At 38.1% G+C, this 54,375-nt stretch overlaps 3 protein-coding genes across 3 annotated transcripts in view; 1 reads left to right on the top strand and 2 right to left on the bottom strand.

Moving 5' to 3' along the window:
* Positions 1-11,630: 11,630 nt before the first annotated feature.
* LOC131989014 (coronin-2B-like) lies at positions 11,631-22,129 on the top strand. Its single transcript, XM_059354172.1, has 13 exons — positions 11,631-11,840; positions 13,768-13,884; positions 13,966-14,115; positions 14,587-14,787; positions 14,863-14,979; positions 15,664-15,768; positions 15,941-16,037; positions 18,547-18,662; positions 18,752-18,842; positions 18,925-19,085; positions 20,173-20,340; positions 20,430-20,498; positions 21,966-22,129. The coding sequence occupies exons 1-13, from the start codon at positions 11,640-11,642 to the stop codon at positions 22,029-22,031; spliced, it is 1,659 nt and encodes a 552-aa protein (XP_059210155.1). The 5' UTR covers positions 11,631-11,639; the 3' UTR covers positions 22,032-22,129.
* A 1,683-nt stretch (positions 22,130-23,812) lies between these two features.
* LOC131989696 (acidic leucine-rich nuclear phosphoprotein 32 family member B-like) lies at positions 23,813-40,144 on the bottom strand. Its single transcript, XM_059355002.1, has 7 exons — positions 39,975-40,144; positions 31,881-32,030; positions 29,885-30,007; positions 28,722-28,908; positions 27,746-27,843; positions 26,852-26,921; positions 23,813-25,938 (listed from the first exon to the last, which is right to left on the bottom strand). The coding sequence occupies exons 1-7, from the start codon at positions 40,026-40,028 to the stop codon at positions 25,862-25,864; spliced, it is 759 nt and encodes a 252-aa protein (XP_059210985.1). The 5' UTR covers positions 40,029-40,144; the 3' UTR covers positions 23,813-25,861.
* A 2,224-nt stretch (positions 40,145-42,368) lies between these two features.
* LOC131989695 (endophilin-A1-like) overlaps positions 42,369-54,375 on the bottom strand; it is a 46,722-nt gene continuing 34,715 nt past the window's right edge. The window contains exons 6-10 of the mRNA XM_059355001.1: positions 54,337-54,375; positions 53,291-53,449; positions 50,765-50,868; positions 50,542-50,672; positions 42,369-49,826 (exon numbers count right to left, since the gene is read on the bottom strand). The exon at positions 54,337-54,375 is cut by the window's right edge and continues 95 nt beyond it. Of these exons, the coding sequence (XP_059210984.1) occupies positions 49,630-49,826; positions 50,542-50,672; positions 50,765-50,868; positions 53,291-53,449; positions 54,337-54,375 (630 nt within the window). The 3' untranslated portion in view covers positions 42,369-49,629. The remainder of the gene's footprint in view (positions 49,827-50,541; positions 50,673-50,764; positions 50,869-53,290; positions 53,450-54,336) is intronic.

Genomic DNA, 54,375 nt, shown 5'->3' with positions numbered 1-54,375 from the left:
ATAATCCACTTTGCGTGCCAGCCATGGCAGGTGCACCATCTGTAATAAACGGACTTTAATCCTCCATGTCATCAATGGCGGAACAAACAGAAACAAATATCTGTTCCTCTTTTTTGGCCCTTAAGGCTCTGGAGGTCAAGTAGCTCTTTGCTTTCATTCATTTAGTTGTCCACTATACTCTAAAAAAAAATCAGTAACTGAGCGTTGTCATATGCGTCCGTGTTTTCATTGCAGGCTAACGAAAAAAAGTCTAACTCAGCTCCCTTTGCCTCAAACTGTCTCTTAATATCAGATGAAAAGTCTTCAGTTCTCCTTACGGCTGTGTTACGAGCCAGGCAAACATTGGTAAACTCTTGCTGCTTTTCAGGACAAATTTTCTCCACCATTTTCATCACACAGTCTTTTATAATTTCACCATCAGTAAAAGGTTTGCAGTGACATTCGACTCACAGGCTCTTGTGAAAAAGCGCTGCTGTGCTGTTAAAACAGCTTCCACTTGCTTCTTTTTGGACACATGTTTTTTTTGTTTTGTTTTTTGTAAGTGCTGGCAGGCCACATATTATTGATTTTATGACAGAGGCTGTGGGCCAGTGGGAATTTGAACAGGGGCCGCATTTGGCCCGCAGGTTGGGGTTTGGACATGCCTGCCTTAAATGGTAACTGTCATGATTTCCTACATGTAGTGTGTAATTACTGGGTCAGCAAGTGTTTTCAAATCGGACTCATAATGTCTGGCTGCTAAAGGTCTTCATCACCTAAACGTTAATCTCAATAAACAGATTTTACATCTGAATGCATAATATGGAAGTAAGGGACCATATTTTGGTATTGGAAGCATTCTGTCAATCACATTTGAGCTGGCTTTGGTTGACAATTCTTTTGTTCCTTTCCCTCCAAAGAATAATCTGTATGTGACGATGACTTCACCAGAGAGATGGAGTTTCCTGCGCCTCGCTGCCCTCCTCCTCCTGTCCATCGATCCCACAGTACCTGAGGTGGTGAACTCGATGTCAGACTGTAACCAGTTTCTCCTTGAGGGGCATTCACCACAGGTTCCAGGAATCTTGGAAAATGGGAGAATCCTACACCAGAACAGATACAAAACTATTTGCCAGACATTTGGGAACAAGAAGTGGTTTGTAACGCTTTACGACACAAAGAACAAGATTCCAGTGTTTTCTGCTTACAAGTTCAGAGGGAAGACGAAAAGCACGAAAAGACCCCCCAACGTCTGGAAGATAGAGCCACAGGTACGTTTTTGGAATCAGGCTAAATCACATTAGCTGAGTTTACTATATAATCACCAAAACCAGCAAACAAACAACTTTGTTCTACTTTATTTTACCATACCCTTACAATATGAGTAGTTCTAACCATTCCAATTTTTGCAGCTTGAAGAAATAAACACCAACAACATGAGGGATGAAAGACTCCACCACCAGGCCAGTGACAGAGATTATAAAACCGAAGACAAGCTTTATAATAGGGGTCATTTATTTCCAAGTATGCATGCATTTGATGAAAGTGACAAAAAGTCAACATTCACCCTGACAAACATTGTTCCACAAGCAACAACTTTCAATGGTGGCAGCTGGCAAAGAATGGAGAAATGCATGAAATGTGTCCTGACAAAGTACTGTATCAACAATAATGCTGCCATTGAAGGCTTTGTAGTGACCGGGGCCCAACCCAGCAACAACGACAAACTTAATAAAAAGATTAATATACCCTCCATGCTCTGGTCAGCATTCTGCTGTTACAGTCAAAACATGAACAGGTGGCTAGCGAGTGCACACTGGGGCGACAATGTTGCAGATGAATCTAAATCTAAATATTTACAGACTAAAAGTTTAGCAGAACTTTATCAAAAACTGAGCAGTATGAGCTCAGGACGTTTTGAGGTGTTTCCCAAAACACAGTGTCCTTTAAGCACAACTGTTGCTGAGTTGTACTCAGAAATGAATGATTTGTGTGACTGCCCACCTCCAACTTCATCTACATCTGCTCCACCCACCACCACAACTACCACAACCACTACTACAACCACCACTACAAAGAAAAAAGAGAAAGATCCAGAAAATAACAATAACAGTGGGCAAGGAGAAGGTGGTGGTGGACTGGGCGGTGGTGGACTGGGAGGTGGTGGACTGGGCGATGGTGGGCTGGGAGGTGGTGGACTGGGCGGTGGTGGGCTGGGCGGTGGCGGTGGTGGGCTGGGAGGTGGTGGGCTGGGCGGTGGTGGACTGGGCGGTGGTGGACTGGGAGGTGGTGGACTGGGCGGTGGTGGGCTGGGCGGTGGTGGACTGGGAGGTGGTGGGCTGGGCGGTGGTGGGCTGGGCGGTGGTGGACTGGGAGGTGGTGGACTGGGCGGTGGTGGGCTGGGCGGTGGTGGACTGGGAGGTGGTGGGCTGGGCGGTGGTGGGCTGGGCGGTGGTGGACTGGGCGGTGGCGGTGGTGGGCTGGGCGGTGGTGGACTGGGAGGTGGTGGACTGGGCGGTGGTGGGCTGGGCGGTGGTGGACTGGGCGGTGGTGGACTGGGCGGTGGCGGTGGTGGACTGGGCGGTGGTGGGCTGGGCGGTGGTGGACTGGGAGGTGGTGGACTGGGCGGTGGTGGGCTGGGAGGTGGTGGGCTGGGCGGTGGTGGGCAGGGCGGTGGTGGACTGGGCGGTGGTGGACTGGGAGGTCCAACAGTTCCGGCTACTTCGCAGACTTCTACTAGCACATCTGCTCCTCCTGCTTCTACATCTAGCCATGCTGCTACCACAACTAGCATTCCCTCTACTACTGCTTCACCAAGTAGTACAACTACACCTCCAACTACAGAAACACCAACAACTACCATTACATTAACAACCACTGCCCCACCAATCACAACATCTCTTCAATCAACTATAACTGCCACTCAAACAAATACTAAACCCCAAACTGACACAACCAGCTGGACATCCACAACTATCATTCCTACAAATTCTGAACTCCACACCACCCATACATCATTGACAGCCAGTCCTTCAACTTCTGTATGCAAAAGTAACAACCACAAATGTATGTCAACCATTCCTGCAAGTTCTGAACCCCAAACCAACACAACAAACCAGACATCTATGTCAACCATAACTATGACTTCTGAACCCCAAACCAACACAACCAACCAGACATCTATGTCAACCATAACTATGACTTCTGAACCCCAAACCAACACAACCAACCATACTTCAATGTCAACCATTCCTATGACTTCTGAACCCCAAACCAACACAACCAACCAGACATCTATGTCAACCATTCCTACAACTTCCGAACCACAAACCAACACAACCAACCAGACATCTATGTCAACCATAACTATGACTTCCGAACCCCAAACCAACACAACCAACCAGACATCAAGCACAACCATTCCTGTGACTTCTGAACCCCAAACCAACACAACCAACCATACTTCAATGTCAACCATTCCTATGACTTCTGAACCCCAAACCAACACAACAGCTCAGTGCCTCAACATCTCCACTTCTAGCCCTCTGTCTTCTTCAGCTCCTTCTTCAACCCTTTACGCATCATGTTCATGCATATTTTGTATATTTTTTTTGCTGATGCCTAATTAACAAATATGCAAGTAGAATCATAATGGATGATGTACATGCCCCCCTGCAATACCTTATAATCAATAATCATAAAATATACAACGTTCATGAAGAATACAACTAAAACAGCAAAAGGTTTAAGGTTGATAAGGCGTTGTAAATATTTAAAGTCCTGATGGGTTTGTGATGTGTCAGTCCAAGTACAATTCATTTCATTTTTAAACTGGTGAACATTTGGTTTTATTTTTTAGACCAATACGCTTGTGAATACAAAGTTAAACAAATCAATGATATTACACAAGATTGAAAGAGATCAATTGTACATTTTTTGGAGAGAATGTTTTGTTTGAAGAACACTTTAATTATTTTGATAGCATGAATGATGAAAATGTCCAGTCATGAAAAATGTTAACTTTAAAGAAGTATTTTGACTCCATGTTGATGTTGTAAGATTTTGAAGAATTGTAATCCTGACTTGATTTGTTTATTCTAGACTTGCTTTGCAGCTGAAACATAATAAAATTAATTAAATAATGTTTGCTGACTGTGGCACATCATCCTTCCAGACAGAAAACTCAGCAATGCATGAGCAGAAGACTTTATTGAGACATTAGTAGTTTTCTCTACTTTAAGTTCAGATCTGTGAGAAGCTCACTGACGTCGGCGTAGCCAACTCTGTTGGACAAGATCTTGGCACGAACTTTTGGCTTGATGAGGTGAGGAGGCACACCCATCTGCAGAGCCTTCTTCACCACTGGGCTGTTCATCATCAGCACCTCCTCCAGCTGGTTGGTTTCCATGGGAACCTCCTGGTTCTTCCCGGAGCAGGACCCGTTTTTGGCTGCAAACATGTCTGCCACCAGCTCCTTTATATCGGTATAGTTAGCGCTGTTGGTTTGAACCCTGCGCTGAACGTTCTGGAGGACGAGGTGGTAAGGAAGGTTCATCCGCAGTGCCTCGCGGAAAATAACTGAGTTTTCTGGGCAGGTTCCAGGCACGATGTTAGACCTGGAGGGAATGGTGATGATAACAATAATAATGGTACTGCTAGAGTTTGAAACAACCCTCAAAAAGTGTATTTACTTAAAAAGATCACCAAAATACACCATTTATCATAGAAATTGAAAAACAGGCATTATCGTCAGAATTGAACTTTCCAACTGTCTTTGAATGGATCATTGGTTACGATCATTTCACATAGAAAAATTGACCATAACGAAGCTTAAAATAGTGATAGTGATATTTTTGTAATCATCATTTTATTCTACATGTGTCATTTAAAACATGTCCAAAAAAAAGTGTTTGCACTAACCAGATCCTGTTAAAAACATTCAATTCTGATCCTCAAAGACACTGTGAAGACATGATTGAGATGAACGGTCATGTGACAAATATTCACTGAAAATCTGTTTACTCAGAGCAGAGGGGAGAGGACAGGAGATGCTGTTTACACAGAGCAGAGAGGAGAGGACAGGAGAGGCTGTTTACACAGAGCAGAGAGGAGAGGACAGGAGAGGCTGTTTACACAGAGCAGAGAGGAGAGGACAGGAGAGGCTGTTTACACAGAGCAGAGAGGAGAGGACAGGAGAGGCTGTTTACACAGAGCAGAGAGGAGAGGACAGGAGAGGCTGTTTACACAGAGCAGAGAGGAGAGGACAGGAGAGGCTGTTTACACAGAGCAGAGGGGAGAGGACAGGAGAGGCTGTTTACACAGAGCAGAGAGGAGAGGACAGGAGAGGCTGTTTACACAGAGAGAGGAGAATTATAGATGTATATAGATTTTATATAGTGCAGTGAAATACAAGGACGCAGAGTGGAAAATGTAGAAGGAGCAAAAAAAACAAAACTTGTTGGGGTTCAACGGGTTAACTGACAGGAGACTCAAATAAAGTATTAATCCTCAGTTTTATATTCTATATTCTATAACTACTTTTGGCAGTTTTTTTTAAACTTCGGCTCACAGGTTCTTGTTATTGATGCAGATTTTCAACATTGTTTAGAGGAGTTTTCTTACCCATGTGTGCTGCCCGTAGGAGGAGAGTGATGGTTGGTATCCTGCAGGGAAAACACTGTGGTCAATAAAAAGTTGTGTTTCCGTTTATTTGTTCAGTAAATCTTTGGCAACCTTGTGAAATTACGCAAAAAAGCGACCCTCAGAGGGCGATTATTTGAAGCACTATTAGTCAGAGGTTTTTGTTGATTTTGAGTCTTTTGAGTGAATGTCACTTTGCTGTTTCTGTTAAGCCTGATTTCCACCAGGCGCGTAACGGGCGCGTAATGGGCGCGGTACGGCTGTGCCACGGTCACCGTTGCTGATCCCTGCCACTCCCTTCCATCCCCTTTCAATATAAAACACAATATGCAGTTCATGCAGCCTAAAACTACTTCACATCAACATTATGTTATGACCGGGGCACCAGATCAGCAATCAATCAATCAATCAATCAATCAATCAATCAATCAAAGGGTCTCAGAGGATCGGAGACATGGACGACAAGAGACTGATTGTTGAAGTGGAACATCATACAATCATTTATGACATAACATATTGTTTTTATAAGGATAGATGGTCAGATCAACAGATCTTCCATGTAGGAGAAGCAAAGTAAGCTGTTTGTTGTTATTGTTTACTTTATACAGACAGTTTATCACGGGATCTCGAGGTCTCCCGTACGTTCAGGATTATCACGTGTTCTCGTTATCTCGTGTGTATACGGCTGGCTCGCTACGCTGCCGTTTTGTGCCCGGTGAGAATTGACGCCGGGCAGAGGACGGAAGAAAACCGAAAAAGGGCTCTTAAAGGTGTGTAGTTCTCAGAGTTCCTCAAAAAGAGTCCTCAGAACTATTTAGTCTTAAAACGGCCAAAGAATCTCCACCATGTTTTCTCCTGGTGGTGATTCCCCAATCGTCTCACTGAATTTAGACTTTCTGCCTTCAGTAAAGACGGCAACAAACATTGAGTGGATGAATGTGATCTGTGAGTCTCCTCACAATTAGAGCGATCCACCTCAGAGGGTCCTTCAGCCGGCCAGCACACTTCATGGGAGCCTCTTTGGCGCTACCGCAGTCAGTCATCGAGCTGGTCTAACACATTTGTTAAGCACTGTAGAACACTGAAAAACTCATCAGAGGCCTAAACAGGATAACTTTGGGTTTAATTTTGCACAGCAGGAGGAATAGTCTAGACGGAATTGTCCAAAAAGTGAAAGTGAGGAGCATTTATGGGTACAAGTCAGGAACCGGCCTACTTTACTTATTCCAAGGGTGCTGAATCCAAAAAAAATGGTTCCCAAGCGAAATTTTTAGTTTTTGACCTTCTAATTTGCATATCAATATGTCGGCCAAATTGCCCATCTTGCTCAGTTGTTGGACCATTTTCCCCAAGTTTTTTGTGAGTAGGCAATCAAAAATGAGGAAATTAAGTTTCTGGATCTATAGTCTAGAGTCAGAGCAAGGATATAGTGGAGGCTCAGTGTCTTTTTTATGTATATTTATATATATGCAAAATACCAACTTTTAAGGTGAAATTAAGCATTATTTGTGTGGTTTTTTTTAAGGCCAACATAAATATTCAATCAATATCACTTTTAAATGTTCCAGTTGGTATTTTTCATACATATATATACATAAAAAAAGCCACTGAGCCTCCACTATATTCTTGCTCTGACCCTAGACTATAGATCCAGAAATTTAATTTCCTCATCTTTGATTGCCTACTTACAAAAAAACTAAGGGGAAATGGTCCAATGACTGTGCAAGATGGGCAATCGGCCATTTGATAAACAAATTAGAAGGTCAAAAACTCAAAATTTCGCTTGGGAACCATTTTTTTTGGACTCAGCACCCTTGAGATATGTAAGGTAGGCCGGTTCCTGACTTGTACCCATAAATGCTCCTCACTTCTTATAGGAGGCCTTTATTCTGAAATCCGTCTAGACTAGAAGTGGAGATGAGTTCTTTACACAGTCCAAAAGTCAGCAGTCTTACCTGTGTCCAGTCGGTCTGATGGTGAATGAATGAATGAATGAATGAATGAAGGACATGAACAGACTGAGACAGATTCTGTTCTGCTATCACATCATCAGTCTGAACGTTCCGAGATGGAACCCGAGTGTTCCGGAACATCCGAGTGTTCCGGAACATCTGAGTGTTCCGGAAGAGAAGAAGCAGCAGGCTTCACTTATTCACTAATGAAAAATCCCCAAAAAAAGTTATAACCTTGGCCTTGAGGGGCGAAATGTTCGACTGTCGTGGCACCAAAGAGACCAAATTTAATTCATAGGACTAATAGCTGAAATTACAGATTTATACATATAGACATGCATTGTGTCATCTCAGTTGGGCACTGGTTCTGTGTGATATTATGAGTGTGTGTGTGTGTGTGTGTGTGTGTGTGTGTGTGTGTGTGTGTGTGTGTGTGTGTGTGTGTGTGTCAAGGTTATAATAGTTTTGGATTTTTCATTAGTTTTAGTTTTAATTTTGTTGTGAATTTTTGTTTTCAAATTCAGTTAGTTTTAGTTAGTTTTTAGAGTGAGTTTTCTAGTTTTAGTTTAGTTTTTATTTTTTGAAAATGCTTAGTTTTAGTTTAGTTTTTATTAGTTTTAGTTTTTTGTAATGGGCTATGTGTTGGGTGCCAGATTCAAAGTGGTCATAATAAATTTTGCGTTTATTTCCTTTGGTTTATCATCTCAGCCCCAATAAGGTTATTAACTCTTACAGTTCTGGGTGTTTTGAATTTTGGTTCTAGTGTAAACATCCCAGTCTCAGTAAACATATTCACCATGTGTTGCATGTTCAAATAGAAACACTGAATTATGAATGAAAAAAGTTGACAAAAACGAAAACTAAGGACATTTTCACTATAATTTTAGTTAGTTTTGTAACCACAAAATACAGTTTCAGTTAGTTATCGTTTTCATTTTTATTTCAGTTAACAAAAATGTTTTTTTAATTCTAGTTTTTGTTATTTCGTTAACTATAATAACCTTGGTGTGTGTGTGTGTAGTATCAGATGTAGAGGGGTGCTTGTGTGTGTGCAGCCGTGCATAAACAGCTCAGCTAATGTGGAAGGGGAGGCGAGACGTCATGGATCAGGAGTGAAAAACACACACACACAAACACACACTGCAGTCAAAAGTCAGCAGGAGGGTGGAGTACTTTACTGCTGGAGAGATGATGCAGGACCGGTTGTAGTAGCTGAAAAAAGGTGTAGGCTCGTAGTAAGTCACAATAGTAAAAGTAAACAGTTATAACAGTAGTAGTTATTTTTGGGTGGTAGATATTATACTAATAGTCCTAATAAAAAGACTATTATTAACAGAAGGAGTTGGTTTTGTAGAGGAGAACTCAGTGATTCCTGCATGACTGTCTGAGGTAAGGAAATATCTTTTTTATTCAAACTACACTACCGGTCAAAAGTTTTAGAACACACCAATTTTTCCAGAATTTAATTGAAAATGATGCAGTTTAATGTCTCAATGTACTCTGAAATTAATGCACATTTGCAACATTTAAAATCCTTTATTGAGCATGATAGTGTTTTGAAAGTAAAAAAAAGATTCAAAATCACATTTTATGTTGGACTAAAGGACTAAAAAAAGACACAAAATGACCAAAAAAAGACACAAAATGACAAAAAAAGACACCAAAAGACACAAAATGACCAAAAAAGACACAAAATGACCAAAAAAAGACACAAAATGACCAAAAAAAGACACAAAATGACTTACAAAGACATGAAAAGAATTCAGAAATGGATAAAATAGCCCAAGACTCCATAGAGTTAAGTTGTTAACCCATTTCTTGTTCCCTGAAAAAGGCTATTTCTGCGATAACGGTATTAGGAAATACTTAAAAAGATGTAGAAAATATAATAAATAAAATAAAATAAAATATGATTTTTTTTTTAGACTGTACAAATAAATAAAAATCTAAAATGTAGTGTGAAGTGCAAATCTCAACAGTTGCCAAATACAAAAAATGTACTCTTGACTCTTGAGTATGAGCAAATAATAAAAATAACCATTTAGGGGTTCCGGAGGCATATTTTAATGACATTTTGTAAAGGAGAATAAAGGTTATTTTATGTTTTATTTAAGGCATCTTATTTTGACATTGTTCTTGTAAATTCTGTGGTGGATTCTGCTAACACATCCATGTGCTCTTATTTTGAAAGCTGCATGTGTTTAGCTACAGGGAGTAAGTAGCTTTTTGTGATTAAAACAACTTTAACCAAGACATCAAGAAGAAGGAATGTTGCCAATATCATGATATGCATTTTTTTTAACCATAAAAAAAATATACCGATATTATCGTGAACGATACGATAATTCAGAGGATGGATGGCTTTTATTAAAGTGATCAAACTAGCAGTAGAACTCATCTCTGACTTTATTTCCTGCAGTTAGTGTGGTCACTGTTTGGGGTAATTGTACAGTTTATCAGTTTTTCAGCTTTGAATATGTGAATGAATGCTTTATTTCGGTTACAAAAAACAACAAAAAACAACAACAACAAAAAACAAAAACAAGACAAAACAAAGACAAAATAAAATCATGTTTTTTACAAAAGAATCCATCAGACAGCAACCGAAAAAGGAACAGGCTGAAGCCACTAAAGGCTTATTTTTGCCTCTCCTGTACCATCTACATGTATATACATTACATTATATACATTACATTATATACATTACATTAACTGAGTAATTCACATTGTTACAAAACACATGATACCTTAAACTGAAAAATCAAATTCAATCAAATTTCATTGTAACCCTTGATTTTAGATTTTAAAGTCTTCTTGAAAACTAACATAGAACTACACATCTTTATTTCATCATTTAGTCCATAATTCCATCATTTTACACCTTAATTTATACATTTTTTGAATACAAACAGGAATTGACATGTTTACCACTCGAAACATAATTTCTAATGTTTTTGAATATACAATGTCCTGAAATTTCAACGTGTGTGATCTTATAAAAAGCTGATTTGTAGAATCACGGTATCCAACTTCATTTATTATCCTGATAGCTCTTTTCTGCAGTTTAATTATTGGATCTAGGTTTGTTTTATATGCATTTCCCCAAATTCAATATAATATGAAATATAAAAAAAATATGCCAGTTTGTCTTTTAACCTCTGTAGCTTGATGCAAAAAAACTTGCCCGTCTTGTGTTAAGGCTGCTTCTCTCCACGGTCACCTGATCCCCTTCTCGGCACAGTAAAGGTCAAAGGTCAGGAGGAATTTGTAACAACAGGAAAGTGTGTTTGTAACTGATTAATATTTAATAACACGGACAAACTGTTCTGGAAGAAGGATTTATCTGTGTGTATGTGTGTGTGTGGGGGAGATTAAGAAGTTCAGTTATTGAAGAAATTGATTTATTATTGATAAGATTATGAAAGCCAATAAAGGCTGATTGCATTATTGATTAGGCCGGATAATGCAGCTGCTGAAGTTCCAAAACACTATTATGAGATTACTGAGGGCTGACACACACACGCATTCTTGTACTTCTATCTTTGTGAGGACCCTCATTGTAATAGTGAATTTCCTATCAAGGTTATAATAGTTTGGGATTTTTCATTAGTTTTAGTTTCAATTTTGTTGTGAATTTTTGTTTTGAGTTTTTGGGTCATTTTGTCTTTTTTTGGTCATTTTGTGCCTTTTTTTTGGTCATTTTGCAATTTTTTTTGTCATTTTGTCTTTTTTTTGTCATTTTGTGTATTTTTTTTAGGTCATTTTGTGTATTTTTTTCTGATCATTTTGTGAATTTTTTGGTCATTTTGTGTCTTTTTGGTTTATTTTGGGTCTTTTTTTGGGTCATTTTGTGTGAGAAGTGAGGACCGGCCGAAATGTCCTCACTTTGCAAAAAAGTCCTCACTCTGTTAGTTAAAAACGTGTTCTGGTCCTCACTATGTAGGAAGTACAAGAACACACACACACACACACACACACACACACACAGTCTTAATGTGCAGGTGCATGTGTTTTGTTGATGTTAACTGCTGATAAAGTTGTAAGAACCTGAACCTTCCCGTCCTCCAGATGTCGTGGCGTTCGTCTTTCCGCTGCTCAAAGTTTCGTCACGTTTTCGGGAAGCCGTCCACCAGGGGGCACTGCTACGACGGGGTGCCAATCACATGCAGCGTCCACGACAACCACTACTGCTCAGCCAATCCCTGCTTCATCGCCGTGGTGACCGAGTGCGCCGGGGGCGGGTCCTTCTTGGTCCTGCCCATCCATCATGTGCGTAGTATGTCAAACACAATGAAAGTTAAAACATTGACAGTAAAACATTCATCATAAATATGGTAAATAAACCAAATTTTTGCAAAGTTGCATAAATCGGGTATGACTGGAAAGACTCTATGAGCCCTATTTTAATCATGCGTTCTGTAAATAATAATGTATTGGACTCAGTTTTAAAGCTACAAAACACAGAAAGTCTTTGGTCAATTTTCAGAGGGATCCTGAACCTCTGATCTCAAGATAACTGAATGTAAATGGGTCTCCTCTTTACAGGCATGCCCACTTTATGCTGATAACATGCAGTGTATTTCTGCATCCTGGGATCCCTAAACAGTCTGTGAGCTGCATAAATCGGGTTTGTCTGGAAAGCTGAGACTCTTGTGTTTTAATGAGCCCAATATTCTTCAATCTCTTGTCGGGAAGGAGGTGAAATAACACTCCAAAGTTGGACTAGATTTTCACAAAAGAAAAATAACAGACAGGCCCGCTTTATGCCAGTTCTCTGAATTACATATAAATATGTTATTTCGGCCTTTTTATGTGAATATCTCTGCGTACTGGGGTTTCTGTGAGTTGCATAAATTAGGAGACAAGACAGAAATATCTATCTGTATGTGAACCCTGGCAGCTTTTCTCAGTTTTATATGATGCTTTATTAAATCTATTTTGGGCTGTTGACGCGACTATGATTGTATGTGAATATTTTTATGAATATTTGCACACTGGGTTCCCTAAACAGTCTGTGAGCTGCATAAATCGGGTTTGTCTCCACACTATACTGACAATAATTGGGTTTTGAAGCAGTATACAGAAGTCCTTGACAAAAAATGCATTTCTTGCAGAAATCACAACCAAATCAAAGCATGGATGTTGTCTATGGTGGGATTCTGGAGGAATTTTTGACCATTTTAAGCAATTTTTTTTTTTTGTTTAAATTTGTTTAAATTTTTGTTTTAAAAAAAAAAATAATACCAAAAGGGAGCCTCAAATCCTAATTAACACACTTTTTCAAGTTAACCCTCTGGGCCCACTAAGGACATTTTCAGCCATTTCAGAAATTTTTCACTTTATTTTTGGCAATAATTTTGGCTGTGATACTGCAAATGACATGATTTTTGGAAGAAGGATTTCTTTCTTGATATATTTTGAAATTCTAATTTAATTTTAGTAATGGACCTATAATACACTGTGTACAAGCTTACTACCCTTTCGAGCCCTTTCGGGCTGAAAATGTCCACCTCCGAAAAAATGCTATAAAAACTTTACAGATTAATATTTTTTTTATTTTTTCTGCATAAACCTCTAAAACAACTTCTGCCCTGCTCAAAGCTACCAAACATTCAAAGATTTTGATAATTTTAACCTTTTAAATGCCAGTTTGATTGCACAATGTCACTGTTTTTCAAAGAAAAAACACAACACAAAAAAAAAAATAGATAATTTTTGGCTGGGGCATTGGTTTTTATCACAGCCTTGGATATGTCAAAGATTAAGAACAAAATTGATTTTGATGCATTTTTAGTTTCCAAAAAAAATGTATTATATGAAAAATAACTAAATTTTTGTGTTTTTTTCATATAAAACATCAGTGACATCATGCAATCAAATTGGCATTTAAAGGGTTAAAATCCTCAAAATCTTTGAATGTTTAATAGTTTTGAGCAGGGCAGAAGTTGTTTAAGAGATTTTTGCAGAAAAAAGTAGAAAAAAATATTAATCTGTAAAGTTTTTATAGCATTTTTCTGGAAGTGGACATTTTCAGCCCAAAAGGGCTTGAAAGGGTAGTAAATTAAAGTGGGCCCAGAGGGCTGATAAATGTATTGCTTATTGCAGATTTATGACTATAACAACTTCATACCGTGGGTGCATACTGCCCTCCGGTGGTGGACATTCTCTGTATAAGTTTTCAATGTTGCTTCCTCAGACAGGCCGGGTGGACCCTCAGCACCCGAGGGTGTGCGGTCACAGTGCCAGGGTCCTGGACGTCAAGTGGAACCCCTTTAATGATCACTGCATCGCCTCGTGCTCAGAGGATTGCACTGTAAGCTCAGTCTCCGTCTCTATGTTCACATGTTTCAGCTAAACAACAACAACCTTACAAGTAAAATGTGTGCACACCCAGGTCAAGATCTGGGACATCCCAGTGTGTGGCGTCCAACAGAACCTCACCAAGGCCAGGAAGACTCTGATGGGTCACTCCAGGAGGGTGGCGCTTATTGAGTGGCATCCAACAGCCGAGAACCTGCTGCTTAGCTCCGCCTACGACTACAAGGTCAGGATCCTCATTGGTTAGTGGCAGCGTCCTTATACCATGCCACTGAAAGGGACAAATCAGCACCTGCAATGTTTATTATTATGAGAATTTTTCAGTTTCAACATACACTACCGGTCAAAAAACGTTTTTTTTTTTGGTTATTTTGTGTCTTTTTTTGTCATTTTGTGTCTTATTTGGTCAATTTGTGTCTTTTTTTTGGTCATTTTGTGTCTTTTTTGGTCATTTTGGTTCCGTTTTTTGGTCATTTTGTTTCTTTTTTGGGTGATCTGAACTGTGTGTGATTCTGTTCAGTGAGCGGGGGTCGCGGACAACATGCATGTTAAATTGGGGGTCGCGACTCAAAAACTGGTTGAGAACTACTGCCATAAACATAAGGCCAACAGTTTTTCAGATTGACCATCTGATCTGTGGTTTTTGGTCTCGGTAAACTGGCCCAGGAAGCCCTGATGTGGTCTCTTTTGGCCCCAGGTGTTCCTCTGGGATGTGTCCCAGGCAGGTGCGGTGCTCAGGTACCCGGTCCGAGTGGTTCTGATGCCCATCTACCACCGATACCCCTCCGACACCCTACTGCTGTCTGTCAGCTTCAACAACGACGGCAGCAGGCTGGCGGTCACGTCCAAAGACAGACGGGTTCGAGTCCTGGACCCTCGGACAGGCAGGATCCTACAGGTGAGGTTTTTTGAAAGTGTTGTTTGTGCCCGATTGTTCAGATTGAACTGAAAACTTGTAATAATGTTCCTGCAGGTGTCCAGCAGTAAGACTCACAGGGCCAGCAAGGTTTTATACATCGGAGGGTTGAAGATGCTTCTATCCACTGGCAGCACCCCGTGGAACCACAGACAGATTGTCCTTTGGGACCCTGTAAGACACAAACACATACACTACCGGTCAAAAGTTTTAGAACACACCAACTTTTCCAGTTTTTTATTGAAATTCAAGCAGTTCAAGTCAAATGAACAGCTTGAAAGGGTACAAAGGTAAGTGGTGAACTGCCAGAGGTAAATAAAAAAAGGTAAGCTGAACCAAAACTGGAAAATAATGTACATTTCAGAATTATACAAGTAGGCCTTTTTCAGGGAACAAGAAATGGGTTAACAACTTAACTCTATGGAGTCTTGGGCTATTTTGTCCATTTTTGAATTCTTTTCATGTCTTTGTTAGTCATTTTGTGTCTTTTTTTAGTCCTTTAGTCCAACATAAAATGTGATTTTGAATCTTTTTTTTACTTTCAAAACACTATCATGCTCAATAAAGAATTTTAAATGTTGCAAATGTGCATTAATTTCAGAGTACACTGAGACATTAAACTGCATCATTTTCAATTAAATTCTGGAAAAGTTGGTGTGTTCTAAAACTTTTGACCAGTAGTATACATTACTCAAAAATAAGAGTTACATTTCCTTTTTGGGGACACTTCAGTGCTCTGGAAATAAACGACACATTGGGGATTTTAAGCAGCACAGCATCTGAGTTTGACAAACTATCTTCACCCTTCATACTGACATAGTGTCTCTTTCTCACTCTGTTTGTTTGGGTTGTTTGCAGGATGACTTATCTGAACCGCTGTATGAAGAAGATTTGGACGGATCTGCAGGAGTTCTCTTTCCGTTCTACGACCCGGACACACACATGCTCTACTTGGCTGGAAAGGTCAGACCCCACATGCCACATCTATCCATAAATCATTGCATTTCAGATTTTATTTTCCTGCAGCTTGTTGGGATTGCATCAAATATCTCCTGTTTGTGTTTCTACGATAATAATTTTATTTTCTGGATAATTTAAGTAATCTAAAGTTGCAGAAGTAAACTTCTCCCTTTAGGGTGACGGGAACATCCGGTACTACGAGCTGAGCACTGAGAAACCTTACATCAGCTTCCTGACGGAGTACAGGTCTCTGCTGCCACAGAAAGGACTTGGTGAGACCAACAGAAACCAACATCTAGTGCAGGGGTGGGCAATTATTTTTCCCAAGGGGCCACATGACCAACACCACGAAGGTTGCAGGGGCCGGACCAAAACTCTGAACTAAATTCTGCTCAATATTAATGTAATCGCTTTATAAAATACAGTAAATTATCTGGTTTTGAGCTGCTACTGATAGGAACACATGTTATGATAAGACTGTTAATGTGGAGTAAATCAAATATAGCAGTAAAAAGTAGTAAATACTCCAATCACTATATCACTTTAACATTTATTTTAAACACAACTGTAAATGTCCTTTAGTAAGCTTCCTCTTTGTGTTTTTGTATTATATAGCTTGTTTGTATATTTTATAGGTATTTTACAATGTTGTGATGCTTTTATTTTGACTAGGTGCCGTCCAGTGTGAAACAGGTGCTTTAATTTTGAAAGGTAGTGACAGGAAATAATGAAAAACGAACGGTAAATAATAATGAGTGCGTCGTAATTCATATAAAGTTTCAAAATTTAAAGTATCAAAAAGGCTTCTATAGTGGCTGACAGGAACAAGGTTTGTCAAAGTTTATTTTCTTCTGTCATATATATTAGTGGCTATATTTGTTGTCTTAACTATAGTAAAAGTGCTTGTTAGCTCAATTGCTAATGCTAATGTTTGTTATTGCTTTTACGGTGGATTCTCAAGGTGACCAAGGAATGTCTTATTTTTATATATTTTTATATTTACTTTATGCAAAAAGCAATACGTGTTTTTGACAAGGTACCGAGGTAACTCGGGTAACTCAGATATACGTAAATCGCCTTCAAAATAAAAGCGCTGCGGTTGTATTGATTTCTAATTTCTGGGTAACCTCACGCGGGCCGGACAAGGACAGCCAATGGGCTGGATGTGGCCCGCGGGCCGCCCATTGCCCTGGTCTGAGATAGAGTATGACGTCATCGTTTAGTACAGGGAAGGAAGTTGTGGCAGTTAGATCATCTTTTGCTAGTTGTGCAGAAACAGCAGAGAGTAAACAACTAAATTAGCAACACCAATAATAAATGTTAAAGACAAACTTCCTTGATCTGTAGATAGACTAACACTAAGTCAGAAACAGACCTTGGCAATATGAGCTATAAACAGTGGTGGAAAGTACATTTACTCAAGTACTGTACTTAAGTATAATTTTGAGGTACTTGGAGTATTTCCATTTTATGTAACTTTATACTTCTACTTCACTACATTTAGAGGCAAATATTGTACTTTTTACTCCACTTAATTTAGCTTTAGACAGCTTTAGTTACTTCTCAGGTCGAGATTTAACATAAACAAACACGATTAATTAAAAGTGTTTTTTAAAATTAAATCTTATAACAGTATATTAAGTAGTTAAAATGAGCCATGTCTTTACAAAATCAAAGCACTTACATAAATGCATCAATACAAATAGCCTAATGTAATAATATATTTGGAATTAAAATTACAATCTGAGTGGGTCCATTCTGCATAACGAGTACTTTTACTTTTGACACTTTAAGTACATTTTGATGCTGATACTTTTGTACTTTTACTTCAGTAAGTTCTGAATGCAGGACTTTTACTTGTAGTGGAGTAATTTCACAGTGTGGTATTAGTACTTTTACTTAAGTAAGAGATCTGAATACTTTGCCCACCACTGGCTATAAATCATTCAGCTAGCTTTAGCCATACTGAAAGAAAAAAGACAAACTTTGGCTGGTTTCACAATTATTTGGGACAAAGAGCAACTAAGGTAGAAAAACACTGACTTATCAATGTATCGAGACATTTACAAAGAAAGCTAGCTAGCTAGCTAGCAAGCTAAACCAAATATGTTTTGGAAATACAGGAGCAAGCTGAACTACTTATTTAAACTTAACTAACTTATTTAGTTATGCATGTTTTGAAGCCAAAAATGTCCAAAATTGCCTTATCTCTCCGAGATAGACCCAGCTGTCAGGAAATGGAAAACTACTGATAGAAGACCAAGATCTTACTTTGGGGATTCAATAAGAGTCATGTTTACATGTTTCCTGCATAGAAATTTGTTTCCCACTCTATCTGGCTAATAAGACTAAATAGGCTAGCTGTACATATTTTGTAAATTAAAAGAAAAAAGGACCATCATAGCTAGCGAAACTACATTTATTTTGTAAAAACATCCAATTTAGCTAGCTTTACAATACTTATTTCAGACGTTAGCCAGCTGTTGCAATACTTAAGAAAGAAAGAAAAACACTTACTTTGAGAGCACACAAACTTAGCTAGCCTGGAAAAGATGAACTGAGCTAATAACCATTTTAGAAAAAGTAGAAAAAAGCAAAAAAGATCTTTTCCATCTGTACCGGGGGAAAATACCAGCTGTACCCAATCTAGTTTGGAACAACTCCAGTGTAGCCAGCTGTACAAGACGTGTTAAGTAAAAAACAAAAGCAGTTTTAAATGTATAAGTACTTTAATAAAAGCATTTTTTTCGCGGTGACCTTTGACCTCTTGCGTCTCTCCAGGGGTGATGCCAAAACGCGGCCTGGACGTGAGCGCCTGTGAGGTTTTCAGATTTTACCGTCTGATCGCCATCAAAGACCTGGTGGAGCCGCTGTCCATGATCGTACCACGCAAAGAAGTTCGGATGATACGATTCCTTCGATTTTCTTATGTTGCTTTTACTGACGACAGACACTGAAGTTACTGTGTTTTCCTCCGTCCTTCCAGTCGGGTATTTTCCAAGAGGATCTGTACCCAATGACAGCTGGAAACCAGGCGGCCATGACGGCTCAGGAGTGGCTGTTGGGGATCAACAGAAGTCAGTAATGCATCAGTGCCTCTGAACCAAAATGGTTCAGTGATTTCTGCCTCTCGCCTCTGATCTTACATATCTCCGTCAGGTCCAGTGCTGATGTCCCTGAAGCCTGAGACCCGAGTAGCCAACCCTTACCCAGAAACCCCTGCTGAGAAGGGGCTTGTGAGGCAGCTGAGCTCCCTGAGGTTCCAGATGGATCCAGTTGTTGGTGCAGTGACCAGGATAGACCTGGACTTCATGGAGGAGGTATAACTATGTCAAAACCAAGCAATAAACCCAAAATAGCAGAGATTCAGTCAGATACTTGATAGGATTACAGAAAGTTTGGCTGAATTCTTACTTGTCAAACTCCAACACTGGAATTCAGCAAGTTTGCATCCACAACACCGGCAAGAATTTAATACAACTTAGGCTACGTTTACACGAGGGCGGTCTGAAGAGAAGACGCAAAAGTGGCGTTGCGTCTTCACTTTTTATTCCTCGTTTAGACGAGCGTTTTCAGGAGGAAATCTGCTGCATACGGTGACGCAAAAGTGTGTGAAATGTGATTGTATGCAGCCAGGCGGCATCACTTAAAGCCATAAGAGCATCTTTGGGCATGCAGAAGTTTTCACGCCACACATTTCCATCAGCTACTCCTTCCACAAAGTTCTCCTCCATCACTAGATCTCCCAGGTCTCGTTCACAGCCGTCTGGCTCCTCCCACCAATCGCTGCATCCAGAATGTGATGGAGGTAATTCCAGATCCTTCTCTGTTCACTAATACTATCTGTACATATCCTGGACATTTGGTGGAAAGACTCCTGTAAGTTTATTAGAGCTGCCAGAGCAGCTTGAAGGTCCCACCATGGAAATAATCCCACGTTTCTTTATTTCCTGTCCTGGAGCATGTATGTGACGTAAACACATACGTGACGTGAGCAGATCAGATCAGAGTTTTGTGTCTTGTCAGTGTAGACGACACGCTACGGAGGAGAGGATTACACTTTTACACTTTGGAGGGTGGTTTCAGATTTTTGCGTCTTTAAGCCCCCAAAACGCCGTCACTGTCCAAACGAAAGGCACTTCCGATAAAATATTTTGTCGTTTTTTACCCGCGAGCGTCCTCGTGTAAACGGGGCCTTAATGTCAAAAACCAGACCTTTTTGTGTTAAATACAATGGAAGTGCAAAGCTCAAAGTAAAACAACTGCAGGGTTCTGCACCATTGCCCTCTCCTTATTTAACAATCACTCATGTTGGTGCAAAGTACTTCTGTCAGCAACTCATTTATAGTTGAGTTCTGTCCAGCTCCGGTTTCTCGCTGTATAAACCAGCTGATCGTCTCTCTCAAGGCCTTCCTTGAGGAGCAGCTGGCCTACCAGGACGCCAAATACCCCAGACAGATGAGCGATCTGTCGGGGTGGCAGCCAGACGAGACCCAGGTCCCGCTGTGGACGTACTGCTGCACGCCACACTGCTGCGAACCTGCAGAGAGGCCGCCGCCCACAACCGAGAGCGAGGTGAGCCGCAGGTTAATCAGCCACACAAGAAAACCGTTTGCAGATGTTTTGTCTTTGCTTCTTCCCAAGAAACTGTTTTTAAATTTCAGCTCCTGCAAGCATTTTACAGACAACAAGATGAGATCAGAGGCCTGAGAGAACAGCTTAATGCCAAAGATGTGAGTATTTAAACTCAATCACACACGGCAGCCAGCCAACATGTACATTGGTTTTGACGGGCGAGTTGGTAGAGTTGGTTGGCCCCCAACCAAAGGGTTGGTGGTTCGTAGGGGTGTGCATTGGCACTGCCCTCACAATTCGATTCGATTACGATTCACCAGGTAACAATTCGATTCTACGATGCATCACAATTATACTGCACACAAGGGACATTTTTCCTAATAACAATAGATTTTATTGGCTATATTTTGAAAAGATGGCAAAATGAATCTCCTGCCTGAGTTCATCTCAGAGTAAGGAAAGAGAAATGCCTCCTCCTGCCATAAAAAAGGAACCTGCTGAGGTGAAGTTTACATCAGCATAATGTCGAGCCCTTGTCCCTGAGCTAGGGAAGACGTTAGCGCTATCCCACCTAGCTAGCTATCGCTAGTTTTCATGATGCAAAAATGTAACGTTAACGAGTCGACTTTAAATAGGCAAATACAATGGTAATTACCTATCAATAGTACTTTCTATAAAAACGTAAATGTTAAGTTCTGTCAAATACTACCACATACTTGAGCTACAACATATCAAACAGCTTGTCCCGCTAGCTTACCTGTGCTGCGCATCAACACATGGCTCATTTGAATGTTCAATGAGCCATGTGTTGATGCGCACCGAGAGTGGGTCGGGTTAGCGTTGTGTTTACTGGAACTTTGACAGGGGCGCAAAGGCCACCTTGGCCGTAAATTGAACATTTTTTCACAGAGCATCAAGGCCAGAGTGTGGGGATGTCGTGAAATTCCCACCTTGGCCCCCACAACTTTCCACTGGAGGACAGGAAATAAACATAATCGATTATGGCACTTTGCCGCATCGATGCTGAATCGTGCATGCCCCGCATTGCGATGCATCGCCGAATCGATTATTGTTGACACCACTAGTGGTTCGATCCTTGACCGTCGCAGCCTACATGTCGGAGCAAGATACTGAACCCCAAATTGCTCCCGATGCTGTGAATGAATGCCCAATGATGGCAGGTGGCACCGTTTAGGGTAGCCTCTGCCACCAGTATGAATGTGTGTGTGAAAGGGTGAATGAGCGCAGTCTGTAGTGTAAAGAGCTTTGAGTGGTCGCAAAGCGACTAGAAAAGCGCTATATAAGTGCAGGTCCATTTACCATTTACAACATCATCCAAAAACCAAAAGGCCAAACACTCACAAAGATTAAAACTGCCGTACATCAGAACCGGACATTTGTCTCAACTAAATGCCTTTGAACGAACAAAATCATTTACCAAACCATTGGCATCACAGCGCTATTTAATATGCCCAAACGCTTTCCTTGTATTGTAAAGCGTCCTTGGGGTTCTTGAAAGGCGCTATATAAATTTAAGTTATTTCCAATGGTTTATTCTTGAGTGTAATTACTTCTTCAGACTTTGTGTTTAGGGGTTACAGTCATTGTTTCTTTCTGTTGTGCAGGTGAGGATCACTCAGCTGGAGCTGGACATCAAGAACACCAGAAACAACATGAGGGCAACCTTCTGATTCAACCCGTCAGCTCTCACCCTGCCGTGTTAACAATGCACCAAAAAACTAGTAAAACTCAACATCTCCCACCAATAAAGGAAACACAGCAGAAACAAGTCGTAATTACGTTTTGTTTGCACTTTTAACTTGCTGAGCGCTTAATTTTCTTAAAATTTTGTTTGTATGAACCTTTTTGACTTGACTCATTGACATTAACATGTCATCACCATTAACTTTGACATTTAAAACACATGAAAATGAGACATGTCACAACACAAAAAGGCTGTTAAAACTATCAATGGACGTCAACAGGACATAATACATTTACCCTAGAAGAGCTTAGTCATTGAAGTCATAATGAGAAACTTTGAGTCAGTAACTTTTGAGAAAGCTTGAGAAAGAAAGTGGTATTTTGACGATTCCAATGGCGAAAAATGATTTGTGTATCAACCAAGGTTATTATAGTTAACGAAAAAACAAAAACTAGAATTGAAAAAACATTTTCGTTAACTGAAATAGAAATAAAAACGAGTTTTTAAAAAAAACCATAACTAACTGAAACTGTATTTTGTGGTTACAAAACTAACTGAAATTATAGTGAAAATGTCCTTAGTTTTCGTCTTTGTCAACTTTTTTCAAACGTAATTCTTTTGGCTGATATTAAATCTATTTAATCCATCTGGTTTTATGACTTAAACTTATTGGGGCTGAGATGGATCAGATAAAGGAAACATTTATTGTGACCTTATTGAATCTGCCACCCAACAAATACCCCATTACAAAACAACTACAACTAACACTAAAACTAATAAAAACTAAACTAAAACTAAGCATTTTCCAAAAAATAAAACTAATCAAAACTAGCAAACTCACTCTAAAAACTAACTGAATTTGAAAACAAAAATTGACAACAAAATTAAAACTAAAACTAATGAAAAATCCAAAACTATTATAACCTTGGCGCGGATGCAACACCGAACTCAATGCTTACAATGGGCCACAAACCATCAGCGTCATTATTTAAATAATCTATGATTGAAGGTAATAAACTAAACTCAAATGATATGTCGGCCTCGTCATTTTATAGATTTTCTCACTTTTTATGATGCGCCATCCAAGGTTATTATAGTTAACGAAAACTAACAAAATAATGAAAACTAAAATTGAAAAAACATTTTCGTTAACTAAATAAAAATGAAAACAAGAGTTTTTAGAAAAACGATAACTGACACTGTTTTTTGTGGTTATAAAACGAACTAAAACGAACTAAAATTATAGTGAAAATGTCCTTAGTTTTCGTCTTTGTCAACTTTTTTCATTCATAATCCAGTGTTTCTATTTCAACATGCAGGAACACATGGTGAATATGTTTACTGAGACTGGGATGTTTACACTAGAACCAAAATACAAAACATCCAGAACTGTAAGAGTTAATAACCTTATTGGGGCTGAGATGATAAACCAAAGGAAATGAAGGCACATACCCATAACAAAAAAACTAAAACTAACACTAAAACTAATAAAAACTAAACTAAAACTAGCAAACTCACTCTAAAAACTAACTAAAACTAACTGAATTTGAAAACAAAAATTCACAACGAAATTAAAACTAAAACTAATGAAAAATCCAAAACTATTATAACCTAGGCGCCATCTCCTAGTCTCAATTTAAATTTATTTTATAAACATGTAAAATGAAAGAACAATGACATTAGTTGACCATCAGCTGAATCTGAACATAGGGAGAGAAAAGTTTAAAGTGTTGAAGAGACAAAAGGCCAGAGAGGAGACGCCAGGAGCAAAATGTTAAGATTTTATTTACAAAGTCCTTTTTGTGTTTTTTTTTGTTGGTTTTTCCTTTAACTTACAGAAAGTAAAAAAAAAGAAAGAAAAGAAAACAACATCAACTAGTCAGTGTAAGTGTGAAGGATCAACTGGATCTCTCTAACGGAGCGGGAAGAGGAAAGAAAGGAGCGGCAGAGGGAGGGAAAGAGAGAGAGAGAGAGAGGTAAAGAGAGAGAGAGTGTCCCCAGACAACCATACAAAATTAAACAAAAACAATTTCTCTGAAAAAATATTTCTTTTAAAAAGCTCTGTTGGCAAAAAAGAGAGAACACAGTTTGCCCTGAGCGCGCTCGGCCTCGGGGGGAGGAGGGGGGGTCACTACGTTTGACTGTCCATTGATGACATCACAGAGCAGTGATGACATCATAGCTGCTGGTTCAGTCCCAGAGTGATGATGTCAGAGGAAGGACGGGAGCGGAGGAGGAGGAGGTTTTTGTTTTTGGCTTTTTTGCGTCCCAACAGCCGCAACCTCCCAGAAACATGTCGTCTCCTTCTACAGACACTTCAACTGCTTTTAAAGCTTCAGTTTTAACTGTTTACTAAATCATCCCACGGTCAACAAAACAGTTATGACACTGAGAATTAATTGAGAAAATATTTAACGTTTTAAAAGTTTATGTGCCTGTTTTTTCTCTCATCATCGAGACGGTTTGAGGTCTTAAAAATGTTACGATAACTCAAGCAGGTTTTGACCACAAACTAATGAAATCTGGAGTAAGAGAGCAACTCAAACTCAATCTCGACTAATCTTGAGAAAAAGGGACTTAATTTTGAGAAAAAGGGACTTAATCTCGAGAAAAAGTAACTTAATTTTGAGAAAAAGGGACTTGATCTCGAGAAAAAGTAACTTAATTTTGAGAGAAAGGGACTTGATCTCGAGAAAAAGTAACTTAATTTTGAGAGAAAGGGACTTGATCTCGAGAAAAAGTCACTTAATTTTGAGAGAAAGGGACTTGATCTCGAGAAAAAGTCACTTAATTTTTAGAAAAAGGGACTTAATTTTGAGAAAAAGTAACTTAATTTTGAGAAAAAGGAACTTAATCTCGAGAAAAAGTAACTTAATTTTGAGAGAAAGGGACTTGATCTCGAGAAAAAGTAACTTAATTTTGAGAAAAAGGGACTTAATCTCGAGAAAAAGTAACTTAATCTCGAGAAAAAGTGACCTAATCTTGATATGTCCTCATTCACAAAAATTCAGTTGATATAATACATTTTATGTTAACATAAATGTACAGATGCAAACTTTTTTTATTATCCATGTTTGTTTCTGGTTTGCTGATTTTGGAGTTTTTAATGGCAATAATTCTGTTTTTAATGAAAAGTGGGGTATAACAAAGAGGCCAAAACTGAAGTCAAATAACCAGAAATGATATTTTGTGTTTTTTGAGAAATTATATTTTGACCAATCATATTTCTGCTGCTCATTGTGCCTCTGTATTTCCTGTTTATTGAGCTACGTGGCGCTCTGTGACCTCAGGTTTTAATCTCTCATTATTTAAGTCTTTTTTACAAACAAATGGCAGAAACTCTCTGGTTCCAGCTTCTTAAAAAGTGAGAATTTCTGCTGTAATTTGTCGTATAAAACAGTTAACGGATTATTAGTTTTGGGATGAAAAACGAAACTTGAATTCTGCTTATAACTTTACTTTTATAGACAAACAATGAATGGAGACAATCTGCAGGTTACTTGACGATGAAAATGTTACTTAAAGGGTTTTTAATTCTAAGAAATCAGAATTTGTGTTTGTTCTTCTGCTGCTGAGGAATATTTTTGGTGAGAAGATGAATTTAAAGACTGAACTTTGAAGGTAGGTTGGATAAATTAACGGAGGTTTGGCAGCAGGAGGAGACGAGGGCGCAGCGGGAGGAGCCCAGTGTCAGAAATGGGACGCGGCCCAGGAGGCGACTGAGTGGCGGGAAGGAGGGCGAGCGTGGAGGGGGGAGGGGGTCAGAGGTCACCGGGCGAGAGGTCAAAGGGGGGTTTGCAGGTCTTTGTTGGGTCCCTAATCATCGTCTTCATCGTCCTCGTCCTCAGGGTCCCTCTTCCTCTTCTCTCCTTTAGCCGGAGACGAGTCCTCGTCTGTAACAACAACAACAACATAAACAACAACAAAACAATGAGCAGGCTTGATTGTTTTTACACCTTTTTAAACTGCAACAAAATAAACCAATCAAATCTTTAAGTCAACGTATAACAAATATATAAATCTCGGAAATTATATAAAAATATAATATAAAAAAAACGAAATTAAAAGTAATCCGTAAGGAAATATACAGTCAAAACTAAAATCACCTCACCAAGTAACAAATAATTTATAGTAGACCTTAAAAAAAGTTTGAGAAATTATTTTTTTCAATAAATATATTTAATATATATATGAATATATATATATATATATATATATATAATATAAATATATATATATATAATATACATATATAGATATAAATATATTTATATATATATATAATATATAAATATATATATATAATATATATATATATATATATATATATATATATATATAATATATATATATATATATATATATATATATATAATATATATATATATTATAGTATGATTCAATTGCTTAATAGTCTTCAATGTTAAATTACAGTTAATTATATGTAAAATTAATCATCAATATTAATATTGCTTTTCATACAGTTTTTTGGATAAATAAAAAAGTATCCTGAGAGGTACAGAGACAAATTTCAACCCATTCCAGTGACAAATAATGTGCCGAGAATACAGACAATCTCATTAAATGATTAACAGTCAGCTCAGAGTCAAACTTTAAAAACGCATAACTAAAACAAGTATTTGGAGAAGAACTTTAGGTCCCATTAACTTAAAGTAATTCTTAAAAATGAACAATGTTTTAGGTAGAAAAAAAAACCTATTAAAAAGCATAACTTTGCTGCTTTTAGGCAACAAATAAAAGAAAAGGCAAACAATAAAAATGTTAAAGTCGACAGCTGTTACTGACCGTCATCTTCATCGTCGTCCTCATCCTCGTCATCGTCCTCGCTGTCCACGTCTCCGTTCACCTCGCCGTCCTACAGACACAAACAGGTGGTCAAAACTGAAAATTTGTGGGATTGAGAGCAAGTTTAAAAACTAAACACCCCCATAAGACTTTACAGATTTTACAGCTCCTCCACGCTCTAGCTCTGATGTCATCCACTCGCTCATTATAAAACTGCTTCAAACTAAAACTGTGATTGCTGTCAGAAAGCCCATTTAATCCAGACAAGTTTCAAGTCTTGCAAACAATTTAAACTTTTAATAACATGTTGAAGAACGGTCCCAAAGAGATGTTTTGGGCTCTATTAGAGTTTCAGAGACGGCACAATTTAGTGTCGTTTTTTCATGTGTTGCAAGTAAGGCAGGTAAAAGACCAACAATACGCTCGACTAATTTGTTTTTTTACATCAGGTTCTCTAAACCAGTGGTTCCCAACCTTTTTCTTGAGGGACTAACATTTTTACCATTGTAAACTTGAGATATTCAGCATTTTCGTCTCCCTGACGCTTCGCCATTTTTCCATTAGCTCTGTGTTTCTGTTGCTAGGTGAGGTTACCGCTAAGTGAGGTTACCGTTTTTAAATCCTCCCTAAAAACACATTTTTCTCCCTGGCTTTTAATCAAGTTTAAGTGGACATCTGGTAAAAACAAAATTTCATTCAATTTGTAAAATTTTAATTCATTTATTTTATTGTACTGTGTTTATGTATTTTAGTTTTACCGTATTTCCTGCAGCTGTGATATCTGTACAGCACTTTGGTCAACCAAACGTTGTTTTAAACGTGATTTATAAATAAAGTTTGACTTGACTTGATCTCTGCATGTGAATTATATTTGTGCAGCAGCAGCAGACTGACCTCGTCTTCACAGCTGTCGTCGTCATCGTCATCTTCCTCAGCCACGACGTCCTCCTCGTCCTCCTCCTCCTCTTCGTCAAAGTCCTCCGACTCGCCCTCTGGAACAACAGCAGAAATGAGAAAGAAAATTATGGGGGGAAAAAGAGAAATCAATATATATCTATAAGTCTTGCAGCTAAATGGAATCAGGGCAATCATAACTCAGACGTGTCTTTGTGCAGGAAAGAAGAAAAAAATGAAAGATGAATTATTTTATGTATTTGCTTCTGCCCGTGTGTCACGAATGACACAAAATCCCAAAAATACAACAAAAAAAAGACACAAAATTACCAAACAATGACGAAAAATTACCAAAAGATTTACACTACTGGTCAAAAGTTTTAGAACACACCAACTTTTCCAGAATAGTGGTGTGGTCAGTGTACTCTGAAATTAATGCACATTTGCAACATTTAAAATTCTTTATTGAGCACGATAGTTTTGAAAATAAAAAAAAGATTCAAAATCACATTTTATGTTGGACTAAAGGACTAAAAAAAGACACAAAATGACTAAAAAAAGACACAAAATGACCCAAAAAAGACACAAAATGACCCAAAAAAGACACAAAATGACTTACAAAGACATGAAAAGAATTCAAAAATGGACAAAATAGCCCAAGACTCCATAGAGTTAAGTTGTTAACCCATTTCTTGTTCCCTGAAAAAGGCCTACTTGTATAATTCTGAAATGTACATTATTTTCCAGTTTTGGTTAAGCTTACCTTTTTTTATTTACCTCTGGCAGTTCACCACTTACCTTTGGACCCTTTCAAGCTGTTCATTTGACTTGAACTGCTTGAATTTCAATAAAAAACTGGAAAAATTGGGGTGTTCTAAAACTTTTGACCGGTAGTGTAGATGACGAAAAAAGCGACAAAATGTCACAAATTTACCAAAAAAAAGATACAAAAATGTCTCCAACCCTTCCCCCTCACCTTCTTCGTCCTCGTCGTCCACGCCGTCTCCCTCGCCGTCGGAGTCGGACGCCTCGCAGTCGTCGATGTCGTATCCGTCCAGGTAGGTGAGCTGGGGGAGGAGCTTGAAGATGGACTCTCTGTAGTCGGCCAGGTTGGTCACCTCGCAGTTGAACAGGTCCAGACTCTTCAGCTGGGGAAGCTTTTTCTGCAATTCACAATTATACCGGTATATTTTTTTTATGGGTAACAAAATGCATATCATGTTATTGTCATCATCCCTACTTGTTGCCGTAACATAAGGGTTCCCATTAACCTACTGAAAGTATATTTACACTGTAAAAAATGTTTGTCGAAATTACAGCAAAACACTGTCAAATACCATCAGAAATAGGGTGTAACATTTATATTTGTATATCACCGTAGTAGACAATTACCGTGAATCAAAGAATAGCACAACACTTTAACTTTTACTGTAATAAACTGTAGGAAACACACAGTTTTGCTGTAAAAAATAAACATTTTCATGTAAAGTTAATGGAGAAATACCATGATGTGTGAATGAATGACACAATTATCCTAAAAATAACGGGAATATTCAGTCTAATTTACAGTTTTTGCTAATACTCCAGAGAAAAGAGTAATTTATTTATTTTTTTTTTTGGTTGAGATTTGCACTTTACACTACATTTTAGATTAATGATTGATTTTTATTTTGTTCTAGGTTTTTTATTTATTTATACAGACAAAAAAAAAAAGACACAAAATGACCAAAAAAAAAGACACAAAATGACCAAAAAAAGACACAAAATGACCAAAAAAGACACCTAAAGACACAAAATGGCCAAAAAAAAGACACAGAATGACCAAAAAGACACAAAATGACCAAAAAAAAGACACCTAAAGACACAAAATGACAAAAAAAAGACAAAATGACCAAAAAAAGACACAAAATGACTTACAAAGACAAAATTCAAAAATGGACAAAATAGCCCAAGACTCCATAGAGTTAAGTTGTTAAAAATAATTTTCTGTATATTTTTCAGAATTTTTTAATATCGTCAAGAATATCGTTATTGCAAAAAATGCCCTGAAATATGGTGATGATCTTATAGGGCCATATGGCCCAGCCCTAAGACTATTATTTATTATTTCCTATAGAACAGAGAGTTAGCTCCACCCACCAGCGGCTCCAGGGTGCTGATGTCTTTGAACTTGTTCCCGCTGAGGTTTAGGTGCGTTAGGTTGACCAGCCGCTCCGCCAGCACCTCCAGACCGCCAGATATCCTGTTGTCACTCAACTCCAACTGCACACACACACAGTAAAAGAGACATTTAAGCAAGCAAAAAGGCCGTTATTACCAGGAGATGGCTCAAACCTGAGCAACCACAAAATGAGGACTGGATCAACATCATACAAGACATCTACACAATGGAGAAAGTGACTTTTCATCTATAGCAGGGCTGTCAAACTCAAATACACAATGGGCCAAAATGTAAAACTTGAATAAAATCGCCGGCCAACATTGAACAAATAAACCTTTTAATATATACCAAACATGTTTTGCTTTAACATTAAATATGGAACCAGCAACGCTTATAAACATACAATATATAACTAAATAGTGCAGACATGCAAAATCACATTTCAAATAAAAAACACATCAGTGTCATTAATTTATTCAATAGAAATTAAATAAAAATCATATGCCTCTGTGGAGAATTCTCCTCTGGGAGTTTTGCAGAAAATAATAATAGTCAGTGGCAAACACACGTTTCTGATGCTGACACGTTCTGTTCAGCAGGAGAATCTTCACAGATGAACAACACTTTATGATGTTTTGAACGTTAATGCAAGTAAAAAGCTAATGGCGGTTCCCGTCCGTGTCTGACCTTTAACCCATTGACGCCTAAAAACGCCTGTAAAACCTCTGATTGGTGATTTTAAAATCAGCCCCTAAAACCTGAAGTTTTTCTGGAAATTCAACAGAAGTGTCAACTCTTCTACTAAATAATAGATTTTTCAGCCTCTGTAGCAGATAGAAATGAAATTCAAAAAGTATTTGAGAGCTTATACAAATACTACAAAACGACGTATCCGCTTTCCAGGCTTCAACGGGTTAATGTCCCCGACAACCACTGGAGTCTCATGAAGCCACTTGTTAGCAGCTGACACGTTAAAGTCTCATTTCATTTCTTTTTTAAACATAAATTAACCTAAAAAAAATTAAATTCTGCTCCTCAGAGACACTCAGTGTCTTTAATTCACTCAGTGAATTTAATGTTTATTTATGTTTAGACATGACTGATTCTGCTGAGACCAACGGTCACGTGACAAATATTCACTGAGAATCTGTTTACACAGAGCTGAGAGGAGAGGACAGGAGAGGCTGTTTACACAGAGCTGAGAGGAGAGGACAGGAGAGGCTGTTTACACAGAGCAGAGAGGAGAGGACAGGAGAGGCTGTTTACACAGAGCAGAGAGGAGAGGACAGGAGAGGCTGTTTACACAGAGCTGAGAGGAGAGGACAGGAGAGGCTGTTTACACAGAGCTGAGAGGAGAGGACAGGAGAGGCTGCTTACACAGAGCTGAGGGGAGAGGACAGGAGAGGCTGTTTACACAGAGCTGAGAGGAGAGGACAGGAGAGGCTGCTTACACAGAGCTGAGGGGAGAGGACAGGAGAGGCTGTTTACACAGAGCAGAGAGGAGAGGACAGGAGAGGCTGTTTACACAGAGCTGAGAGGAGAGGACAGGAGAGGCTGTTTACACAGAGCTGAGAGGAGAGGACAGGAGAGGCTGTTTACACAGAGCAGAGAGGAGAGGACAGGAGAGGCTGTTTACACAGAGCTGAGAGGAGAGAACAGGAGAGGCTGTTTACACAGAGCAGAGAGGAGAGGACAGGAGAGGCTGTTTACACAGAGCAGAGAGGAGAGGACAGGAGAGGCTGTTTACACAGAGCAGAGAGGAGAGGACAGGAGAGGCTGGAAACATGACAATACTTCAATATGTACAATATGTGGAGAAAACTATTTTTTTACAACATTTCTGACACTTGGGCAAGTGTTGTATATATAAATTCATTTTTATTCTATTTTTTTTAACATTGCAGTGAAAAACAAGGACCCAGAGAGTCCTGTTAGCTGTTAGCTGGTTGGGTTTAATGTCTGATGTTTTGGTACCTTTTTGAGTTTGTCCAGCTTGGGGAAGTCCGATACGCTGGTCAGGCCGACGTTGATGAGGCTGAGCAGCTCCAGGTTGGAGAACTCTTCTGTGATTCCTTCGATCTTCCCGTCAGCTGTGCGGCAGTTATCCAGAACCAGCTCCTGGACCTGAAGAGACCAGACCGGGTGGGGTTAGTCCATGTGGGTCAAACTTTACATTCTAACTGTTGGCACATACTGCTGCCGTGTCAAATAGAAACACTGAATTATGAATGAAAAAAGTTGACAAAAACGAAAACTAAGGACATTTTCACTATAATTTCAGTTAGTTTTAGTTAGTTTTGTAACCACAAAATACAGTTTCAGTTAGTTATCGTTTTTTTAAAAACTCTAGTTTTTATTTTTATTTCAGTTAACGAAAATGTTTTTTCAATTGTAGTTTTTGTTTCGTTAGTTTTCGTTAACTATAATAACCTTGGTTCCAACAAGTCTAATTTAAGAATTTTTAAGACTTTTTCAAGACCATAATAAATATAATTTAAGAACCATTTGACATCCGTACTAGCAAAAAAGTACAAAGACATGAAGGAAAACCAGAGGCTGCACAGGGACTTAGTTCTGTTATGTCATCATGTTATAGCATCCTCAAAAAACTAAAGTTTATGCATTTGTTTTAAATAAAAGTAACATTACATTTTTTAAGACCTTTCAAAGTCGTATTTGAGACATTTTATGAGATTTTAAGAGAATTTTAGACAATTTCAGGCCTTAAATTAAAATGGTTGGATTTTAGATGTTTTAAGAGCCAGCGGACAGCCTGAACTTTATATTTATAACATTTAAAGGTGTTAGACTGGACTTTTTGTCCAGTTTGTCCTTTTTGTGCTGCACTAATGTCTCATTTCAACCTACTGAAAGTATATTTACACTGTAAAAAATGTTTGTCGAAATTACAGTAAAACACTGTCAAATTACATCAGAAATAGGGTGTAAAATTTAAATTTGTATATCACCGTAGTAGACACTTTTAATTACCGTGAATCAAAGAATAGCACAAAACTTTAACTTTTACTGTCATAAACTGTAGGAAACACACAGTTTTGCTGTAAAAAATATAACATTTTCATGTAAAGTTAATGGAGAAATACCATGATGTGTGAATGACACAATTATCCTAAAAATAACGGGAATGTTCAGTCTAATTTACAGTTTTTGCTAATACTCAAGAGACAAGAGTAATTTTTTTTTTGTATTTGGTTGAGATTTGCACTTTACACTACATTTTAGATTTATGATTGATTTTTATTTTGTTCTAGGTTTTTTATTTATTTATACAGACAAAAAAAAACATATTTTCTGTATATTTCAGTATTTTTTAATATCGTCAAGAATATCATTATTGCTAAAAATGCCCTGAAATATGGTGATAATCTTATAGGGCCATATCGCCCAGCCCTAGGGACATAACCGGATGGAGTTAGTCCAGTCTGGGTCAAACTTTAGATTCTAGCTGTTGGCAGAATGACTCATTGTTCATGAGTCATCTGAACCCCAAACAGCTCTGCCACTCAGTGTTCACAAGCTAATGTGAGTCTTCAGAAGAAAACAAGTCAGGTGAAAACCACAGACCGCCGCGGTGGTTTCCACCCAGCTTTCAAACTTCTACTAGAATTTAGCGGTAAGTCTTTGCCTGAAAGTACCAAAAAGCCTGAAGACACTTTAAATCTCAGCTACTTTGACTTAAAGGGTTTCTGTAGACAAATATTTCTCACAGTGCAAAAACTGCTGTGTCCAGCACCAATAAGAACCTGGAGATAACTACAGCTGCAACTACTGATCACTTCTTGTCTTCTTGTCAACGTAACGTCGGAAAATAGTGAAAAATGTCCATCCGAGGTTCAAAAAGTCAAAGTTTACGTCTTTGAAAGTTTTTTGTCAGGCCAAAACCCAAATATATTCACTTTAATACATCAATGTAGGAAAGCTGGAAATCTACATATGAGACTGAAAACAGAATTTTTAGCATTTAAAATATAGTTACAATTAATCAATTATCAAAATAGTTGGCGATTATTGTTCTTCATTGACTAATTGATCGACTAATCATTTCAGCTCTAGAGATAATCGCTTTTATAAGGGCTGCACCAATTGCAGTTTTCTGTCCGATCACCGATCTTTAAAAAGCCTGACCTGCCGATTCCGATTTTGGCCGATACCGATTTTTTTATAACTCATAGCATACACCTTCAATGTTTGAATCTTATTATATTGAAAAATAATAACACAGCAGTATTTTTCTTTAACAAATAAAGGAAATCACAATGTCTGAGGTAGTTAATAAAATATTGAACTTAAAATAAATAGCAACAATTTACAGGACAAACTAACAAAAGAACTGCAACCATAAATAAAGTGGTTTTTGTTCTGTACAACATACAGACGACTAGGGAGGGCATCGATTTTAGAATATTACAATAGTCATTAAATCATAAAAAATCTAATAGTTCATCATATCTGGAAGCAAAAAAAGTTGTATTACTGGAGCCTTCCACGCGGAGGCAGCGCAGCATTTGATGATACAGTGTGGCGGCTAGATGCCAAACTGTAGAAGAAGAAACAAACAGGGGAGAGGGTTTTCCATAGCAGTCTATGGGCCAGCATTGCTAACTGTACACAGAGTGTCTGGTGCTTGTTGTAAACGAACAGAGATCGCTAAGTGAACACCTCCTGCAGCAGCAGCACATACACACTGTACTGCTACAGAGCTAACTGTTAGCCTGTTAGCACATACACACTGTACTGCTACAGAGCTAACTGTTAGCCTGTTAGCACATACACACTGTACTGCTACAGAGCTAACTGTTAGCCTGTTAGCACATACACACTGTACTGCTACAGAGCTAACTGTTAGCCTGTTAGCACATACACACTGTACTGCTACAGAGCTAACTGTTAGCCTGTTAGCACATACACACTGTACTGCTACAGAGCTAACTTTTAGCCTGTTAGCACATACACACTGTACTGCTACAGAGCTAACTGTTAGCCTGTTAGCACATACACACTGTACTGCTACAGAGCTAACTGTTAGCCTGTTAGCACATACACACTGTACTGCTACAGAGATAACTGTTAGCCTGTTAGCACATACACACTGTACTGCTACAGAGCTAACTGTTAGCCTGTTAGCACATACACACTGTACTGCTACAGAGCTAACTGTTAGCCTGTTAGCACATACACACTGTACTGCTACAGAGCTAACTGTTAGCCTGTTAGCACATACACACTGTACTGCTACAGAGCTAACTGTTAGCACATACACACTGTACTGCTACAGAGCTAACTGTTAGCCTGTTAGCACATACACACTGTACTGCTACAGAGCTAACTGTTAGCCTGTTAGCACATACACACTGTACTGCTACAGAGCTGACTGTTAGCCTGTTAGCACATACACACTGTACTGCTACTGAGCTAACTGTAGCTAACTGCTCTTCTTAACGAGCCGGCCTACGGATCGTTAGCGGCTCGTTAAGAAGAGTAAGAAGGAGTCTGGATTTGTCTCCAGCCCCCCTAAGGGGGGTCTGAAAAGTTGCTGAATTTAGCAACAAAGTTGGGAGCACTGCTTCGCCGATGGGGGGTTATTATCTAGGTAGATAAGATCGCCATAAGATCGGTTTGACGTAAAGGAAGGGGTAGTAGGTTTTTTATTTATTTATACAGACAAAAAAAATCATATTTTCTTTATATTTTTCAGTATTTTTTAATATCGTCAAGAATATCGTTATAGGGCCATATCGCCCAGCCCTAGTGACATCTGTTGACCTACTTTCTCCCCCTAAAAGTCCAATGCACACAACCCCCAACTCTATAAAAAGGGGCCGAATGATTATGGAGTTAAAAACATTAAATTCAGCGCTCCTCAGTGACAATAGTGGAATAGTGTAGCATAAAGATATTCCACTTTTTTAAGTGTCATTCTAACTGCGTTATTCTGCAAAAAGTCATGTTTGAGAGACTTACTCCGTTTACCTCCGACCACATTAGGCCTTCTGTATTTTTTCCTATATTATATATGACATATACCACTTATACTAAACCGTATATATCTCTGCATATATTTATTCATTTATGTTCGTACTACTACATGCAACAACCTATTTAACATGTTAACATTTATTTAGTCCAATGTGCAATATCTGGAAAATGCAAAGTACTTTCAGGAAAACAAACAAAACACAAACAATATATATTAATAATAAATATCAAATAGCAGAAATGTATGTATATAATGTATTTAAAGTGTATACGTCTTATCTTTAATACTCTTTATTCTGTTTTCTATATCTATGTCTGTATCTTGAGCTGCTGTAGACCTAATTTCCTCACTGTGGGATAAATAAAGTCTAATTTTATCTATAGATTTCTATAGATTGCAAAGAAAAACTTGGACACAGTGAGAAAAAAAATAAAAATTAAAACACCCGGAAACTGCTTGAGGTAATAAGAGATTAGTAATACATGCAATTATACCAATATGGTAATAAATGAAAAAATAAAATAATTTTAGCTCGAGAAATATCTTAAAATATACAGCTGCATCTCAATAAATTAGAATATGATGGAAAAGTCGATTTCCAGCTCCAACCAAGTATTGAGTCATATAGATGGACATACTTTCAGAGGCAACATTTACATATTAAACACTTTTTAAAATTGGTCTTTTGCAATATTCACATTTTTTGCGACACTGAATTTAAGGTCTTCATTAAGTATAAGCCAAAATCATCATAATTAGAAGAAGCTAAGACATGAAATGTTTCATTCTGTGTGTGTAATGGATCTATATAATGTGTTATTTCCACTTTTTTTAAATTGAATTACAAACTTTTCTATGATATTCTAATTTATTGAGAAGCACCTGTATAGTTTATTTTATTTGTGTTATGTATTTTCTTCAGAAGCTAGAACCAGGTCATTTTAGATATTTGTTCCCTTTGTTACAAATATATCATAAAAACATTGATATCCCTAACCAGTGGTGGGAAGTAACTAAGTACTTTTACTCAAGTACTGTACTTAAGTACAATTTTGAGTTACTTGTACTTTACTTGAGTATTTCCATTTTATGTCACTGTATACTTCTACTCCACTACATTTAGAGGTAAATATTGTACTTTTTACTCCACTACATTTAGCTGACAGCTTTAGTTACTTTACAGATTCAACATGAAAAAAATATTTAATATGATTACACATTTATAAAACATAACAGTGTGTTCAGTAGTTAACATTAGTTCTATCTGGACAACATTAAAATGCTACTTATATAAATGCATCAATATAAATAATCTAATAATATATTTAGAACATATAAAACAATCTGAGTGGGTCCACTCTGCATAACGAGTACTTTTACTTTGGATACTTTAAGTACATTTTGGTGCTGATACTTTTGTACTTTTACTTCAGTAAGTTTTGAATGCAGGACTTTTACTGTAGTGGAGTAAATTCACAGTGTTTTATTAGTACTTTTACTTATAGTGGAGTAAATTCACAGTGTTTTATTAGTACTTTTACTTGTAGTGGAGTAAATTCACAGTGTTTTATTAGTACTTTTACTTATAGTGGAGTAAATTCACAGTGTTTTATTAGTACTTTTACTTGTAGTGGAGTAAATTCACAGTGTTTTATTAGTACTTTTACTTGTAGTGGAGTAAATTCACAGTGTTTTATTAGTACTTTTACTTATAGTGGAGTAAATTCACAGTGTTTTATTAGTACTTTTACTTATAGTGGAGTAAATTCACAGTGTTTTATTAGTACTTTTACTTATAGTGGAGTAAATTCACAGTGTTTCATTAGTACTTTTACTTATAGTGGAGTAAATTCACAGTGTTTTATTAGTACTTTTACTTATAGTGGAGTAAATTCACAGTGTTTTATTAGTACTTTTACTTCAGTATGTTTTGAATGCAGGACTTTTACTTATAGTGGAGCAAATTCACAGTGTTTTATTAGTACTTTTACTTGTAGTGGAGTAAATTCACAGTGTTTTATTAGTACTTTTACTTCAGTATGTTTTGAATGCAGGACTTTTACTTGTAGTGGAGTAAATTCACAGTGTTTTATTAGTACTTTTACTTATAGTGGAGTAAATTCACAGTGTTTTATTAGTACTTTTACTTATAGTGGAGTAAATTCACAGTGTTTTATTAGTACTTTTACTTATAGTGGAGTAAATTCACAGTGTTTTATTAGTACTTTTACTTGTAGTGGAGTAAATTCACAGTGTTTTATTAGTACTTTTACTTCAGTATGTTTTGAATGCAGGACTTTTACTTATAGTGGAGCAAATTCACAGTGTTTTATTAGTACTTTTACTTAAGTAAGAGATCCTAATACTTCTTCCACCACTGTCCCTAGCAGAGGACGCTGGTAGAGGAGTCCTGAGCGGCTTCATATTGGGTCAATTTGTGTCTATTTTGATAATTTTGTGTCATCTTTGGTCATTTTTGCATCTATTTTTGCTTGTTTTTGATCTTATAATGGAGCGTAGAAGAAGTTATCTTCTTGTTCTTGGATCATTTTTCCAGCCTGTGTTATGATGACGGGGTTGTTTAGCTCCACCCTCATTTAAACTTGCTGCAATTTTTGTTCAACGCATCTCAAAATATTATAACATTTTCCCATTTTCTGCCTCTGATCATCATCCTCCACCTTTAATATGGCTATAAAAACTCTTATTGCATTTTGGTTTTTTTTGAAGGTGTGGGGGATTGGGGGTGCGTCCACCCAGTTGGGACATAGAAGGGGGGCACGGCTGAAAAAGTTTGGGAACCGCTGCTCTAATTTATTGAGAAGCACCTGTATAGTTTATTTTATTTGTGTTATGTATTTTCTTCCATCTCAGAAGCTAGAACCAGGTCATTTTAGATATTTGTTCCCTTTGTTATAAATATATCATAAAAACACTGATATCCCTAGCAGAGGACGCTGGTGGAGGAGGTGTGAGTGTGCAGGAGTCCTGAGCGGCTTCATATTGGGACGCGGCCCGGCCGACACTCTGTTTATAAACTCCAACACACGTGACGCTGCAGGTTAGCTCCCCCGCTAGCTCGCTGCTAACTTTATATATTTATTTAAACTATAACTCCCTCTAACGAGCCTGAGACTGCGCCTGGTTACTAACATCACCTATTTTTATGGTTCTGAGCAGAAAAAGAGCGGATTATATTGAGATAAGCGCCATTAAAGGAGCATCGTTAGCATGCTAATGCTAGCACGCTGCTGGCTCCGCGCCCTTCGCTCCACAGGGCTCCGACTAATCTCTGGAGAGGCCACAATATCAACAACGTCAGCCTGATTTACTGTTTAAATATCAAACACAGCCTGTGTAAAAGCCTGATAATGGTTGGAATGTAATTTTAAATTAATTTGCATTTTTTAACAAGTGTTTAACGGCGTTAAATGGAAAAACAATCCCGCATTTCCTGCTTTAAGGCGAATATTCAAATAAGCCTTAAATATATCGTGACGAGACATTTATTTTTTAAAAATACATCTAACTGCTCTCGTTATTATTTATACAAATATTTAACTACATATGGGGTTAAGTTCTTCAAAATAATGTAATAAAGCGCGTTATGTCATTAAATGTGCATCAACTTATGCAACACGGATATAAACTGGCTCACAACTTAGAAAAATAACGCCATCCAGATATTAGCCAGGCCCCCTGACACACGGATGTGCATTTCATCCAGATATTAGCCAGGCCCCGGACACACGGCTGTGCATTTCATCCAGATATTAGCCAGGCCCCGGACACACGGATGTGCATTTCAGCGCTTTGGACAGTTTCGTTTCACTTTGATAGCTGTTTTGTATAAAATATAACAATATAAACACAGTTATGATAATTAAAATTTTTTATCGTTTTGTAGACTTTTTAACCAGCATGCAGCTCGGGTTTTAAATCATATTTTTTGTGCATTTTGCCACTTTTTGCCGCTGCAGCCTGTGCGCCATGTGCTCGCCATCACTCCTTCCCCGGGGAGACTTTAACCCGTTTACCCGATAAACTGCCCCTCTAGCCGGGGTACTCACCTCCGTGGGCGAGCGGTGCCGCAGCTCTAAGGAGACCCTCTTGTTCATGTCCATGTTTTCTCTGCTTTTGTCCTGAGTTTGTGTCTCTGCGACGCGATAAAACTTCTTACTGGATCCTTCTCTCTTCACTATCAACACGAGGAAACCGCCGTCAAGCTGGCTAGAGTAAAAACGCACCACTTCCGGGTCAGACTTCAAAGTAAAACCGCCAGGTCGCTGCGGAAGCGCAAATGAGGCATTGTCTGTAAATGCGTCGTTTCGAGCTCACTTATCGATCCGTTATACTCATTTTTATTGTCATATTAACTCCAAAAAATATATTCTACGCATGACGTGTATTTAGATCTATGCGTTTATTTTGAAGGCCTAGTGCTGCACTTCCGCCAGTGTTCTATCTGTTTCCATGTAACTTGACGGAAGTGAGTACGCGAGTTAAACGTTGAGAGGAAAGTGGGTCAAGCCGTTGTTGCCTTAACGTGCCCTCGGAAATATCAAACATCTACATAGACGAGCCAACTAAATAATAAAATATATATTTATATTCAAGTATGTTTAACACGTATTACACTGTCTAAACACAAAGGAAAATATATACAGTTATTTGCTCTCAAAATCAAATTTCAACTATTTTTTAAGCTTATGCGAACCATTCTCTTCACTTTTACAACACTTTAAAAAAAATGTCTAGCCAACAAGAGACGCAGCTCAAAAATACAAGTGTCATTAAGTTGATGTTATCTTTTCTGACAAAAAACAAACTTTGCTTTCACGTTAAAAGTCACGTTTAGCTACTGTGGAACTACAGAGTTCAAGTTTCGGAAGAGTACCTGAACGCATCATATATTGATTTGTAAATAGGAGGGAAACTGCTGCAGGAGGAAAACATGTCTCCACAGCGCCACCAGCGGCCATTATGGCTCATTACACACAGAAACAATTGACATATATAAATATATGAAAAAAATATGTGTACATATGAGTACAAACTACATATAATACCTATTAGAAATTCTTTCAATTTAATATACTGACATTTATGTGCGCATACATATAAATGTATATTTATATATGTAAAATACAATTAGACATATGTCACATATTTATAAATGTAACGTATGTATTAATATGTATGTTTAATACAACAATTACACATACATATGCATATTATTTTTTACATTGTGACATGTCACTCACATGTTTCATATAGTCTTCACATTTTATATAAAATAAATCAATATATTATGCTATATATTTATATAAATATATAAATATTACATGTTTATTTATAATAAGGAAAACATACAAAAGCATACAACAGTTTTGAGTTATTTTTTTAACACACTTACCTATCTAAATTAAATATATATCATTAACATATATATGTTATAGAGAATAAACTTGCAATATTAAATATATCTGACCATCATATACGGTCACAAACAGTATGCATATAATACATAAAAATTAATCTTATATATTTAAGATATGTATATATATATTTATATATATATAATATAATGTATAATAAATAAAATATGTGTATATATGTATAAATACATAAATACATTATATATATAACACATTATATATATATGAACATTTCATTCATAAATATATACATAAACATACCTATCATTTTTTTTTTTAAATTGATACAAATACAAATATTGCGCATATACAAGAAAAACGTATGTTTAACATATATTCCATTACATAACTTAAATAACTCGGCCCGTGTCAAATTAATAATGAAATGATCAATTTATAACGATGAATGACGGAACAATTCTTACCTATTTTTTCTTCAAAAAATATCGCATTGTACACAAAAGGAACCCAAAATGTGTATATTGTGTAGTTAAATAAAATCAATAAAAGTTTGTGTATATTAAAAAAAAATTCTGACTGTACTGCACTTTTGTACACACACAAAAAAGTAATTTTATGTACACTTTAAGTATATATATATATATATATACACATATATATTTACATATATATATACATATATACATACATACATATATAAATATATATATATATACATATATAAATATATATACATATACATACATATATATATTTGTGTTTTTTGTGTTTTTATGTGTTTTTTGTAATTTTTTGTGTGTTTTTTGTATTTTTATTATGTACTGCACTTTCAAAATAAAAAAAAAGTAATTGTGCACAAACATGAGAAATATCATTGTCGTACAAAAATAACTGTTCTTGTTGGTAAGTCTCATCGTTTCAATCAATGTATTTGTATCTTCCAAATATACTTAAATGAGATTTTTAAATAAGGTAAAATAAAAGGTTTCGAATGCTTAAATATCATCTTTGCATTATTTAAATATGCCCCTCTGATTAAACACTGAAATAGAATAGAACGGACTCTTGTTGTCTGTCTTCATAGTGTTATTCTTTATTGTCATTACATTGTAGATCATCTTCACGACAAGCAGATATACATACAGTGGTCTTAGATTATATCATCTTCCAATACGAGGAGAGCAACAGTTAGTTAGTATCACAGCGACCACGCCCCCCACCCGCCCCTCCTCCACGCCACACACCAATGTATCGACAACCGGCAAATAGGACGTAGGAATAAATAAATAAATAAATAAATACGTACAGTACATAAATAAACAGCAACATGGTGTGTATATACTCACATACACACATGTAGCTCACCAGAAGACACCAGGGTCCATTTTTAATTAGGCAAAGGGGCTATTTTATACAGCCACAAGGCAAACCGTTTACTGTAACACAGCCGGACCACGGCCACATCATCACCTGGTCATTTACAGCACAGACATCTCATTGGTTCAGGTAAACCTCAGGGGGCGGGGCTTAAAGAAAGGCGCAAATGTTCGCTAAACTCAACTAAAAAAGGAGAAAATGAGACGATTATAGCGAGATAAGCGCCAGTAAAGCAGCAGCGTTAGCATGCTAATGCTAGCACGCTGCTGGCTCCGCGCCCTTAGCTCCACAGGGCTCCGAGTAATCTCTGGAGAGGCGACAATATCAACAACGTCAGCCTAATTTACTGTTTAAATATCAAACACAGCCTGTGTAAAAGCCTGATAATTGTTGGAATGTAATTTTAAATTAATGTGCATTTTTAACAAGTGTTTAACGGCGTTAAATCCAAAAACAATCCCGCATTTCCTGCTTTAAGGCGAATATTCAAATAAACGTTAAATATATTGTGACGAGACATTTATTTTTAAAAATACATCTAACTGCTCTCGTTATTATTTTACAAATACTTAACTACAGAGGGGGGTTAAGTTCTTCAAAAGAATGTAATAAAGCGTGTTATGTAATTAAATGTGCATCAACTTATGCAACGCGGATATAAACTGTCTCACAACTTAGAAAAATAACGCAATCCAGATATTAGCCAGGCCCCTGACACACGGATGTGCATTTCAGCGCTTTGGACAGTTTTGTTTCTGTTTTTGTTACATATAACAATATAAACACCATTATGATAAATAAAAAAGAACTCTGATCATATAAGAAAAAATAAATGATAATATCATAGCCAGTCATCAGTTCATTACTCTTAAATATTGAAAAAAATGTTAAAAAATCACTCCTTCCGTTCTTACCTTTCACTATAAAAGAGACATATACACAAACTGTTTAGCAGTTAACTTAAATTCACTCAGAGAATTTCGTTAAACTTAATGCTAGATCTTTTATCTTTTTTTTTTAAATGAAAGACTGAGCTGGCTGTATCTATTTGAACCTTCATTGTCAAAAAAATTCATATTTGTAGCCAGGATTTGCTCCAAAAGTCTAAAAATTGCCAAATAATATCACATGCTCATCTGCATATTGCTAAATTTGTCATTCTTTAAGACATGACATTGAATAGAGAGTCTAAAATATCACTAAATCAAGCAAGAAAGTTGCGAATTTGGCAACACTGCTGGTTTTTCAGATTTTGTGATATTAGGACATTTTAGAAATCTGCTCATAAATCTTAATTTCTTAAGCAACACTGCTGGTGAAGTGATTAATAAACAACACAATAATGCAAAATATTCATTTTTTTTGGCAATTTTTAGACTTTTGCAGCTCATGCTAGCTGCTTTCATTGGAGGACAGTCGGGAACACTGCCCCCTGGTGGCTTTAAAGCAAATAAGTGCATTTCTGAAGGATTTTAACTATTTCGGTTAACTGCATCCCCGGTATAAACCTTCTCATCTCACTCTCAGCAAGAAAGCCTATAATCATATTTCCCAAAATGTTAAATGGTTGAATCAAGGAGACAGTAGTTACTAGTTTATTTACGGGTTAATAATGTAAATCTAATAATTTAATTCAGCCTAATTCCATAATGCCTGGCTGATTACCTTCAGATTTTTTCCACTCTACAATCAAAAGGTACTTTTTTAAAAGTGTAATCCCAAAGACTGTGAGCCTTTTAATCTGCTCTCAAAATGGGAAATATGGAGATTTGACATCAAAGATTTCCTGATTTTCCATCCTATCAGAAACATAAATTCAGCAGCATATGAATAAAAAAGTAATCTGGACTCTTCTGAAGTTCAGTTGAACCAGTGAGACTATTTCTGCTTCCAGAGCTGCAGAACAGACTAAAAAACTGAAGTCTGCAGGTTTGATTTGGATTTCTCTGCTTGCTTTGACCATCGAGAGAGAAGCTGAAGTTAAATTAAAGAGCGTAACATGGCCGAGGTCCGACTCTCATTCAGGTGAAAAGGGGAAATAGAGCGTAACACTGTACAAGTCCCTCATTGAGGTTAGAATACATGTCGCCATAGAGGGCAAATCAGCGCCAAAGAAAACACAAAAAAAGAACAAAAAAGCAAAAAAAACAAAACTGACAAGGTGCAAGTAAATCAAAACATACTCAAGGGAATTCAAAAAAGTCTTAAAGCACTTTGTAATTTTGTAGAAGCGAGTTAATAAAGATAAAAAAATAAATACAGTAACTGGACAATAGAAAATGCAGAGTATCAGTTAACAGAGGCTCCAGCAGGACGTTTTATTTTGGAAAACCATCTCAAACAAACAGCCGTAAAGACGTAAAGCGGTTCAGGTGCATGCAGCTCACAGACTTTCCACAGGCAGAGAAATCAGGTTTCAGACTCAGAACAAACAGAAGGAAATCAAAAAGAAAACACTGAACACAGCTGTGCTCCGAAACCCCGGAAACCGTTAGAGAGAAGCGTTTAGAGATTAAGAGACATCGTTGTTAGTGACTGTAGCTGTCAGATATTTGTGCTTTGGCAATGGAAGAGATTCTCCTTCAGAGCCACACCTTTATTTTATTATAACATTCAGTTTTATTCCTATATCCTCATTTATTGCCTTTGTATTGAGTGTTTTTGTTAAGTCTCTGGTTAAAAATGTAGCTTTGTTTACTTGTTCTTATTATTACTTTTGTCTAAACTAGCATTTGAGCCTTCAAGAAACTTTTCCAACCCACCGACCGAACATTTTATCAATGCTAACCTGGTAAATTATTACTGTTGTCAACCAACTTGTCAGAAACCGGAACAATTCGGGCTGTGAATTGGCAAGAATCTGGCAACACGATACAGGGGTTACTGTCCAATATACAGCCATATATTGCGATATTGTAAGCAAGGTGATATATTGTGAAACCTGTCATGGTATAAAGAACACACCACCAAACACATAAAATCAGAACAGCGACTACGTTTTATGCAATCTGTCTGCTACAGATCTTTATATGTCAACTATTACCTAAAAATAATCAATACAGTATCACAAAACAGAATATTGCGACACGCAAGTGTATCGATATTTTCAGACCATTTTATGACCATCAGTTAATCGACGTTCTTGACTTGTTGTAAAGATCGTATCTGTACATATTTAAACACCAAAAGGTACTGTATTATTTCTAAGAGGAATACTTTAAGACCTCATACCTGTAATGTTAAAAATGACAACTATTTAATGTAAGAAAAGTCGCCCATGTAAGTAAACATTTTTAAATCAATTGTTCGAAACAGAACAGAGTTTACATGTTATTCAGTGGTCTGGTCCAAACCCATAAACCTCTTTTGTAATATATTAGAATAATAATTGTAATACATTACAATGATCATCAAACAGTAAGGAAAAGGCAGAAAATGTGTCAAAAAGTCAAAATGTTTTGCCTTCTTTTATACGATGTTTCCCCAAATAAACTCTAAATACGCAACTTTTCTTTGTGTTTTAACGGAATAGGTTATTTGTAGGATGAGGTATTCAGTATTCAGGCACTAAATACTTTCACTTTTAAGTATTCTGCTCAACACTGCAAGTGCGGGAATGTGAAGCGAAGGGGTAGCTGGTTAGCCACATCTAGCACGTTAGCATTAGCCATGCTAGCACAGATTCCTGCCGATGTTTGACGACATAATAAATATTGCCCGGATAGAAAAACCCAAAGCTTTTTAATTTACAGGCTATGCATGAATTATCTTATATAATATCCATAAAGTTCCATTTTAATTTAAAAAATGTTAGTATGGTAAATGACAAGACTCAAGGATGTTAGCTTCTTATGTTTGCCAGAGCAGAGATAGCCTGAACTTCTACACTATTAAAATGTGAAAATTTAATCTATAATCAGTTATAAATAGTTGAATTATTAAAGAGCCTCTAACAATAAATGACATCAACTGTTATGTCATGAGGTCTTTGCCAGAGTAGACTGTGTAATACTGCCTCATAAAGAACACTTCTGATAGATTAAGTAGAACGGCGGTGGAGTAAAAGGTAAAGCCATTAAACAAGCTCCTCTTTATGCTGTAATGGTGCATACCCCGGGGAACATTTGCCACCAATACTGACCTCTTACCTAACTAATGTGATTTTATATGCTGTCAGGGTATCTAAAGAGTTCTGAATCCTGTTTTCATGTTTCAGTGAGTGAAGGGTTCTAGAATGTTCTGATTACACCTATATAAGAACAGTGCCGGATGTTTATGGGATCCAAAAAACACTCTTATACGAGCCAAAATGTCACCAGGGTTCAATCATGCTCAAAGGTCTCTTGAATGTAACCAAGAGTCCGGAATGATGAGACATTTCTTGATCTTTTTCTGGGCAAGAACGCTGTCAAGGTTCCAGAATGTTCCCTGGCCACTGGGGTTTAAGAAGTCTACAAAGACTCTTATGATGTTCTTGAAGAATGTTGGCAAGTTCCTAGAATGTTTGAAAGATTCTAAAAGAAGGAGGTTTCAGAATTTGGTCAGCAGGAGTTCTAGAAAGTTCAGATTTCATCTACATAGGAACACTGCAGGGTGTTTATGAGGTGTAGAAACACACTTCTACGATCCAAAATGTCACCAGGTTTCTATAGTGATGAAAGGTTTCGAGGACAATACCAAGATTCCGGAATGATAAGGCGTTTCTAGATCATTTTCTGGACAAGGATGCTTTCAAGGTTCCGGAATGTTCCCTGGACTCCACACTGGGGTTTAAGAGTTCTACAAAGACTCTAATGACATTCTAGAAGGTGTACAGAATGTTGGCAAGTTCCTAGAACCCTTGAAAGATTCTAAAACAAGGAGGTTCCAGAATTTGATCAGCAAGAGTTCTAGAATGTTCTGATTAAACCTGTATAGGAACACTGCAAGGTTTCTAGTATAATACCAAGATTCTGGAATGAAAAGGGGTTTCTTGATCAATTTCTGGGCAAGAATGCTGTCAAGGTTCCGGAATGTTCCCTGGGTGTATAGCATGTTGGCAAGTTTCTAGAATGTTTGAAAGATTCAAAAGCAAGAACCTTCTGAATTTGGTCAGCAATAGTTCTAGAAAGTTCTGATGATTTATGAGGTCCATAAATACTTCTATACGATGATATATATGATAAGGCTTTTTTTTTTAAATCATTCTGTGGGCAAGTATGCTGTCAAAGTTCCGGAATGTTCCATTGGGCTCCACACCAAGAATCTAATAATGTTCTAGAATGTTGCCAAGAAAAAAGAAGGTTTTGAATTTGGTCAGCAAGAGTTCTAGGATGTTCTGATCTCACCTATGTAGGAACAAACGCGACAGACTTAAATGACCCAAAATGTCAACAGGGTTCTATCATTATCAAATGTTTCGAGTATAATACCAAGATTCCGGAATGATAAGACATTTCTTGATCATTTTCTGGGCAAGAATGCTGTCAAGGTTCCAGAATATTCCCCGGGTTCCACACCAAGAATCTAACAACGTTCTAGAATGTTGCCTAGAAGGTTCTAGAATAGCTAGAATGTTTGAAAGAGTCTAGAACAAGACGGTTCTGAAGGTTCCAGAACTTGGTCATCTAGAATTCTAGAATGCTGAGTGGAGTTAAGGGCACTGTGAGAATGTCTTCATGGAGGATATTCTGTTGTCTAAAGAACACGCTGAGCATTGGTCTCCCTACATTTAAGGACTTGAAACAGGAGGTTTGGAACGGCTACCACTGTTCACACGGTCCTGCATGCAAAAGCCACAAATAAGACAAGTTAACAAGCATCTACTCCACACTGTACACACAAAACACTGTGGGTGGAAAACAAGCATCTGTTCCTCTATGCAGACTGTAATAATTAGACTTATCTGAAGTTCTGGTCAATACAGCTGCCCTGTGCTGGTTGTGTTCGCTGCTGTCTCCTAATATTTGCTCCTATTTTTCTCTTTAGCTGACATGTTTATCTACGTGGATTTCCTGACCCTCAAACCTTTATGATCGCCCATCAGAAGATAAACCGGCGACCGAGTATTCTCCATTCTGTAAAAATCTACTTATTGCAGATACGGCTTTATTCCAAAGATGCACTCCCGAAAACTACATTTCACGGGCGTCGTAACACTCACATTTCTGATTTGGCTGGTTCATGCGTACAGCCATTATAGAGCTGAGACTCTATGCAGACTCTGAGAAAGGCAGAGAATGTTACAAGAGTACAGATGTACCCGAACAAAAGCAGACGGCTCTGGATCATGGGTTAAAGGCCTGTATAGAGTACGGAGCCATGCTGAAAGGCAGTGCTAGTCAAGGAAGGATAGAAAGAAGGACAGGAAGAGGGGAAGACTGAGACAGTTGCTGAGAAGTCCAGGCTGAAGAAAAGCACAGGAAGGCAAGTCAAGGTAGAAAAGACAGAAGTACTCTGAAAGAAAAACAGCAAGAAACTTAAGAAGAGAAGAAGAAAAAGACAGCTGTCAGGCAGTTTAACTGACAAGCAGGACTTTGTGCTGGCTCGGTCATTATAGAGTAACAACAGGTTGAAACGCACATACAGACACATACATGCACGTACATATACACCGTGCCTTAAGTCTCCAAAGCCTCACTGGTAGCCAGTGCTGCCCGGCCCAGTGCTCACTCAGTGAGCGCTGTAAAAGGTCATCTCTTGGTCTTCTCGTCCCCTTCGATCCCTCTCTTCTACCTCTCTTCTGCAGCTCTCACGCTAAAATCCTCCTCTCCCTTTCTTCTTCTCTAATCGCCTCGTCCACCCCGTCTCCATCTCAGTCCGTTTTTTGTGAAAGCAGAATCGCACAGAAGCACAGAAGAAGAAGTAGAAGGAGGGCGTGGTTTTGTTGTTTATGCAAATACAGGCTATTTTTTTTCGGGGGTTGTCTGGATTGGTCGAGGGGTTTCAGGGTCAGGTCGTTTGGCGGGACCTAATGAGGGAGCGGCACCAGGATATCCACGTAGTTGATGGGGAAGAAGCCCGACTGGCCGTTGATCATGCCCTCGTACCAGTTGTCGTCGATCTGGTTAGTCAGGGTGATGACGTCGCCCTCTTTGAAGCCCAGCTCGCCTTCGTTCTCCGGCTCGAAGTCGTAGAGCGCTCGGCAGCAGGGCTGGTCCAGGGGGGCTGGGGACGCACAGGGGAGAACAACTGTCAATGACTGACGGCCTCTAGTGGACTCATTAAAGGTCTTACCTTCTAACTCTTTCATTTGTGGGTTCAATTCATTTTAGGTTGGTTTATTGACATGATTCCAAACTGGCATACACTCTGGAACTGGACACTAATTCACATGCTTTTATCACATTGTCTTGTTTTTACCATGTCGTGATGTTTTTACCATGTTGTCTTGTTTTTAAAGATGTTTATGATTTTAGACTTTGTAAGGTGACCTTGGGTGACATGAAAGGCGCCTATAAATCAAATGTATTATTATTATTATTATTATTCCAATATATTAATAAGAATACAGAAAATTAAACGTATGTTGTACAATCCACAAGGTAGGGAAAAAACTGGACCAATGAAATGTCACAATAAATCAAAGAACACTGATTGGCTGCAAGCAATATAACATACAACTTCAATGCAAATGTTTTTATCATACTCTATCAGTGAGAATGCAGGTGATTTTTGTTTATCCGCCTCTTGTTTCGGATACGCTGTAAAATGTATGGGTCTGTCCTTAGTACCACCAAATTTAATGAAAATCAGGCTGGTAATTCTTCCACTATTCTGCTGACAAACCTACAGACTGACCCTTACACCTGACCTCCTTGGTGGAGTGAATCCCCTCTTTATTAAGGCACTGATCCCACCCAGAGCTCCCTCCCACCTCTACCTGGTGATCTTCCGGGTGATTTGGCTGAATGTATTCCTCCGTTGTGGCTCTCGCTGGGCGGCAGCAGCTCCAGGGTCATTCTGGGTTTGGGAGCGTATTCCTTTCTGGGTTTATTGGACACTTCTTTTATCCTGGAGGGCCAAAAAGAAACAGGTAGTCTTACTGTGACAGTCTCTTTCTATCATCTGTTTATTTTCACCAGAGGGAGGCGCCGGATCAATACCTGTCCTCCATTTTACTGGAGAGCTGTTGGAGGATTTCGGCGGAGCGGCTGTGGTATTCCAACTGGGCCTGAACCAGTGCTGCCAGCTGGCTCACCTGCTCTATCTGCAACACACACACACACACACACACACATACACACTGAATACACATCCTGTCCTGTGCCTGCTGAGCGCGGGTCTGGCCGGCGCAGCGTGCCACAGGATAGCTGCTGCTTGTGTTTTCATATTTCATTAAGTGTGTGTCCTCTACCCAGGACTTTGAAGGTATTTATTTATTTATTTTTAACTTTCTTTTTATTGATTTTTCAGTGAAAAACAAAACACAAACATATAATTATACACACAGAACAGGAACATCAGACAGGGTCATCCATAGCAAAATACAATGGCGGGTTTTATTCTAAACAAAGGGCTGGCAGGACTCAGGCTGATGAATCGGGTCTAGAGGCTTTAAGGCACCCACAGTTCTTTAGTCTCCCTCGGTCCAGTGACACAAAATACCTTCGTCTGTGCTGTCCACAAGGTCACCGGTACAAAAAATAAAATAAAAAGAACCCCATAACAAGCGGAAATGGAATATATATATACATATTTATACTGGGGGAGAAATGCTCCTGACCCAGGGGAAAAATACAATAATGTAAAACAAAAAGATTTTCCCACACAGAATATGCAATCACCTCTCATACATGATGTAGTTGAAGGTATTTATTTTATTGCAACATCTACGTTTGTTGTTATTTTTGAAAAACTTTTTACAATAAAGCTGCTGCAGGTTTTCTCAGGACAAACTGATTGGTTTCCACTTTTGTCTTTCACAATTTTTTTACTATTTTTTCTGTAAATATCCACTTTTATTTCTTATTTAATGATTATTCCAACAACACATGCATGCAGAAGCCTTATCTTGCAATTTAAACAATAGTGAAAAATAATTTGTGTATTGGCTCCAAACATTAACCGGTTCTGCTGTGGACCATGCTACATTTTATCACCAAGTTTCATGAAAATCTGACCACAAGTTTTTTCCGTAATCCAGCTGACAAACAAACAAACCCAACTGAAAACTAGTGATTGCCAAATGAAGCTTCATGAACCATTTTTTCATTATTTTCTTTGCCCACTAGATCAGCTGTTCTCAACCTTGGGGTCGGGACCCCAACTGGGGTCGCGAGATGATTTCTGGGGGTCGCCAAATCATTTAGGAAGTCAGCTCTGTCTCCACTGTGTTAAAGTGTTCATGTGTTAATGTGTTTTAGTCTTTTTGGTCACTTAATGTCTTTTTTTGGTCATTTTGTGTTTGTTTTTTTTACTCATTTTGTGTCTTTTTTGGTCATTTTGTGTCTTTTTTTGATCATTTTGTGGTCAATTTGTGTCTTTTTTGGTAATTTTGTGTCTTTTTTGGTAATTTTGTTTCTTTTTGGGGTCATTTTGTGTCTTTTTTGTAGCCTGGGTATACCCAGACTGCCTTGCGCGCTCGAATTTAATTTCGAACTGCGGCGGAGTCTGGACACTAGAGGGATTTCTTAGCCCTGTTTTAGGGATCCAATCACAGAGCGGGGAGGGACGGCGAGACGATGACGCGTACTACTCGGCACTTGGAAGCTTGTAGTTTTCCGGATCCAACATGGCTGCAGCAGACGCGAAACTCTCTTTAGCTGTAGATGGTGTTTTAAATAGTTTAGAGCGAAAGTTGAAAGACGAAAGGTCTCTCTGGGGGCTCCGCTGTCCCCCGGCTGGTAGCCAGATCACCGGTAGCGGGGCTGTTAGCGCCGCACTGGCGGTCTCGGTGGCTCGTTGCGCCGAGCCGCCGAGACCGTCGGTCCCCGCCGGTGATCTGGCTCCGAGCCGGGGGACAGCGGAGCCCCCAGAGACCCGCAGCAGCTTGTTTATTGCCCATAAAATCAGTGGATGTGTGGCTGAATGACATGAGGGGGAATAAAGCGTGAAAATAAATAATCTTGCAGAAAATGAGAACTGGAGGAGCAAAGCAGCAAACAACACTCTCTCACAGACACACACACAACAAACATCCATTTCTGTTGCTCTACTACGTCATCTGGTATAACTGATCTGATTGGCTAAGAGCTACCTACAGACGCTTTGATAGACATTCTAAGCGCCCAATAAACGGCTCTGGAGGATCGTAAACCACACCTCCTCTACGGAGAAATGAACGGCAAGTGTCCAGACCTAATCTCCAATGAGATTTGGTCTGGTGTTAGCCAGGCTATCTTTTTTGGTCAACTTGTGTCTTTTTTTGGTCATTTTGTTTCTTTTTTGGGTGATCTGAACTGTGTGTGTGAGATTCTGTTCAGTGAGTGGGGGTCGCGGACAACATGCATGTTAAATTGGGGGTCGCGACTCAAAAAGGTTGAGAACTACTGCACTAGATGGCACTCTCTGTTTAACGAAGGCTTGAGACACTGAATAGGCATTCCTTGAGCCAAGAGCAACATCTAGTGGGTTCATGAAGCTTCATTTGGAGGACTGAAGACGTAACTGTAAGACAACGGGGTCCTTACGTCGCTCTCCAGCAGGTTGAACATGCTCTGCTCTGCGATCTCTTTGCTCTCGTCAAACTTCTCCAGCGCCTGTTTGATCTCATCGTCCTGGACTTTCCCCTGGCGCTTCTTCTTGTAGTCAAAGTCCAGACGGCGGCCCTCCATCTTCTTCAGATGGTGCTGCAGCCCAGAGGAACACGGGTTAGAAATCACTCTGGGGACCAGTCCAGTCCTGAACCTGGACCTGGACCCTGTACCATAGTCTAGACGGATTTCAGAATAGAGGCCTCCTATAAGAAGTCAGGAGCATTTATGGGTACAAGTCAGGAACCGGCCTACTTTACATATCTCAAGAGTGCTGAGTCCAAAAAAAAATGGTTCCCAAGCGAAATTTTGAGTTTTTGACCTTCTAATTTGTATCAAATGGCCACCAAATGCCCATCTTGCACAGTCATTGGACTATTTCCCCTTAGTTTTATTGTAAGTAGGCAATCAAAGATGAGGAAATAAGTTTCTGGATCTATAGTCTAGAGTCAGAGCAAGAATATAGTGGAGGCTCAGTGTCTTTTTTATGTATATATATATATATATATATATATATATATATGCAAAATACCAACTGGAACATTTAAAAGTGATATTGATTTAATATTTATGTTGGCCTTAAAAAAATGACACAAATAATGCTTAATTTAACCTTAAAAGCTGGTATTTTGCATAAATATATATATATATATATATATATATATACATACATAAAAAAGACACTAAGCCTCCACTATATTCTTGCTCTGACTCTAGACTATAGATCCAGAAACTTAATTTCCTCATCTTTGATTGCCTACTTACAAAAAAACTAGGGGACAACGACCAACGGCGGCCATTTTGATATGCAAATTAGAAGGTCAAAAACTAAAAATTTCGCTTGGGAACCATTTTTTTGGGATTCAGCACCCTTGGAATAAGTAAAGTAGGCCGGTTCCTGACTTGTACCCATAAATGCTCCTCACTTTCACTTTTTGGACCATTCCGTCTAGACCACCAGGTGTGTTCTGGTTCTAACCCACCTGGATCTCTTTGAGGTCTTTGTCGTGGAGGTTCTGCAG

The sequence above is a fragment of the Centropristis striata genome, chromosome 17 (assembly GCF_030273125.1).
Source record: "Centropristis striata isolate RG_2023a ecotype Rhode Island chromosome 17, C.striata_1.0, whole genome shotgun sequence".
Taxonomy (NCBI): domain Eukaryota; kingdom Metazoa; phylum Chordata; class Actinopteri; order Perciformes; family Serranidae; genus Centropristis; species Centropristis striata.
This window is presented reverse-complemented; position numbering and strand designations above follow the sequence as displayed.

Bases quoted from the DNA above. Each gene is read 5' to 3' on its own strand.
- LOC131989014 (XM_059354172.1), top strand. From the start codon at position 11,640: ATGTCGTGGCGTTCGTCTTTCCGCTGCTCAAAGTTTCGTCACGTTTTC. The intron at 14,788-14,862 runs GTGAGGTTTTTT...ATGTTCCTGCAG, and splicing joins GGACAGGCAGGATCCTACAG to GTGTCCAGCAGTAAGACTCA. The intron at 16,038-18,546 runs GTGAGACCAACA...GCGTCTCTCCAG, and splicing joins GCTGCCACAGAAAGGACTTG to GGGTGATGCCAAAACGCGGC.
- LOC131989696 (XM_059355002.1), bottom strand. From the start codon at position 40,028: ATGGACATGAACAAGAGGGTCTCCTTAGAGCTGCGGCACCGCTCGCCC. The intron at 32,031-39,974 runs GTGAGTACCCCG...TGGTCTCTTCAG, and splicing joins GGCACCGCTCGCCCACGGAG to GTCCAGGAGCTGGTTCTGGA. The intron at 27,844-28,721 runs GTGAGGGGGAAG...CTGTTGTTCCAG, and splicing joins GGACGACGAGGACGAAGAAG to AGGGCGAGTCGGAGGACTTT.